At 44.0% G+C, this 70170-nt stretch overlaps 3 protein-coding genes and 1 long non-coding RNA gene across 9 annotated transcripts; 1 reads left to right on the top strand and 3 right to left on the bottom strand.

Annotated features, from left to right (window-relative positions):
- Positions 1-12236: 12236 nt before the first annotated feature.
- On the bottom strand, positions 12237-18767 carry LOC131591407 (heme-binding protein 1-like). Its single transcript, XM_058862070.1, has 5 exons — positions 18688-18767; positions 17855-18191; positions 17583-17721; positions 15920-16100; positions 12237-14643 (listed from the first exon to the last, which is right to left on the bottom strand). Exons 1-5 carry the CDS (start codon positions 18750-18752, stop codon positions 14472-14474), a joined length of 894 nt encoding a protein of 297 aa, XP_058718053.1. The 5' UTR covers positions 18753-18767; the 3' UTR covers positions 12237-14471.
- Positions 18768-19153: 386 nt separating this feature from the next.
- On the bottom strand, positions 19154-28630 carry LOC131591409 (uncharacterized). Of its 2 annotated transcripts, XR_009280354.1 has the most exons (4): positions 28319-28630; positions 23619-23756; positions 23104-23233; positions 19154-21741 (listed from the first exon to the last, which is right to left on the bottom strand). It is a non-coding gene; the product is annotated as an uncharacterized LOC131591409 (long non-coding RNA). The 2 variants fall into 2 exon arrangements; XR_009280355.1 differs by lacking the exons at positions 19154-21741; positions 23104-23233 and adding an exon at positions 25838-26085 and having other exon boundaries at positions 23732-23756.
- Positions 28631-33153: 4523 nt separating this feature from the next.
- LOC131591405 (protein FAM234B) lies at positions 33154-54927 on the top strand. 3 transcript variants are annotated; one of them, XM_058862065.1, is made up of 13 exons: positions 33154-33220; positions 38782-39174; positions 40120-40218; positions 42424-42612; positions 44439-44569; positions 45212-45359; positions 45704-45845; positions 46441-46584; positions 49931-50012; positions 50241-50396; positions 50993-51110; positions 52242-52468; positions 52894-54927. In XM_058862065.1, the coding sequence occupies exons 1-13, from the start codon at positions 33184-33186 to the stop codon at positions 52897-52899; spliced, it is 1872 nt and encodes a 623-aa protein (XP_058718048.1). In that variant the 5' UTR covers positions 33154-33183; the 3' UTR covers positions 52900-54927. The 3 variants fall into 3 exon arrangements, with proteins under 3 accessions (XP_058718048.1, XP_058718047.1, XP_058718046.1); XM_058862064.1 differs by lacking the exon at positions 52894-54927 and having other exon boundaries at positions 50996-51110; positions 52242-52851; XM_058862063.1 differs by lacking the exon at positions 52894-54927 and having other exon boundaries at positions 52242-52850.
- A 183-nt stretch (positions 54928-55110) lies between these two features.
- Positions 55111-64873, bottom strand: LOC131591406 (germ cell-specific gene 1 protein-like). 3 transcript variants are annotated; one of them, XM_058862068.1, is made up of 7 exons: positions 64742-64873; positions 62751-62837; positions 62293-62611; positions 59687-59734; positions 57499-57651; positions 57268-57379; positions 55111-56046 (listed from the first exon to the last, which is right to left on the bottom strand). In XM_058862068.1, the coding sequence occupies exons 2-7, from the start codon at positions 62811-62813 to the stop codon at positions 55734-55736; spliced, it is 1008 nt and encodes a 335-aa protein (XP_058718051.1). In that variant the 5' UTR covers positions 62814-62837; positions 64742-64873; the 3' UTR covers positions 55111-55733. The 3 variants fall into 3 exon arrangements, with proteins under 3 accessions (XP_058718051.1, XP_058718052.1, XP_058718050.1); XM_058862069.1 differs by having other exon boundaries at positions 62751-62832; positions 64742-64868; XM_058862067.1 differs by lacking the exon at positions 64742-64873 and having other exon boundaries at positions 62751-62893.
- Positions 64874-70170: the final 5297 nt, after the last annotated feature.

Genomic DNA, 70170 nt, shown 5'->3' with positions numbered 1-70170 from the left:
GCACGCAGCATCCAAGAGTGATTCCAGCACCCACCTGCTACCCACGGCGCTCTCCAGAGCAGCGGGCCACGTCCCACCGCGCTACCTCCCGCAGGATTGAAAGCAACCCCCTCGAAAACAGCGAGGAGGCTGTGTTTAGGTTTCTGGTTCCTCAAAGGAAGCGGAGGCAGCGCCGGGAGGGTCGGCGGCAGGATTTGGAGCCCGCGGGCGGCTCCTCCTGGCGTTCCGGCAGCGGCCGCCGGGCGGTGCCCTCGGCCCGCGGCGGGAGGCGCCGCTCCCGGCTGGGGAAAGAAAGGCGAGGGGCTCCGGGAAAGCGGGCATGAACAGCCGCCTCTCGGCACTGCTCTGGGGCTGAACTGCCGGTAGCACTGTCGTTGTTATTGTTGTTGCTATTGTTGACAGCGACAATAACGTTATTTCATGGCCTGACACTGAACTTCGGTAAAATTTGCAATTTTGCCACCATGAAATGATTTCTTTGACTCAGCATGTCCCATTACTATTACTAACAATAATAATAATAATATTAATAATAATACAAAAAAAACCCAAAAACAAGCACCTATAACTTTACAGCTGAAAAAAGAAAGCTTGTCCACTGTGATGTTCTGCTTGTTTTATGCAGCAGCACAGAGAGTTTGTCTCTGAACTCATTTTATTTTAGGCACAGTTTAGTTTGATTTCAACGAGCCTCTTCCTGACTGTCTGCACTTCAGCTGTTGGAGAGAAGTGGCTGCCTGCAGAGGCTGCTGCCGGTCTTTGGTGAGGTGTCTGTGGTCAAGGAAGATCAGCCAGCCCCCAGACCCTCCACTGCAGATTCCTGGCGCTTCACAAGGCTGCAAGAGATGGGCAATTGTTGGGGAGGGCAGCAATTGGGTGTGCTCTGGCAGAACGTCCAGGCAGAGTACAGGTCACCAGCTCTGCTCCCCATTCCGTGCAGCCTCCCAGATGGAGGCCACCAGCTTCTGGGCTTGCCTAGGTGGGACTATGCCAGTCAGAAAGCCAGGAGACCCCCAGTGTCAGTCTGTGGTATCTGGCAACAATGTGGACAAATCTATTACACAAAGAAGAATCAGGTTTTTGTCCTTTCTCCTCCTCACCCATCACCACCATCACCACTATGTCCAGAGACTGTGTTGTGGCTCTCCTTTGTTACATGCAGACTTCTGGGTTAAAATCAGCAAATGATTTGTGTGAGATGAGACATCCACAGAGCCAAGATTAAATGCCCAGCTCTTAAGCACAAGTCAGCTCACAAGCAGATGGATTCATTGATGCAAGGACGTGTGTGCTAAGCCAAGGTATGCTCAATTGTCCAGAGGACAGGCTGATGGAAGGACTGTGGGACAGTTGTAGTACTGTCCCAAATGACCTGAGAGCTGTCTGCTCCGTTTTTGCAGCATTGCAGTGCCACTGTCCCCCGCCTCTGCTACCCTGCTCCTGTCCCAGGAGGATATTGGCTCTACTGCCTGATGTGCCTTAGTGAACTCTCTGAAAGCCGAACAAAACCTGTCCTGTGTGAGGATGATGCCTTGAGAGGCTACCAGAACGGAGGCTAGACAGTGTGAAAGGAATAAAGGAGGTATTTATTAAAAGGCCTTCAAAGGATACACCTTGGGCAGTACAAGAGCCTGGCTGAGGCTACGCCCAAGATGGATGACTGGTCACAAGTTTTCACACTTCTGTAAGTTTTGTTCCATTTACATATTGGGGTTAATTGTCCAATTAAAGCTCCAGGTTATGAAGTCACATCCTCTCAGATTGCTCTCCTCAATTCACTGTTGTTTATGCTTTTTGGGCCTGAAGCTGCAATGGCATTCTTGGTTCTCAGGCTGGAAAGGATTGTTTTGTCTAATTACACTGTCACTGAAGGGAACTTGCTAACATTTTATATGAAGGTCAGAGTTATATACCAATGCAGTACAGAATCTGGAAAATATGAAAGCCAAAACTTAAGGCATCAAGGATACAAAATCTGGAACCATCTCTGTTTCACCGTGACATCGGATCTTCAGCAGCCAGGCGGGGGCACTGCGGTATCTGCATCCACCGTGAGCGCACGGCTCCGTTCCTGCCGAGCTACCCAGAACACGCCAAGATACACCATGAACCATTTTTAACCTATTCAAAGCACTCGAGTGAGCTCACACCAGATCAGTAGTTCGTTTCTTGGTAGTGAAGACATTTTTCATCTGACAGCAATAGCTCTAAAGCCAGATTTACCGAGGTGTCTAGTCCTGCTTCTAGCTACAAGTGCTTTTTTCCAAATCCTCGGACAAGTGGGGTGGGCGGAGGGGAAAGTCCTGTCTCTGCAAGTTTCATTATGAGTTTTGCCCTTTTTTAAATATAATTTGTATTTATTGTCAATACTCTAAAAGTGGAATCAATTTTATGGAATGAATGAGGAAACACTGAAAGAAGCTGCATGCTCCTTTACAGGACTGTCTCTCCTGATTTCTCTTTCACAGTGCACTCTTCAAATGTAGTCAGCTTTTGGGGCATGCTCTGCCTCCAACTGTGCATATAATGCTCACACTGAAATTAATAGAAACCTGGTGATACATTTGAAGTGAGAACATTGGGGACAAAAAGTTAAATTCTTACAGGTACAATCAATGGCAAAAGTTTCTTTGACTTTAGTTCTCACCTTAGAGACATCCATAGGTCTAAGTACATAAGGAATCATTTTTATGGGTATATGTATGTTAGCATAATCCTAAGAAATAAAAAAAAAACCTCCATGAACTTGGAAATATATAAGGATTTTAAAAGCATGTCTTTGTGGCCTCCCTCTTAACAGAGATTTGTTACTGTGTTTAACCCTACTGTCTCAGCCCCAGCCCTGCTCTGCGGAGTGGAGTATTGTTTGTGTTTGATGGGATCAGCACAATACACTTGGACAAGGTGCTGGCCACCCATTTGCACTGGTAACTTTAGATCTGCTATTCAGAAATTCTGCTGTCTTGTTTTTGATATGTCTTTTGAGTTGCTAAGAGTCCTTCAGAAAGTCTTCCACATACTTATCCTTCCATCATGCTAGCATGGTGGGGAAATGATACTTCCTACATTCAGGGCAGAAGGTGAATGTCAGATTTTCACCATGCCTAGGTGATTGCTCTTCCACATGGCCAGATGAATTGCTCTGTGTCTTTCAGAAAAGAAAGTCTGGGCTGCTTCCAGGCAAGGACTCTAACTACAGGAAGTGGTAGAGTCACCATTCCTCAAAGTGTTTAAAAAACAAGTAGAGATGGAATTTAATGATATGACTTAGTTGGTATGGTGGCATTCAATCAAAGGTTGGACTTGGTGATCTCAGAGGTTGCTCCCACCAACATCTGGATTACAGGACAGAGGGGACCAAACAGGCAGGACAGCTCTTCTGAGCAGCAGCCTTACTCAGAAGGGACACTATTATCAAATTTAAGATCCCTTCCTGGAGGAGAATGTCCTCTCATCTAGCATTGCTCATCTACTTAAATGGAAGTCTCTGTAGGAAGAAATAAGGAGGGTCAAAATATCTGGATGCTCTCAGGGCACAAAGGAAGGGGATGTCTGGGGTAAGTCTTCAGACTCAGACTGTCCTGTTGTCCCTGGCACTCAATTGCAAACCAAGCACAGAAGCTCAGTTCAACCCACACTGGCAGCTGGACTTCAGGATCTCTGGACCTTCCACTCCAGCACTAATATTTGGCCTGTCCTGCCCTAGCAGCTAGATGAAGCAACTGCAGTTTCCCAGAACAAGCTGCTTGCCTGCCACTTTCTGCTGTGTAAAATCAACCAGCAGCATCTTGTTGCAGAGATTTCAAAAGAGGAAGGAAGTCATGGGTTAGCGGCACTTGGTCAAGGGTTTTTCTGGCTGCAGCTATGCCTGGCTGAAGCTCCTGATCCTTGTCTCATGAGCTGGACCAGATTTGTAGTCATGAGCAGACCTCAGGGGGAATGAGAGCATCTCCCAGTTGGGCAGAATGACCTCCTGTCTCCCTGGGCAGAAGAGCTGAGATGCAGCTCCCTGCACCCAAACCATCCATCCTCCCATTACACCATGGCCTCCTCCTTAGTGTCCATCTGTCACCCTGGCCAAGAGGAGGAGAAAAGCAGAGTGGAATGTAATCCTGTCACGTTGTGCTGACAGTGAGCATTCATCCTTTGCAGCTTCCTCTGAGCATCTGTAACGCTGCTTTTCCTGCCTCAGCTCCGTGCAGCTCTGCAGGTGAATTCCTGAAAGGGCTGTGAACTAACTGTGCTTTCTAAAGACCTGAAGAATGAGGACATTATTTACTTTGGTTGTCGATGGGCATCAAATGGTGTGAAAGAAATGTATGCCTCAACTCCATCACTATCTGGGACCAAAATAACAGATAAAAGGAGAAAATCTGTGGGAGTTATCATTATATGGAGTTGCCATGGAAATAGCATGAGAGAACTTGGAGGAGAGCTGACACACTATGTCTCCAGGAGGGCATAAATCTCCAGCTAGCCTCACTCCTTTTTTATCACATTAACAGGCAATTTTTTTGGCTTCAGCAAGGGGTGGGAAAACATCAAAGCACAGTTCTGACATTTTTTTCTATCTCTTGATTTCTCTGATGAAGACCTCCCTGACCCCTCAAGAAACAGAAAAGTGAACCTTAATGCTATTGGTAAGTTGCCCTAGAAACCATTTAATGATTTCAGTAAAATGGTAAGAGGGATGTCATTTTAAGCAGAAAATATTACTGACTTTTTGTGAAATCATATTAAAAAACCCCTTATTAAAAATGTACTATTCTAAGAGTTTTTTCAAATAAAAAATTATGCACTTCATTTAAAAGTTTTTTTAAATGCTGATTTCTAAGGAAAAGCATTACAATTTGAATGATATCTTTCAGGGAAAGTTGCTGCCTTGTGCCATTGCACTGTTCTGGGAAAATCTGTTTTATTCTCTTCTTTCAATTGCCAAATCCCACTTTTAATCTATCTCATTCCCCCCGATCAGGACAGGACAACCAAGAGTGCTCATAGGTTATATCCTGAGACTTCACAAACACAGCTCTGAGGCATGATGTTGTACAGGGGTGGTGTTGTTACAGGGGGGACATCCTCCTGCTCACAAGTCCAGCTCTCCACCCTGCACCTCCTGGCAGGCCATGGGTCACTCCTCTGGTGGTCAGTCCCCACTCAGGACTGTCCCTGGTGTCTGTGGCAATCTGACCCAGAGCAAACCACCACTTGGGTGCTGGCATCCTCCTGCACCTGAGTGCAGGTGTGCAAGCATGAGCGAAGGAAACCCCTTCTGTTCACTAACAAAATCATTGTCCATGCCTATAAGGCCTCACATTTTGTTCTGCTGTATTACTGTTCCAATTTTGCAGAATTTTTTCCCAGGATATTGGTTTACCAACCCTATCTTCCACCCTTTCCTAGGGCTTAGGCTGCTACAGATTGTTACTGAGCACCTTTAGAGGGAAGGAACATTCAGCCTGCAGTCAGGCTGTACAGGGTAGAGGGTGGACAGGAAAGCCTGGAGCAGGGCAGCAGCAAAGCCTTCATATTTGTACCTGCTTCCTTTCAGCAGAGCCCAGAAGTGGAAAAGGAAAGATGCCTAGGACCCTCCAAAGAGACCTTATCCTCCCCACCCACCAGTACCAATGAGTGAGTACTGCAAGGGCAAGTGAGATGAAAGGAAGCAGAAGAAGAAGAGAGGAAGATAAAGAGGATGGTCCCCAAATGCTCCTCTAAGACTCAATTCAAGTTATTGACCCAGTTATTTCTCAGAGCACCATCTCACCGACTGAATTTACACCATACTTGTGACTCCACCTGCAACACCTGGAACCCCAAGAGATATAAAGGCCTACATTCTGAAAACCAGAATTGCTAAAGCCATGGAGTTAATTTGTGTGGGGTGACAACTTTGGGCAAGGCTTCTTCTCTGGCTTATAGTTATCATGTTTGCCATAATGGCAGCAATTTCAAGTTTTTTTCCCTAAAGCTGTCTTAAAGAAAGCAAGGAAGGAAGGGTAAAGGAAGGTCTCTTTTGACACCTGCATTTCTAAGACAAAAGTCTTACAATTATCTAAGATCAAAACTTGTGTTAAGTTCTTGTTGATTGTTTTGTCTCTTTGCTCAGCATCAATTTAAGATAAAATTATACACATAATTTTATAAGTGCTATTTATAAAGCTGTGGATACATATTATGCATATTCTGTGCCAAAATGAATCCATTTTTACCCCTGTGAAATGACAAGTCCCAAACACTGAATAATTCCACAGGGGCTATTTTTAAGGCACTTGGTGCATTTGTTGCTGAGTAGCATCTCTCTGTCTATAGCCATGGGAATAGACACCATTTTTAGCTTCTCATAATTCAGGAGCTGGATTCAGTCCAGAGGAGTTTGTCACAACAATTTGAAAGGCTGTTTATGATAAACGGATTTGTGGATTATGGGATCAAACATTTCAGAAAACAATTGTGCTTACCTTCACATCAGGACTGCCTGGGGAGCTCGTATTCATCCCCTTGCTGCATGTCCCAGGAGCAGGAACTGCAGCCACAGGGAAACTCTCTGTTAGGGTGGCAGTTCCCAGGATATTTTCCTCACCTCCCTGGTGTGCCTGGTTGCAACTTGCTGCTTTCAGCAGAGTTATCTGGAAGCAGGTGCCTTCAGTATTGCTTCAGGATTGTTATTTTCATTTGTTTCTTTCCAAGGAAAGGGAAAACATTCAGAGCCGTTTCAAATGCTACTGCCTTAGCATCAGGAGTGGGAGTAACTTGAAAGGTGAAACAAAAATCCCTGTCTGTATCTGTAATTTTTTTGCTACATTATGTGCATTCTGGGCTTCCATTCAAAATAAATAAACAAAATTTTAAAGGCCAAAAACGAAATCATGTGCTTCAGAAATAAGCCTGCTTTTTTCTCTCTTATTCAGAAATAGCATCATCATGGTGAAAAATAGATGAACTCCTGTTGCCTGTTAACAAACCAGCTCTGTGGAGAGCTGTCTCCAGCCAAACGACTCCCCTGGCTCAGGATCTGGCCTTCATTCCTGGATTCAGAGACATGTCCTGTGCAGCCACTTAGAAGCTGATACAAACCACACCTGCACCTGAGAGACAAAGTGGGGAACAGGGCACTGCCTGCCCCCCATGTGAGCAGTGCCACTGCCATGCCCGGTGAGATGGGAGAGGTGTGGCACGAAGCCACACAGGGGTCAACACACAGGCAGAATAACAAATAACACCTGGGAGGAACAAAACCACACCTGGGCACCCTTTGTGCTTGAAACTGCACCCATTTTTTCCACCTCTACTTGCTCCAGGCCCTGCTACCCCATTTGGATCAAAACCTGCAGGACTGCTTTCATCATTTTGAAATCAGCTGGACAGGTTTCTAACTTGAGGGCGTTTCAGACCAGGTTCCCAAGATGTAGTATCTCATAAAACTGTCATTTCTGCTTCCATCCCTGCCTGGGGACAGGGAGGAGCGCTCAGAACAGTCCCAGCTGCACTTGCTGCCTTAGGATTTCGCCCCTCCAGGGAAGCAGCGCCAAAGATGTCCTCAGAGGAAGAGCATTGCTTTCCACAAAGGCGTATACCAAAATCTTGTGCAAAGCAGATGGCAACACAGCTGGAGGAGTCAGGCGGTGAATTTCCAGGGAGATCTTTGTTCCTTGGGCCCTGCTGTAGGGAGGAGACCTAGTCTGTCTCAAGGCAGGGCTGGAGAAGCTGGGAGGAATCTCTGGTTCCTCTTCTGTGATTAACTGTGCTGCAGCCATCACGACAAAAGCCCTATTGAAAGGGGCTTGTCAGTCTCCCCACCAACACCTACCAGGGCAAAGGGCCAGTTCAGGAGCTGCGGGGCACGAAGGACACTGCCTTCAACCCTCACACTGCCCTCCCCCGAGGGAACTCAACCAAGGCATCAACCTTCTCCTCCCTACAGCTCCACAGGGTTTCCTCTTCTCCTCCAGCCTGGGTTTCCCACACTTAGGTATCGGCGTGCAGGTGTGTCACGGTTTAACCCCAGCCAGCAAAGAGGCATCACACAACTGCTCGCTGATTTGCACACTCTGGTGGGATGGGGAAGAGAAGCGGAAAAATAAAAGTGAGAAAACTCGTGGGTTGAGATAGAGACAGTTTAATAGGTAAAGCAAAAGCCATGCAAACAAAGAAAACCAAGGAATTAGTTCACCACTTGCCGTGGGCAGGTAGGAGTTTCAGCCATTCCCAGGATGCCAGGGCCCCACCACAAGGAACAGTTCCCCAGCAAGAAAAATGACATTGCTCTGAACATCCTCCCTCCCTTCTTCCCCCCACTTTATATGCTGTGTGGCACCATATGGAATGGAGTATCAGCTGTGGCCAGTTGTCCCAGCTCTCTCCCCATCCCAGCTTCTTGTGCACCCCTGGCCTACTTGCACCAAGAAGCAGAAAAGATCATGGCTCTGTGTAGGCACTGCTCAGTAATAAATAGCAAAAGCTTCCCTGTATTATCAACATTGTTTTCAGCACAAATCCAAAGCACAGCCCCACACCAGCTACTATGAAGAAAATTAACTCTATCCCAGGCAAAACACACACAAAGTGGAAGAAAGGTACTGGAAAATGAGAGGCATGGTAATTACCCCAAAGAAACACCACTCCAGTCACTATCTCCTTCAAAGTACCCGGACTAAATAGTACTACAGATCATGAAAGATACTTCAATGAGCCAGCTCATGTTGATTTGGAAAGATGTTCCTTCACAAAGCTGAGTCATAAAGAAGATTGGGAAGGTCTACAATCAGTGATTAAACAGCCTAGAAAGATCTACCAGCAAGGGAGTGCCCAAAACTGTCATGCTGTACACTATCGTTTATTTCCATGCTTTGCTTTAACTAGAAAAGCTTCATTTATTTCATTTGTCTGGGTACAATACATTTCAAATTTCATATCTCCTTTTACTCACAGCAACATTCAATTTTATTGATCTTGTACTTCACAAGTTGTGTGGGAAGGTGTCTGAACTTTTTGTCTAATCAGGGAATTCACTTCAATTTGTTTTTTGGACTCCAATTAGGAAAGGCCTTAAATTAAACACTAGAGATATAAGAAAAAATGAGTAAGATTAGAAAACACTGGAAAAATACTCGAGAATAGTTGCTATGGTAATCATTCCCTGCCTTCATGTGCTGAAGGACACATTCCAAACACATACACCTCTTGGAACCCACCTAGCTTCCAAGTTCCAGTACGGGTGTGGGGGTGGTGCAGTTGCCCACATGGCACAGGCTGGGCTCTGCTGTCCCACCAAAAGGAGCCCCAGAATTAGGTCACGCTGCCAGGGTCACACTGCACACCCAGTGCAGATCAGAGTGCTGTAGCACATGGTACATTGCAGGATGTGGTTTCTGGGAGCTTTCACTTGCACTGGTACTTTTGAAAATCTGCACCTTAGATTCAGATCAACCCACTCTTCTCACAGGGACTGCACAGAAGATACATCTGAGACTTCCTTGGGACTTTGGGATCATCAAACTTCACACTCAGTCTAAGAATGGTGCAGCTCCTTTCACCCCAGTCCCTCAAATTTCTCTTCATGGGGGTGGGCAGCAGTGAGGGGTATGGGAGTGGCATGCACTCAATGCCCACCGAGGTGTAGGGTCTGGATGTAGAATTAAGCAGAGTCTCAGGAATCAAGCAGCATTTGCACTGACCCATCTTCTGCAGCAGCTCCCACGGAGGACTAGAAAATAGCATCTGCCGTCCTGAAGCCTGTCTTGTGCAATGGATTCTGCTGAGAGCAAAGCAGAGATTATGAATGAGCTGACAAAACCAGCCTGCTGTTGGCATAGACACCAAGCAGAGATGGAGTAGCTATGCTGGAAGTGTTTCATCCATTACTGTCAGAGAAGTCACTTTTACCACTGATCCTGCTCTAATAAATCATGTTGCCAAGCAGTTTTATAGAGGCGTTATACATCCAAAGCTACTTATGGTCCTGTTAAAAGAGATGCATTTCTTTTTTAGCTCAGTGTGGCTGAAATGCTGTCACAGAAGAAAGAGAGCTGCTGCTCAGAGAGCTATTCTAAAAGAAGTATTACTGTAATTACAATAGGGAGGGACGACGTGAGCTAGGAGCCACAGTCTTCCTCCTCTGACCCGTTGCCTTGGGGCAGCATTGCAAAACTGAAAATTTGTGACCATAAGCAAAATAGCTGCTCACACAGCCTTTGCCACGGGGATTGATGAAAATGGGGAAATAATGATGTTACTTCCTTGTTCACCATAGATCACCCGTCCCCTCAAAGTGACTGGAGTATTATAAGTCTGGCAAGATGTATAAGGACAACTCAACCAATTAGCTCTTTTATAAAAGCTGTCGTCTTCTTAATGCAGTGTTAGATGTATTAAGGCATGTGTCTACAAAGTAAAGTATTTCTTTCTGAAGCTAACAAAGCTCTCATCCTAGCAGTCTTAAAACTTCAGTCTGCAAATGTTCACCCTGTGGCTGCACTCACTCTAGTGAATTATTCAGTGACTACAAAGCCAAACAATAGATCAAAGTGGCTGGTCGACACACACTACATATACATACATTTATACCCATATGCATGTACATATTTATATATATATATAAATATATAGGGTTTGCCATGGTCAATACCAGCAGGAAAATACAAGCTTACGAAGGTTGTATATCCAACACAGCTAAATCTACATGGCACACGTATAATTCCCATTAAAATTAGGCTCTTAAATTTGGCTCTGCTTAAACGTAGCCTTTCCTGTGGCCATTCCTATCGCCATCATACCACTGCTTTGCACAGCACTGAGAGGGACCTGCCCAGCTGCTCACAAGCAGCAAGGGCACTCCTGTCTCTGGAAGGCAGAGATAATCCCCAGGGCCACTCCCCTGCTAAGCCTGTCCAGCCCAGCAGGCAGCAGTGGAGCTGTTCCACTGCACTGGCAAGTGAGGCAGTGGGAAAGGGGCCACGGGCAGCAATGCAGTGTCTGATGCACAATCCCACCACTTCCCAACAACCCAGCAAGGCAACCTCTGGCAGCCCTGAGGGGCCTCAGCACGGAGAAACATCCACTTTGCAGGTTCTACAGCACTGTCTTCTTAAATAAATACACAACAGACAATGCCACAGTGCCCTGTCAAACAGATGAAAAGCACCAAAATCTCTCAATTTCAGCATTCACTGGAGACAGAAAAGGACACTGCACAGGCTCAGAAGAGAAGCAAGGCAGTCTCTAGGCAATCTGCTGTGCTCTAATCTTTCAGAGAACAAACACTGCAGGGGATGGAGAAAATTGTTTTTGTTTTAACATCAGTTCAGGAGTCAATTGCATGTAACAGTGTCTGTGGCCATGCTGGCCTTGGGTCAAAACCAGAATGCACCTCTGACTTCTGGCCCCAGCACAAAGAGGTGGCTGGAAATCCTCCAATGTCAACAGCGACTATGGCTGTCCAAACAAACATTCACTTGCAGTGACAGAGGCATATCAAAAAGCTGACTGACCCAGCTGCCTAAGGAGCAGAGAGACAGCCTGCTGGAAATCCTCAGACAAAGAGTATTTCTACCCTTCCATAACCAAGGAAGGATGAAAGGATGCCACAGATAGTAACTTTACCTTATTTATAGAAAGCAACCTGACAAACACATGAGATAAAATCGACCTGGGTCCACCCAGCACAATAACAAAAATCCCCGGGCCACATTGTACTAGAGACAGGGAAATATTTAGAGGAGGTTTGAGCCCACAGTTGCACTGTTCCTGTAATCTTGTCTCAGGTGTCCACTACTGTCCATCACAGACACAGGACACCAAGCTAGATGGACCTCAATGGGACAAAATGTCTAATGTTTCTGGATCATAGATCATTTTGAAAATCAGTCATGAGTATTTGCCTGAACATTAATGAATTCACTGCCTGTGAGCCCCAGCCACAGGAACACATAATTTTCCTCAGGTGAGGGGGCCCCTTGTTTCTACATAACACAAATGCATTGCTCAAAGCCTCTCAATGACTGGAACAAATGAAGGAGATTATTTCATCTGCTTCTGTCTCTCACAGTCAGATAATGCAGGGCCACACCAGGATACCCAAAACAGTGATTTATTGGAAAAAGCATTATGACTATTTATAAATGCTGTGACATGATTAATACCCCAAACAGAAAGATAAACTGGTAGCCTACAGTCTAGCAAATCAACTACTCCCACTGAGTTCACAAAGTCAGTAATCAGCACAGAAGTTGTAAATCACAATATTAATTTTTATTTATTTCAAAACTGTAGAAAATGCAGACAAAACACAGGCATCTTTGTGTGTACAGAAAAGGCAATTCAATTTGCATAAGGCTTTGACATTATTTAACAATGTTTATGAAATCCTATCCTGCCTGCCTGATGCAAAAGGCCAGTAGCAGGGCTGCACAGGCAGAGCCGACAGATGTTTACTCTCACCGTTGAGTCTGAAGCTCCCACACTCTGTTCAGAGGGTATGCATTATATAAAAGAACCCCACCATGCTGCTGAGCTGTGCAGCTTTGTTTATACCAGGTTTATTACTGGCATCCCTAACATCTGAGATTTCACAAGATAAATTTTGGGAAATTGCAAGGTTTTGATCTTTGAAGAACATTCACCACAGGTCACCAGACTGTATCCACACAAGCCCCAAAACAAACCTGGGAAGGCATAGAAAGGACAATATTGTGCTGCTCCATTCCTCACCCACCCAGTTTAAAATAATCTGGGACATGAATGGTCCCTTTGGATTCAGGTGCAAGCTTAAAAGGGCATTTGCTGCTTCAAAAATTCCTTCAAAAGCCTATTTCTTTGTTTGTCTTGATTTCTCTTCTTATTCTTTATTCTTATCTCTTTATTCTGATCTCTTTATTCTGCACTGCAATCACTAACCACAGCCAATAGCTTTTCCCCATCACTGTTGTTTGGTTTTTTCTTAATTAAATTATATCTTTTTACCCATCCTGAACTAGCTGCTCTTGCACACAGGTGACTGAAACTCTCATGAAGTTCACAGCAAAGCTCTTATATGGCTCAGCAAGAGAGAAAAGGAAAGCACATCAAAACCTCAGGTTTTCTCCTTTAAATCTCCTGCTGAGATTTTTTTCTCAGAAAGCAGGCGTACGTGCAACAGCTTGACCAGCCAGAAGCCACAATGCCATCTGACAAATGCCTCTTTCAGCTCCAGGGGAAAATGGCTTTTGGAAAGCACCTGGGCACTTCATCAGCAGAGGACCACATGTCTTCTGGTGCAGGTAGGGAATTACACACACCCAGTAGCAGTGTGAGTGTTCCCACTGTGGGCATCCTGCTGCCTCCCTGGCAGAGCCAACACAGTTAAAATGCTGGTTTGATGCCTGACATTTCAACGTTGCCACTCTTCCTGAAACATGACCCACACTTGCTATTGTATTTGAAATTTCCAAAAGGCTACTCATTATTTGACTCATTATGAAAAGTCCCTGTTTTCCAGAACGGCCATGTTTTCCTTTTCCTCCTCTAAAGAAAACAGCTGGTCTGAGGAGCCCTTTGAAAACTGACATCTTTTAAGAAAAGTTTTTTAGATTGGCACCCATGGTAGCTTCACCGTATGTTCACCATTCTTCAAATGCACCCTCAGATCACAAGAAATAAGCATCTGCTTTCTTCCCAGCCTTGCATTTTCTCTAGTTCAATTAGATAACCACACACATTTCTGCTTTGGCCCTTGCATAGGCTAGTTTTAAAGAAATGTTGCACAAAAGTAATAGGAAGGTGAGGAAATAATCTTGAGGTCTCCAGGTCAAATTGTCCAGCTGCTAGCTGAGATGAAGACACATCACATGCCAAAACATCTCTCCTCAAACAGAAGAAAGCTGCAAACAGAACCTGGATCTTTCTCTGAATGGTATTTCTCAGACAGATGACAGAAGTGTTGATCTTCTGCACACTCTGAATTAATGTAAAGGACGTTTATTTTCACTTGGCTGTGTTGGCAGCAATGCCCGTGTCCCTTTAGATTGTTTGTGGAATGGCAAAGATAAAAGCAGCATTTTACAGCTGCAGCAAACTAAAGGAGATAAAAAAGTCTCTGTAGGCACTTTTGTCATGTTCCCCTACCCGTCTCAGGTGAGACTAATAGTCTGCCTACACTTGGACGTGACTCTTGTCAGGCACCAGTCAATTAAGTACTTTTGGCTTTCTCAGCACTGAACTCTGGAAGCACAAAGGAGATAAAAACAAGCCAAGGAGAGATCAAGAGAGTCTGTGTGGCTGAGGACCTGGTCTGGAATAAAGGAGCAGGACCATCAGGAGGGTCAGCAAGTGTTCTTCTAAAATTACTTTTATGGTCCATAAAAGAGTAAGGCATAGGCATGGAGAAAAGCAGTGATAGTTTTTTGCCTCTGCTGAATTATTAGTTTATTTTAAAGAGGACAGGGACAGTGTGGGGAGGTTATCAGTGCAAGGCAGCACCACAGGGAGCCAGATGTTCATTCCTTCACAAACCAGACCTCATTGCGGCGTCCGTAAGGCTTCATGGGGGGGTCATAGCCATTGCACAAGTAGAAATCCTTGCGGTATGTAGCATCACTCCCCAGAGCAGCCTGCAGCTTGGCAGCATAGCTGATGTAATCTGCCTCTTTGGCATAGCCACCAAACTGCCTGCAAAGGAACCAGAGAGGTGTTGAGCAGTCCTGGCAAGGCACAGAAGGAAGAGAAAGAGAACAATATATGGCCACAGTATATTTAGGCAGGCATTTTGATTCAGGCCCTGCCAACAGGCACTCATGCATGCACTGTTCATTGTGAAGCAGCACACTTCATCTGGGACAGATGAAGTCTCGTGGGTGACACAGCCAAGGTGCAGTCATTCATGGGGAGGCCCCACAGGCATCTCCCCAAACAGCCCCATGTATGCCAGCCAGCAGAATGGCCTTGCCCTGTGAATCAGCACCATATCAGAGAAACAACTTTCTAAAACATAAGGTTATCTCCAAGTCAGCTCAGCCCGCAGTCTTCACCAATGCTGTCAACAACCACGTTCACTGTGGTTTGAACAACCATCTGCTGGAAAGATCATGAAGGAAAGCCAAACTCTAGCTAGCCCAAGAAGGGGAGGTAGGAACAGACAATTGGTAATTATAGAACACAATGCTATTTAAAAGGGGTGGACTGAAATGGGTCTGGTTTCTGTAGACCTCACACTAACAGGAACCATTTGCACATCAGCCTGCACCTCACCACCCTCCCTCAGGGCCCACGTTTGAGACAAAACAGGCTGATATTGCAGAAGTGGCCCACACCCAGAGCAAAGGCCAAGCAGCAACTGAAGGCAAGAAAGAAGTCAGTTAGAGTCAGCCAAAATAGTTGAAGAAAATAGGCAGGGGAACCTCCAAAGGGTAAAAACAAGGTGAAGAGCTTATTGCTATTGTGATGCTAGTTTGAGTCCAGGCTGTCAGTCAACAGCCCAAAACATTCAAAGACACAACAGCCAGACATTCAAAGGTGACTTGAAGCAATGCAGATGCTGCTTGTTTCCATGGCAGGCTCTGGTATGAGTCCATCTGAATGAGGCTTCAGTGGACAGTCTGATGTGAACTACACCAAAGAACATTCTTAATGACTATGAACAATCTGGAACCCAAAAAGTGGGAGAAACAATAGATTCATACAATAGAAATGGCACAGTATCTTTCAGGGCTAGCCTCCATGCTTGTTTACCCCATGGAAAAAAAATCCATATTCCAAATCAGTGCAGAATGACCAGGGGTAAGAAGTGACATAAAACACCTGTCTTCAGTCTAGAAACAATCCTCCATCTCCTTCTGCCACATGCACCCCTTGTACAGCAAGTCACCTGGTAAAACAAATACTGCTCCTCAGAGTGCCCTAAAGACCTCATCACATGAGACTGGAGATCCCGGGATGCATTCCTTACGTGGAATAAATGGTCATGCCCTGTCTTTCTTCAATCTTAATGCTTTCATCAGTAGGACAAGGAGGGTTGTCTTGAAACTGGCTTGGGATCCGCAGAGAGACTTTCACCTTCTGCTGAAAGGAGCCATCTTCAGCAGGAAAAGCAGTGATGGAGACAGGAGCAGTCATGCCCATTCCAACCCCTGAAGCAGACACACAGACGTAATTAAAGAAGTGTAGGCTCTCAGGAACCCACACAATTAATAGGGAATTCACAAAAGCTAATTTTAGTTTTGGAAAACTCCTCATATGACCAAACTCCTTGTCAGGAGTGGGCTCCTCTGGGGAAGCAGAACAGCCATCATTAGGCTTCTGCTTGGGCCAAGCTCTCTCTCCACACCAGAAGCCTGGGAAATAACTGTCCAAACTGACCTCTGGAATGTTTTTTATTAATGGTGCTGCTTTTGTGGTTCTATGAGACATTCTGTTCTTCTGACAGATCAGCTGTAAGACAGCAGGGTCTGTAGCTCCAGGGCAGGCCAGCAGCACATATAAATCTACATCAGCATTTAAATTAATACTATCTGCACTTAGTCGTGAGCCCACAGCCAATACTGGGTGACAGGAACTTTCTCTTAAAACCTTCCAAATGCTTCCAGACATCCTACAAGTTCCAGTGCCCCAAATCTCAGTGCTGTTACGGCTTTCAGCAGGACTGTCCATGCTGTCCACACTCCACGAACAGCATGTTTTTTTCCTACTCATTACCACCAAGAAGTACATGGCACTGAAGACCAGTTTTCTTCACTCTTCTTGCAGCATTAGGGAACCTCTAAACCTCATGATCAAGCAGCCATAAAAACAGCTGAAATCGAACCATCTGTCTCATTTATTTTCCTTTTATGTCATACCTGTGTTTGTGTCACATGTTACAGAAGGCACTCTTTCTCCTACAGCAGCAGTGATCATCACCTTTCCAAAAATGTTGCTGTAAACACCATTTCCCACTGCATCCACCTCCTACTCCTAAAGAGACTACACTAGTCCCTCTGCTTGATGCTGGAGAAAGGTGTTCAAGAACATGTATATGCCTCAGAATTACTCTGTAGTCTTCTCCTGCTATGAATGGTTAAAGTGTGCACACTTTTGTAAAATGAGAATTAGAAGCAATCACCTGGAAGCACTGCCATAAAACATTACAATATACCATTAAAAAATGAAGCTCATTGTTCATTACTCTTTCATGAATAAAAATAGCCAGATAAAATATCAAGGTCATAACTGTTATTTCACTGCCCACAAGGGCACATCATAGAACTGAAGTATCCCAGATATCCTGGATTTCATCAGTTACTGCTCACCCAGGGAGCTGTGATAGATACATGTCTGCCTGTCCTCATGTTATCCCAGCTGCAAGGTACCTCATTCCTGTTTAAGCAAATCATTTTTGAGATTTTACCCTGAAACAAAGATGGGTTATAAGCGGACTCACAGTATGAGTTGGCTGGGCACGGCTTAACCTGGTGCAAGTTCACTTTTCCCAGTGAGGGGCCATCCCCATCAAAGACTCCCAGTGCCAGGAGCCACAAGCCAGGCGGGCCTGCAGTGCCATTGCCTCCATCCATCCTGCTTTCACCAAGCCACAAACATCCGCCAAGCCCCGCGGGGCAGGCAGCATCTCTCACCCTTGTCGTTGCTTCCTCCGACGTACTTGAGGAGCTTGACTGCCCCTTCCTTCGAGGCTTCGTCGAACGCTTTTCCCACCAGCTCCACCGCCGCGAACCTGCCGCCCTCGCACGCCCTCTCCTCGTAGCTGACCTGATCCTGGGGAAGGAGATGGGAATGGAGGCGCTGCCAGGGGGAGCGCGCTGCCCGGGGCTGATAGCCGCTTTCCCCGGCAGCGCCTTAGGGCAGAACCGCCCGGGGAGCGGCGCCGGCTTCCCGCCCCGGCACAGACCTTCTCTCCCTTGCTCAGCAGGCGGTAGGGCCATGCCTCCACCGTGCTCAGCAGCGAGTTCTTCACCATGCCCAGCATGATGCCGCTGCTCGGTCCCCCTCGGCTCGGCTCGGCTCGGCCCCGCTCGGCTCGGCTCGGCCCCGCTCGGAGGAGGTGGGAGGGCCGCAGCCGCCCCGCCCGCAGCGCGGCCATCGCCCGCAGGGCGCGCCTGGGGCCGCCCGCGCCGCGGGGCCGGCGCTGTGCGAGGGCAGCGGGAGCGGCGGCCCCGGAGCTAAAGTGTGGAGGGCGCCGGGAAGTGTGAGGAGTCGTGAAGTGCGGCAACAGATGGGATTCATCTCTGGGAGACAGGAAATATGAGAAGGAATATGAAAGAAATGAAATACAGGAAAAGGGAAGTACAGGCAAAGTGTGTCATGCATAGCGCAGAAGGGCACCGTGCTCCTGGAATTGCAAAATCATAACCTCTTGTTTTTTCGGTCGTCTGTGGTTTGGGGCTTTTTTTTTTTTTTTTTTTTTTCTTAAGAGAATTAAACAGAACTAAAAAGGGACATAGTTGTTTTTTTAAGGAAGTGGTCTGTGTCACTGGATATTGTAAACTTTAGGTGAGGGGTAGATTTTAGACGTTCCTGATGACACTTGAACTCCTTCCACTGACCACCCAACTGGTCACCTCTGTTTAAAAGTTCTTTCCAGATCCTTTCCCAGAAATACATGTAAATGAGCGTAACAGAGAGCTTAGCTGGTTGCATTTATATGCATAGCAGACTTAGACAAATGTTTTTGTTGTATAAGCCATGTCAAAGAACAAGTGCCAGTTAGAGAAAGTTCCTTACCCAGGATCTTTTAAGAGGTTAGCAGAAGCAGAAATCAAATACCAGTCCCCGGGAATCAGTCCCATGAGTCAGACCAGTTTCCCCAGACAGATGGGATAGAGGCATCTCAAGTTGCTCAGCTGGACTGCTGCCTCCTCAAATAGAAGATGAACAGTGCAGAAGTAGGCTGGCACATAACCTTCCTACATGCTTAAAGAGCAAAAAATAAAATTATAAAAGAAATAGGACACTAAAACTTTTCCATCTAGAGAGAGGGTCATGCAAAGGCAGGTTAAAGAAGCTGGCTGTTATCATCTGATCAAACAGTCTGTGTTCAGGTCAGGGAGCTGGGCTGGAGCCTGGCATGGGCTTTCACAGAGTGAATGACAAGGGCTGCTATCACTGCTGACAAGGTCACAGACTAGTAATTTATTAACCATTTATATTACCTGGTTTATTCACCATTATGCATGAAATTGCAGAATTGTAATATACACTGAATGCTGCAGCTTATTTATTCTCTTATACAGCAAACGGTGGCCTTCTCCATTGTGCTGAGGAGGTTTTGCCAAGACTATAAACTTGCACGTATCAGTGTCGGAATACATGGGCTGGGTTAAACTGGGAATACATCTTGCCCTGTCCTCTGTCTCTGGCAGAAGCTGCTGGTGGACATCTAGGTATAAAGTTAAAGGATGCAATGGCATGGTCTGGCCACCCACCACCAGCCATCTGTAACTTGAGGGACTTAGGGAAGTCTCATCTTTCTATTTCAAGTAGTCTTGAATTTATACAACTTCAGGTTGCCTGATAAAATGCTGGTGTCTAAAATATGAACATGAAAGCTAACATTTATGTTGTACGCTTCCTTCAGATAGGCCAAAAAAAACCAGCAATCCCTACAGCTCCAAGCAAAGCACCCCTTGGAGGGATCAGCAGTCTGTGCAAGGATGCAGCTGTTGCTACAGCACAGCCTAGAAACTCTGAATGCAGAATAACAAGAAGTTAAGGGCCTTTCTCTCTTGTTATTCCTTGTAATTTATGTAAATATATTCTGGGATCAAAATGCTCTACATTTCCTGAGAAATTATGATGACAACTTCAACAAAGGCACAACTGTATCCTTTTATCAGCCTTTTCAGTCTTGATTTTTCCCTTCTCTGCCTAAGCAGTGTTTCAAATTCCCAAGCAAAAGCCAAAGAGAACCAAATTTGAGTTTTGTTATTTTCTGAAAACCTGAACTCAGAGAATTTACATCAGGGAAATATTTATCAGATTGTCTCATACACTGCCCATACCTCCCCCACTCAACTAACTCCCAGGTTGCAGCTCAAATTCATACTGTGTTAATTCTTCTGGTCCATTCTGAAAGGTTTCATATGAAACTAGTTTTTTCCCCCTTTCCTTTTCGAGGTTATTGTACTGTCACTGAATTTCTTTCCATAAACTCAGGCTTTGGGAATCCTTAAACAGCTAGTCTGCATCCTCACTGTGACTGGAGAGTGTTTGCAAAACAGCTGTCATGTCAGACACCTCCACAATCATTTAGACACAATCCATTCTTTATTTGTGTTCTCATAAATTGCTTCATCCAGACCTTAAAGACAACCTGTTTCTTCTCCTTTCTGGCTCTCCTTCTTGTGTTTCAACACATTTCATTGACACAGTTGACTGCAATGCTGAATGGAAATCTATGTATTGGATCAATCTTTAGAGACCTGAAGGGCAAGTGCACGCTATCCTCCATTCCGTGTATAATTTGATTAATGCATTCTTTTTTATAACCAGCTTTATTGTCAGGAAGACATAGGCAAAGGCAAGCTGAAGGCAAAGTATTCTGGGTAATCCCTGAGGGACCAAAGTCTTTGGAGAGCCTGGTTGTTAATTTTCTACAGATATTAATTGTACTAAAGGAGGTTGGAAAATGTCTGGAGGTCAGTGCTGGCATTTGGAGAAAATACTCTGTGAACTAGATACCAATTGAAATATTATCTGTGATTTTGGGGACTGAAGAGTCTCTTAAGCTATTTTGGAAAATCCTTCCAGACACCTGTCTTTGCCATTAGATATCTAAATAGTTTTTGGGGGGGAAAAAAACCAAACAAAAATCTCCTGGTTTTCATGGGTCTTGGCAAAAATCAGTTCAGTGTGTTTCAGAGTGCTGGAAATTCTGAATATATCTACTGAATAACACCATTCTGAGTGCACAGATACAGGTAGCTAGAAAAACACTCTTTGCAGAAGATGAATGTTTAAATTTGGTCCCTAGCAACTGATAGGTCTTCAGTGTTGAAGCATGATGTACAGACCAATGTTATCCAGCCCTACCCACCCTCTGAACATATGAACATGGGCAATAGGTTAAGGCTGTATTTTGAAACATAACTTCCTCTCCCTCTCCCTGCCCAGCTGGAAGTGCCAAGCACTAATCCATCTTTCTGCATTCATCAGTTGTTCAGCACTTTAGAAGTTCAAATTCCCCAGCTGTTTCAGATGGAGTGCTTTAAAAATAGTGCAGAGAGAGAGAAATTCACCTGATCTTTATAAAATGACCTTCCTCTGGTAAGCAGAAAGAATGCCTGTATAGACTAAAGGTATTCACGCTCAAGTAGATTGAGCTTGTCAACTCTTTTTTGCTTGAGACACAAAACAGCCATCATTAAAAAACAGGGTCAGTTTCACCTACTGACCTAGGTTTGAAAGGCAGCAACAAAATACAGAAGTTCTGGTCTCCTTAGCAAAGCTGACTTGTGTGTGTGCTTTACTTTTTTTCTCTCTAGCAGTGTCCCATTGAGAAAGACTTAAGCAGATGAAAAAAAAGTAATGATTTCCCCTTTTTTTCTGGTAGAGAATTAAGTGCTCTGAGGTCTCCTGCGAGCATATAACCTTCTCCTGTGTGTCGGGAGTCTCCGCAGCTGAGTATTTCCACGCCTCTGGCTCTGCAGAGCATTCAGTCGAAGGGGAAGGACAGTTTTGCTGATGACATTGAGACGTTCATTCAATTCTTCCAGCCTTTTCCTTATCGACTGGACTTCCCTCACAAGGTTGTCCACAGCTGCAGAGACAGGGCGGAGACTACAAAGACAGTAATGTAGAAGAATAACTCAGTTTAGGGAGTGTTTGTGAGCATGCAAAGTAATTTACCATGACCTTTGTTTCTTGCTGGGCAAGATGATGAAAGAGTTGCAAGTAACCATTAAAAGATGCTTCAAAGCTGCCCTGTTCTTTGGTGATGGGAGTTCATCTGAGGGGCCCCATCTGAACCCTGGAAAGCACAAGCTTCAGGACCAGCATGAGCAACATGGTCTTTCCACCACCTTATTTTAGTTAGAAACAATTAACTAGGAGTACGCATGGAGGCTAGGCCAGTGATTCCCATGGAGTACTCTTAGTCCTCAACATTTCTAATGAACCAGTCTGTGTCCTTGGCAGCAAACTTGTAATTCAAAGCCCAGTACAGGATATATGGCTGGATAGTTTCATCACATCTTCCTGGACTAAAGTTAGAACTTTCCAAATACAAGACTTAATATCACCCCTCATAAATTGAGGCACCAATGAATTTCAGCACTCTCAGTGTGAATGTTGTGATTAATCCCGTGCTAGTAACAACAGCCACCATGCAGCCAGGGAGAAATAATTTGATGCCAAAGGCCAATGTATAATATATGAAGTATCCTCCTGAAACCCTGATTTGTACAGATACTGTGTGACCACCTGCCCAATGCTTTTTTATTCTTCTAGCCTTTTCTCTTCAACAGGTTCAATGTGTAACATTTGCAAACATTTTTTTTTTTTTTCTTGTTCCTAAAGAGAACAATTAGTTATGGAAGACAGCCACTTTACTTGCTTTATGAATAATTCTGATTTAAGCAATATGAGGTTTCTAGTAATTCCCAGTACTCCCTTTTCCTCTCTTTCTTTCCCTGCCTTTCCTACTTTTTTCTGGAAATATGAGATTGAAGTAAATTTTGTGAGTTTGTTCAACAGTTAATATCTCCTGTAATGCAAAAGGGGAATATGATGACATGAACTGGTGAATGAAGCTTTTTCAGATCTAGGTGTTAGAGCCTGAAACAAAAAAACCATCACAGACCAAACCAGATTCTTTTCCCTGACCTGTGGCCAAACCCATGTGTGGATCTGTAGAACAATTCATTTTTTCCAGCCTGTTCTCACAAGTTTGAGCTGCCAAGGGAAATTTCTTTAGGAAGAGTCTTGTAATACAATGATGGCAGTTGAGAGTGTTTCACAATAAAGAGTTATCAGAGTATTCAGTTCACTGATCAGAGCTGGTAGCACAACAGGTACTCAGACAGTGTGTTTTATTCCCCCTCAGCTGAGAAATATGAAAATTCATCTTTAAGGGGATGAATCCTGCTCAAGGAAGGACACTCAGGAGAGGACTGAATCTCACCTCCAGATGAGAGAAATTACCTGGAGAACTCAGGCAGGAGAGCATGTGGGTTGTTCAGCAGGGTATGCTTCATTTGCCAGAAGATGTCGTTTCCCCATTTCTCAAGGGTTTGAGTAATGCTATAAACACCTTCTATGTTGACCTTGTCAGCTAGGTTAGCAGGATGTCCATGGAAGAGAGGAAAACAAATGTGTCAGCACAAGAAAATACAAGCCAGTACTCCAAGTTTGGTTCAATTCACCATCACAACTCTGTTGCAATGAAATGCCAGATATTAAATACATGGAGGATCTAAATTAAAAAGCAGTTAATTCTCTCTCACAGTGTAATTCTCTGCCTCTAGGTGACCAGGTTTTCTGCTGTCACTGGATACCCCAGCTCATTATTTCTAAAACCATATTTTTCTCCAGAAGTCTCAACAGCTACCCAGGAATCAAGAAAGAGCAGTCATGGATGACCACTGTCAAGGACAAAATAAGTGAATCTGCATCTCTGAATTACTGAACCGTGCTGAACCACCACTGTGACCTCCTACCGCCTTCTCTGTAGTTCCACTTCTGATGCTGGTCCAGAAAGTCCTCTTGAGATTTACTGCAGGGCAAAAGGATGAAGAGGAGGAAAAGAGGAAGAGTCACCATGATGACTTTTGTAGGATCTTGACTTCCCCCTGTCCCTGTGGAGACAAAAAGTCTTGCTAGGTGCTTTATTTATTTTTTCTTCTCTTTCTCCACTTCCTATCTGTCACCACAACACCAAATTTCTCTTTGGCAATATTTTTATTTAAAATGTTGTTCAAGTTGCTCAGAATAGGTTTTACAGAAGCACAGGGACTTTTCTTTTTCACAAGTACAAACTTTACTTCCTTTTCAAGCAACAGAATGGTACTGAGATGCTTCATCAACCTGCAGCAGCTAGGGAAATAGCTTTGTTTCCTGTGTAGCTGTGTTTGGATAGTACCTCATAGCTACAATTTTTCTAGCAGTGTCAGGAGGAGGTACTTACAAAGTGTGAAAATCACTGCATCCCTACTTTGTATTTGGCAGAAACAAGGTAAACAACCATTAAACAATTTATCAAGTGTCTCACGGTGGCCAGAATAAAAAAAAAAAATGTTCTTCTTGATCTGATTCACTAACCAGTGGCAATACTAGACTGACAAAGCCTCAAAGGTAACCTCACTCCCCATGCACTATCTCCACCATGCCCTGGTGTCATGGGGTGAATTCCTGAGCAAAGCTGCAGAGTTGACAAGACATGTATATGAACTGATGTGAAGACTTACCTAACTTCTTGTTTTCTTACAAGTTTACCATCATTCCCAAGCCAAGGAAGACAACCCTAATCTACACGCCCTCCTGGGCAAGTACCTTCTCTAAACGTAAGAGGATAGATCAGTCTCTCCACAGCTTACTCATGCTGATTTGTTATTCTGTCCTAATAAATTAGTCCCTCAGTGTTGAATCTGGCATTTTAATTAAAAAAAAAAAAAGTGTCATGAACAGCTGTTCTGCTAGAAATTGGCTGAAAATATCCATTATGCACATATTGCACATAGCAAATAGAAAAAATGCATTGCCAGGTTCATGGGGTTTAGTGATGATTTCAGTCATCTGTAGTCACAGTGATGGAGGGGCTCATGTGAGAAGCAGGCACATCCAGAAAATCTGAATTATTCTCCTGTTCAGGTACTTGCATCAAAAGCCTAAGATCTCACTGCAAAATATGAGGACATTACATTTCTTTTTTAATATAATATAACCTTCATCTCCTGACCATCTGGGAAAAATTCAGTCACCTCAAAATCTACCAGAAGCTGTAGCAGATAAAGCAGTAAATAAATAATTCCTTTCACTTTGTGCCTTTCTTACTTTTGATCACTAGTGCATTTTAATTGCAACTGCATTTATTTTTCCACTATTTAAAGTATCAGTATGAATATAGCCATACTAATGGAAAATGTCATGATACTTTAAAAACATTATTTTCCATCTGTCAGGATGTAATTTGTATTTAGTATTCTTCATCTAATTGGAGTATTCATTTAAAGGAAAAATAAATTACCTTCTTCCTATCTCACACATGCATACACCTTTCCTTCCCACTAACTCAGAGCTGCCAAAATAAAGATCTTTAAGAAGGTCTGACAATATCACCAAGGCTCATAAGGAAAACTATGAAACTAGTTTGCATTGACACCATACCTCCCCCAGCTCTCAGTTTTTCCAGATAAATGTGCCAGCCTTTACAGCTTTTTTTTTTTTTTTCTTTCTTTCTCTTTCTTTGAATGACTATGCCCTGCACATGCCTTTTTAATCTTCCCTGATGGGAAAGGACTTACCAGACACCTATGTGTCTAATTGCAAATGATTTGAAAATGCTACCAACATCAAGGAGACAGTGTGGCTTCCAAGCTAATTGGAAAGACTTCCTGAAGAGATTGTCCATTCTTTATCTTTTCCACCTCCCACTTGTTTCAATACTCAGCTGGGATACTTTGATTTTTCTCTATTTGTTAAAAGTAGGGTGGTAATAAATTACACCTACATCTTATGCTGAAAATCCACCCTACTTGAGCTCCAACTTTTTAAAACATCAGGTGTCCAAATGAATCACAATACCCACATGTTGTATTTGCAGGGCCTCTCACAGACCAGTTTCTTTGTAGCTTTGCTCCCTGCATTCCCGCGGGTCTACTGTAATTTATTATCACAGTAAACATAAGGTTATAATCATCTTTGAAGCAGATTCTCATACCTCAGGCACACTGAAAATGAGCAATCTTCCCTCTCTTAGGAGGAATTGTAGACAGCAAGTGGATATTCACTAATGAAGTTCCTAGCTGAGAAAGTCTACGGGGTCATCTGTAACAGGAACCAGATCCCCAGGTGATTCAAATATGCCTTCTGCTCTTTTGCAGAGTTGCACTGGAAAGGACTATCAGGGTAGAACAGGGATGGACAAGCAGGGAGAACTCTCTCACATCCTTGGATGGAAACTCTTCCCTAAATTCAGAGAATAACAATATCAACATAATAGCTTTGTCATTGTTACTATTAATTGCAATAATATGGAGTGCTGTCAGAAAATTACATCACATTCTGCCCTTGGAGCAGGGTAGGCTCCGTGATTCACTGGACAATCCCTTCATCTGCAGGCAGTGAAGACCAACATATTTGTCTCATTATTAAACGGTCTTTTTTTTCATCTTTTAATCTTTTGATTCCTCACTTCAGCATGATAAAAGAGTTCAGCTAGCTTCATACCCTGAGCACAGCCCTTCTGGGATCAGCAGTTGTGCCATCCAAGCCAGAATCCCTGCCCCAAAGCAAAGAAGTACTGCCAGTATTTGAACTCCCATCACTGTCCCTCTCCTATTAACCCCTTTGGTTTCTTGTTGCTCCATTTCTGGTGCTCATCCCTCCTCACAGTGTAGTAGGTAATTGCAAGAAAGCCCTGAGGTTTCCTTGGTATCTGCCTCAGACTTTGACAATGGGGTTGAGCGTGATGACTGAAGTGCACCACTACTTGTGGCTTGTGCTGCCTGCCAGGGTATGGGGGATTTTCCCAGGTTACCTGCTTCTAGTACCAAACACAGCTTCATTTCAGAAAGCCCCTCTCCCCTGAAGCCTGAGAAGAACACACTCGTGCTATTGCAGACATGCGAGTTGTTGCTTTACGATGCAGAGCTTGCCTGCCCCTTGTACATCAACAGGGCTGGGAACCTTCCCCTGTACTTCTGGCTGCTCTAAACACATGCCCTCTCCTGAGTGCACCAGCATCCCAGGATGTTAGCTCAAGCCCATGCTTGCTTTGAGAAGAGGCTGCTGTTGATTAATCAATCCCTGCAGTGATACCTAAAATGAAGTTTTTTTCTGCATTTGAACCTTGAAATGCAAGTGGATTACATTCATGCTTTCCATTTGAGGTCTATTCTTCTCTCATAACTTTTTCAAGTTCCTTTTGAGCTACTTTCAGACTGAAGCAGAAGGTTGATTCTGGATTTTGTGTTGTTTGCAGGGAAATAAAATGCACTTGTAAGTGAATCAGGGAGTTTGATCTCAGGTAAATCATAAATACATAAAATGTAATTCTCACTTCAATGATAATGAGTATTTAAACATCAAAGTAGGTTTAAGATTCTCTATTTTTGTAAAGGATCTCAATAGAATATAAAGCTGTTTTTGCAGACTGTTGGAATTCCTCTCTATCTTTCTTTTCTTCTATCTCTTTTATTTCCATTGCAATATTTTAATATTTTATACTACTTATACACACACAACTAAAAGTTCTGTTTAATGTATTACATTCAAGAAGGTTTAAGTTTTATAAACCAAACAGTTTCTTATTAAAAAAAAAAAAAAAAGCATATTGTAGCTGCATACAATTTCTAATGCCAGTTCTGTAAGACTCCCAGCCTGGGATCTTGAAAGGTCTCTGAGCTTTTAGAGGAGAAAGCTGCCAAGCCTGTGAGTCCAGAACAATCAAGCTCTACTTGCAAAGCGGATGGCATTTGTTAGCTCTTCACGCAAAAAAAAAAAAAAAAGAAAAAAAAAAGAAAAAAAAGAGAGAAACATTAGCATATGCTTGTAGAATTATGTAATAGTGGAAAGATCATGAAAAAGGCCAAAACTAATTTTAAAAATTGGATCCTACAATATTAACCCAGCCACAGTGATACAGCCAGCCGGCAGCCATAGTGGGGATAAAGAAGAAAAAGAAAAAAAAGGCATCTGGATGCAAAGCACACATTTGCTGCAATATATCTGTAAAGTACCGTTGGTCTTGGGGAGGTAATATTCACCTTCTGCCTATTCTCCAGGTGTGCCTGCTTTTTCAGGATATGTCTTATCTTCAACTCTCTCTTATTTAGTGCTTGGTCCTTCCTGTTAGGAAGTTTCCTCTCTCTCCTTAGATAGGCACTCACAGATCTAGCACTCTCCATGTCTGCCTGTCTGACAGTCTGCCTGACTCTAAGGATTTGCCTTCTCTTTCTTCCTCCCTACTTCTCTCATTCTACACACCCCTGTTCCCTGTAGGAACTGTAGGTAACAATCCTCCAGCTTCCATATCCATGCCAGTCTGCACATATTCCTTCCTCTCCTGGTTCTTCCCACAGGTGCCTTTAGAGTCCCCCAACACAGCCACCTCTTTCTGAGGTGTACAGATCTGTTCCCTCCAGAGGAAGAAACAAAACATTCCTGGGAAAGAAGGCAGAGAATTGTATACAAGCATTACCTTTGCTCTTGAGGCCAGTTCTTCTGTGATGAAACTTCCAAATCTCTGCCTCCTTGATCCTTTCTTCCCCTTACCACCCCCTCTGCATTTCAGTTTGCAACAAGTGACGTGTCCCTCTTCATTTCCCTGCTTTCCACATTTCCACAGTCTTTCCGTGAAGCCTCCTCCAGCTGTACCTCTCTTACCCCTCCCTCCCACTCCCAGCCCTGCAAACTAGCCATGTCTCCCCACACATGGGAGCCTTATGGGAAGGAAAGCCTGGGCGATGGAGCCCTTCTCAAAAACACTATCTCCAAGGACACCCGTGTTATCTTTGCTCCCGGTTCTTTTGGGCAGCTCTCAACTGCTGGCTGTCTGGCACGGATGTATCACTTCTTGTACTAGTCACAGTTTCCACTATGCACTGCTTCTCTCTGGCTGCTTGAACCCTCCAGCCATCCAGTCATGAATTTGTTCACCACATTCTTCCTGCCTTTTAACTAACATGCCAATTAATTCCCTGCTGATTAGTTCATTCCTGAAGCACTCTGCCAAATCTATTTCTAGTGGAATAAACAAGGAGGGATGAACCGACTCAGTGTTGTTGTTTTTTTTTTTTCCCTTGACCCCCTCCCCCAGGTCTGCACTTGCCAAATCAAACAGGCTTTGGTCTGGTCAGTAATTAATAAAGAGATTTCCAAACAAATGCAAGGCGCTAAAGGGATGAATTTTGTGAAGCAGGGGGTAAACCCCTGACTCTGGTCCCATATCTGTGTCAAACTGATATTTTGCTGTGATCTGAGAAGATGTGCAGCTGCCACAGCCCGAAGTGCAGAATTGCTGCACACTTCACTCATGACTAGACCCATGGCACTGCTTGAGAGTGCCTTGGCCAAATCTGCATTCTTCTTGATATTACTTCTCCAGTATCAACTGGCAAGAACACCCTCTCTGCTTCCTGACCAGCCTATTCTTACTTAACTCAGTTTTCCACAGCCAAGATGCTGTACTACACAGTGAGAAAAAAGACACTTTTCTCACAGAGTGAAGTACTGCCCAGCCACTCAGAATAAAAGCAAACACTCAGAAGTAAGGAACCAGAGGATATGTGCAAGTGATACAGATAGAGCAGTTAAAAATGCAGTACTGTGATTGTAACAGGTGCTGGTGTAAACCAGTTGAGGTGCTGATTGTGAGGGAAGCTGAGTGGCTTTTAAGCACAGTCCATGAACATCAGCCAGCACTATCATTTAGTCAGCCACTTAAATTCAGTCAAGAAGAGAGAGGTTCAGCTGGAACCAGACTGGGGGATATCTGCTTCTCTGACACCAGAAGCATGTTGTTTTGGCCGCTCCTGCTACCCCAGTCCCACTGGCTCCGTGGCAGGGAAATTTCTGAGAAGACTGCCTTATTTATGGAGCCTTGCCACTGAAACAGCAGGAAGCTCATTTGCAAAGTTATAAAACACCAGTTTTTAAAGTCAACACACAATACACAGGCTTAACACAGACCAGCCTCTGGAGGAACTGGAAACATATTTTTTCAGGGCTCAAACAAGCAAACAAAATGTCCAGGCAACAGGCAAATAACCCAAACAATCATCTGCCTCCAGCTGTTCCCCATTCAGCATGTGGCAAACACAGTCCTGTTATGCCTTTACTTCTCCCTGCTAAGAGGATGCAAACTCCTGATGGTCAGTGTGAGACAGGGACACCAGCTTGAATGCTCCGAGCAAGAACCCCTCCATGGGGGCATAACACAGAGACACGGGGTGAGCAAACCTGGTAGCACCTCACAGCATGCATCGAGCTGGTGCTGGCAGACCCAGCTGCTCAGAGGGAAGAGAGCAATTCCCAGTGGCACATTAAGATGTATGCTTGCTGCCGGGCAGTTTGTGGGATTTTGCACCAGGTGCTGCCTTCCCTTTGGTATAACATATCCCCTTATTAGCTATTATCCCTCTATTCTTCATTGTGTCTCCAGCTCATAAAGTACTGGGCACTTCCCTCTGGGTTCTCAGCCACAGAGTGCCCAGTGTTGGCAGAACAACACTGAGACTAGAGACAGACCCATCAGGGGTTTGGCTGGGGCAACCCTCTGCAGTAACTCCCTGAACTAACACACCCCATGAAGGCAGCATGTGGGAACATTCCACAACCTCAGGTGCTGCACAGCTGAAACTTTTGCACAGTTCTGACCATCTTTTGGCCTTTCCTCATGCTAGGGTGAGCTGGTTTTGGTTTTACTGCATGGGTTCATTAGGAACTCCATGGCCATCTTCACTACTTAAAACTTCCTGAAGTGTGCTGTTTTGTACCTACTAGAAATGTTATTATCACTTTTTCTGGGTTTACTTGCCTTTATTTTTTCTTACTGTTATCCTTCACTGCTTGATTGTATTTATTTTGTTGTTTGAACAAGAATTTCCTATTTATTGCAATGTCTACTTCCATGGGACTACTGTGTCATGGAAGGACTCAGCCAAGCACAGGAGAAAAGAGGATGGTGTTCCTGACTTCCTGACCTCATCATGTAGCCATGCAGAATAGAAGGATGGGATGAATAGAACAGGTAAAAACATTAGCTTAGCACAAATAGGAATGCAAACGTGCAGGTTACTTCTTCCCTCTGGACACCTGGAAAAAGGCACAGCTGAGAACAGCTCCTGCCCCAGAAGCTCATCTGCTCTCTGCTGTGCCTTGATCTTCCAGCAGAGCTGTGTGTGCAATCACTCCATTGTGCAGCTCTGCAAGAGTGACCTTCTCTAGCTTGAGGACCTTAAATAGCAGTGTTTAATGTGGCTCCTTTCAGGGTCAAGGAGCAACCAACAGTTTAAGTGCCAGCAGGCTGGAAAAGGCTGTAGTCTCCGGCAGAAGGTGGAAAGAAGCAAGGGGTAGCACAGGCTTAACAATGATGAGGGGCTGGTGGCTGTGTATTTTCATGCTCTTTGGCTTGTAACATTTTTCCAAATGACCACGTTGTCTACACAAAGCTCTCAGACTTCCAAGCCTAATCCCAAGTATCTAATTTTTTAGCATCTGGCTTTTTCAAACTGCTTTGGAAAAAGCATAAATAAAATGAACAGTGACATTCACATAAATTAATGATCTATTTGCAACTTTTTGATTGATATTAGAACGCTTGACAGGTCCAATTTATATGCAAATCAGCTTACATTCACAGCGTAAAGAAGGAAAACTTTATTTCTCATGCTTTGCAAATCATTAAATCCTCTGAACATATTGCTTAGTCATATGTTCCTCAAAAGCATCAGTTTAAACACAAATCATTAGTCCTTGCAATCCATTAGCCTCACAGAGAACTCTGGGCTTGGAGAACAAGCCATTTTTGTGGGGACACATGAAATTAAGAGTGGGCTATGCTGCACCACTAATGTAAAAGCATAGCAAACTGTGGGCTTTTGCACTCTATGTGTGTGTGCCAGATGTTAGAAGATCACAAATGAGGACACCAGACTTCCCAGTTCCTGCTTTTGGCTGTTTTCTGCCATTCTTTTGCTCCCAGCACTAATTGGTACCAGAAGCATTTTCTTAGGAGGAGTCACTCTGCTGGACAGCTCTTTCCCTGTCTATCACAGGCTTTGCTAACTGAGACTTGAAAAGGATCCAGGATCTATCCTGTAAATATTTACATAGATACAGGAGCTTCACTGCTTTTAAATCAAAGCCTGGAGGACAGGAAATGGCATATGGAACAGAAAGACTCTGTACTCAGAAAGACCTGGAAGGGAAAGAATAACAACAACGGTGATGGCTTCTCCAGAGTTTCCCACCTGGGACTGCCCCCACAAGTGCTGTGTTCTCAGGAAGGTGTCTCTGACACCCTCTGACATCAGTGGAAAAAAAGCCTTCTGGTACCAAAAGATTTTGGATCAGAACTATTCTCTTTCCCGTTCACATCTGAAAAAAAAATCTCTTTTCACTAGCTAGACCACTTGGTGTCTCTCTTCTGCTCCTTATTTGTTGTTACTATTCCAGCAGTTCCAGGACAGACCTGGACATGAAAGAGTAAGTACATTATTTGCAGAAACAGCACCTGAAACAGGGGAAAGCAAGAGCAGCAGCAGATGCTGAGGAAACGTGATGTGCTCACTACCCAGGCAGAGACTCTTTTGATGTATTTAGCCAATACTCCTTTCTCTCATTCAGTGACAGAGGACGTTGATTTGTGAGTTCTCACACAAATCATGACTGTGAAGTGGCGGTGTTCGATGGCCCATGTGTGGGCGTGGGAATCAGGAAGCCAGAGCCTTGTGGCTTTGGGGAAGCCACAAAAAAACCCTCCTTGCTCAACTTCCCCATTGTGGGAAAGGGAGAGTTCACTTGTGCACTTACCTCGGAGGACTGTGCTGGTGATTGAGGACAGCTTCAGAAAAAAACCTGGCCGTCTTTTGTAATTAATCAACTACAAAAATAAAATAAAATAAAATAAAATAAAATAAAATAAAATAAAATAAAATAAAATAAAATAAAATAAAATAAAATAAAATAAAATATAAAATAAAATAGCAAAATAAAAAGGAAACAACGAGATTTCTTCCAACCAAAAGCTTTCCAAGAATGAAGGCATATATTTATAGCAACAGTAATTCAAAGGGACTGGCACTTTCTGTGCAAACCACCCCGGACGACAAGCCTATTTTCCATCTGTCTGTGCCCACACAGCCGTACAGGCTGTGGAGATCTGGGCTGGCCTCGGTCACGGCTCGCTGCCACCGGCCCGCCCCTCCCTGCAGGTCTCTGTCCCCCCGGACCATGAGGGACACGGAGGGCCTCGGCCCCTCACGCCGGGGAACTACAATTCCCAGCAGGCCGCGGGGAGGCGCGGGGCGGGGGGCGGTGCGCGAGCGCACTGCCGTGTCAAGCATGGCTACGGTGCTGTCCCGGGCGCTGAAGCTGCCGGGTAAGGGTTGCGCTCCCGCGGGACGGACCGAGCGCCGGCCGGGCCGGGCCGGGCAGGGGCAGCCGCGTCCAGGGCAGCCCTGATCGCGGGAGCCGCGGGTGCCGCTGCCTGAGCGCTGCGGGGCGCGTTGCCATAGTGATGTAGCGATGTGGGGTGAGGCCCGGGGGTGCGGGCGGTGAGGGGCGGCCGGCGGGCTCCGCGCGGGGCCCGTGGCCCTGGCAGGGACGCAGGGGCCGGGGCAGCGCCTCGGGGCTCGGAGGGCGTCGTGTGTGGCAGAGGGGGGCCTGGGCCGCGGGCCTGTGAGAGGACTGCGCGGGAGGAAGGGAAGCGCAAACCTCTCAGGTCTGCTCCTGCCGGGTTTTACCCCCTGAAGCCGGGCCAGGAGTTCGCTAAGTGCCAATGCAATTACCCAGGTAAATGTTTAAAGCCTGCCTGCCACCTTTGCACCTTCCAGCCAGAGATCTTAAGCGAGATGAAAAGATACTCGAGCATAAGGGGCTATTGTGTGTGGTGAGCAGCAGTCCAACAGCCATTCTCTTCAGTAAGGAGATTAAAAGGGAATTAAAACACCTTGCCAAACCAGATCTTGGGAGCATGCTAGTTGCTGTTGGAGGTACTGTAGACGGTGCCAATGCACCTGGCTGCATTAACTTCAAGGGAAAGTGCCTCGTTACTCTTCCTAACCGAGTCTTGCCTTTGGGACAGCCCTGGGGCAGAGACAGGGCCCAGCTGTGTGCTGCTGGGGAGGGCTCCTCCTTGGCACAGTGGTCCTGCACGGCCCCAGACTGTGAGGCTGCACTCAGTGGACTGATCATACTTTCTTCCTCCATCAGTCTGTGAAGGTCAAAGTAATGTTGTCAAGGTCCTTCCTGCCATCTTTTCATAACCCTTAGCAGGAGTCATCACTTTTCATTTATGTGGTGCCTGTTGAGTCTCATTCAAAGAAATTTTGTTTGCAAGTTGGTATCTTTCTGGTTTTATATGTATATATATATATACACATGTCTGTGTAAATGGGAAGGAATACATTACCATGAAGTCTGTTTAGGAAGAGTGCAAACTGGTAGGTGTAAGTGTGTGCGTTAGGGAGTGACTACTGGGGAACTGTGCAATAAGAAGTACAGCTCTCTTCTGAGAGTTTTGGAACCAGCATGATCTGTTTGATATCTGCTGTTGGGAAACACTGATTTGGAAAACATCATAACAAGCCTTGCAGCTGCACGTAAGAGAACAGTCCTTGCATCAATCCTTAGGTTAAATTGCAGAAATCATACCTTTCTTGTGTTTTTAATTATTGAAAAATGCAGCTTCCAACAGCAAAGAGAAAGCAGAGGGCCTATTGCTGTATCTGTTTTTCCTGCCACATCTCATTAAATTAATTAAAAATCAACATGCGGCAACTTATCTCCTCATGGGCTTAGAAATATGTCTGCAGTACCCAGTACCAGACTGGTGCCTGCCAACTGCCAGAAAAATAAATAGAACATGAAATTAGTACAACAGATACTAGAACCAGTGTGCCATCGTTGGAATAATGTACTGAAAATTGCACTCTAGTTCTGAAGTCCAAAATCTGCTCTTTTCACTCCAAAGTGAGTGCAAAGAAAAGCCTTCCCAGTCAGCTTAAAACAGGAAAAATAAGGTTACAGTTAATATCTTTGAAGCCATCAGCACAAGAAATGAATATTTTATTATGACTGGGACCTCATTTCAACACAGATCACCTAATGGATGCCTTCTTTCCAGATCATGATCACACGATGATCATCTATTCTTCACTGAGAGGTCACATTCTTCTACTGCAATAGTTGCCTGTGTGAAAGTAGCATTTGGCAAATACATGGGGCATTTTCAAAGTCATAAAGCATGATTTAGAGACCTGCTGCCCTTGAAAGCCAATAGGTTGGGACATTTTCCCTCTACTCTGTCTTTGAAAGCCTCCATCATCAGTATTTGCTTTTTCTTCCAGCAGCTGCAAAAAAAAAAAGAAAATCCAGGGTGATATGACCAGTTACTTGCTCTGATTGTAACCACAGGCCACTGAATGAGAACCTCTGTTTTATCAGGGGTGCTGTGGAAAAAATGGAACACAATTCAGAGCAGGTCAGAACAGAAAAGGCTTTGTTGACTCTACCTGTAGGAGGGAGGGAACACAGAGCAGTAGGGAAACTGACTTTGCTGGTACTAACTCCATACCTGTGAAGTGGATGCAAGGTTTATATACACTTGGAGTCTCTTTGGAAGACAGGTAACAAAGTGTGAGTTAAACAGACCTGTTACCTGCATAAGGCCACAGAACTGCAGCTTGCTTTAGCACACAGACTAATTTCTCATGAAGGCTACACAGCGGTTATCCTTTTGGGACATATGATGAGAGTTTAACCAAGAGGCCAGCTCAGATCTTAACATTTCCACTTCCACAATGGAAAACTGAAAACTGTATGTGTTCCTTGACAGCTGATTGCTTGCAACAGAGGCAGTTTTCACTTTCTGTTGATGGACAAACTCTTTTTTTCCAACCTGAGCCTTGTTGACCAGAAAGGAAGGAATTTGACTTCTGGAGCACTTAAAAATAAACCATCATTCTATAAATGGTGTGAGACTGTCTCTGTTTTCACACTTTACTGATTTTTATGTTTGTGCTTTTCTGATGAAAAATCATCTGGGAGTGATTAGTGAAAGCCAGGTATGTTATTCTTCCTTCCCACAGCGAGTGACCTAAAATTCGGATGGAGAGTCATGTTCCTTCCGCTTTCTCTCCAGCCAGGTGAATCATGAGTTACATGTTTTCTGCACCACAGAACAGCCTTGGGAGGCTGAGCTGAGCACATGATTACCAGCATTCCATACACATTCCCAAAACACCTACATATTGGTTAAGGTTCTCTCTGAACAGTGGGAGTCCTCTGAGATGAGATACACAATTGGGTTTTACATGAGCTAGATGAGTGCTCCAGCAGCCCTTCTTAAATAGCAGTATCTTCTCTCCTTTTGATTTAAAAAAAAACAACCTGCAGGACACTTTATGCCTGAGTTTACTGTGTGATTGTGCCTTTGTTGCTGTGCCACATAGCCTTTTGAGGAAAGATAAGGCGAAGGAATGGCAGTTCTGATTCCTACTCTGGCTTAGACATGAATTAGGACTGAGCAGCTCTCTGCTTTATAGCTCTGCTATAATTTTCCAGATTCTTAACTATGTAGATCATCAAAAGCTGTCATTGCTGTGTAGTAGCTGTTTTCTAGCCACTGATCAGTGGTTCTCAGTAGGACAGGTGTTCCTGTTACAGACTGGTTGACACCACTGTCGATGTTGCTAGCGTATCAGTCCCTGCCAGTTCAAGGAGTGGGTGAGCCATATTTTCAAGGTCCTGTGTGTCTCCAGAAAGGGATCCAGAACAAAACTGGTCCAGATAAATTTAATTAATACCAGTGCTTTCAGTTGCATCAAGGATGAACAGCAGGTTCCAGTCTTTGGTTGACTGTTTGAAATTAAAATAATTAAACAAAACATAGTATATGTGAAGCATAAGTATTCTTTGAGTTGTTTTACTCACAAATCACCAGTTTCCAAAATCAGGAGCAGTCTAGTTAACATAGCTGTCGACTTTGACTTCCCAGGCTTAATACCATTTACTCTTGGGCCAGCCATGTTTGTTTTTCATGCCATTCTAACCTGGCTTGAACTGGCACATCTGGATCTGTTGTGAGAAGCTGCAAGTACCCTGGTGGCAAGACCTCTTTGGAAGTTTTTGCTTTGACTGAGTAGCCTTTCAGTCACTTTTTAGCACAACCTATGGTATTAGACACCTGTGAAATTTACACTGCAACCTCTGAGCAGAGAGCTGTGTGCCACCAGGGTCGGCAGCCTTCTGTGCACTTACAGGATGGAGCCAAGGTTATCAAGACTTCTTGAAAAGCCCACATTTTGAGCATGTTTAGAGCAGACCTATGCTAAACAATGCAGTGTGTCACAGGGATACACCAGATCGACCCTCAGGAATGCAGCATCTCTTGGTTGGATGTTGTGCCTCCACAAGGAACTGCTTTTAGGAATCTATACATGCACCAGATTTTTGAGTCTTTTGTAGAAGCCCCTAATTCAAAAAGGAAGAGTCTGTCTTAGATATGGGAATGTGATGGGTTTTTTTTGTTTCCTTCTGTTCAATGTTAGTGAATTGTCCTGGCTGATCCACCTAGTGTGGGACATTCGGTTTTTAGTGCGATTGAAAGTTTTTCTTGAATCCTAAAACTAAAGCTGAATGCCACTCGTAAGTGGTAGACAAAGGGAAAGTGAAGGTCCTTTTGTGGGGTGAAAAAGGAGGAAGGAATAAGATACATGTGCTGCAAAATACACTCTAGATGATGCAAAATAGGTGTGTTGCACTAGCTAGGTACTACAGTACATCTGAGTGTCTTTAACAGGAAAACCAGAAGTAAGGTATGCTATCTTACTCAGGAGGAATAATCATGAAAGCCCTAAAATTTTTGCTTTGTAAAGCCTTCCCATTATCTTAGTGTCCGAGAGGGGTTACAGTTTGTATATTTTTGCTTATTAGTTATGCCTTGCATGTAGCACTTCTGGAATCTTTGGCCACAAGCTAGTTCCTGTTTCAGATCAGCTTTAAACAAAAGGAAATGAAACAGATACCTGGGATAGCAAAGTCCCACCTTGGAATTGGAGAGAGAGAGAGAACCAGACTGAGACTCTGCAATCATCAGAGCACTGGCCATGGCTCCATGCCCAGCCTTGTGGCACAGGGCAGCTCCCTGAGACGTGACCCTCCACTCGTAGCTCAGGACAGTGACTCTGCGTGATCTTCCCTGTCCCCATAAACAGATGGCACTGGGCTTACGCCAGGGTGTGTGACCAGCCTCTGCACCTGCCCTCACCACACTCCCTGCGGCTGTCTAGGGCTTGGGGGAAGTCATCTGTGTGCCAGGCATCTGTGCAGGAGACGCCTAAAGCTAAGATACTTTGCTGCACCATCACCTGAAGGGATCAGTACCGAGTTATCTATCTTGGCCAGGCTAAGCACAGACTGTTGGCTCTGATGGGAGCAGGAACACAGCAGGTGCACTGTGGTTGCCTCAGGCAGGAGTTGGAGCATTCCCTCTTGCAGAACTGAGCCATGCAGAGAAGGTGGTGTCTGGAGGAACAGCCTGACTCCTCCAGACATCAGCATGTTACTGGTCCAAAGGGGCAAAATTACTTTCCCCTCATCTTCAGGGAGACTTCACGTTTCATCACCGATCAAGAAAGTATTAGAATTAAATCAGTCATGAATTCTATATAGACATATGCATACATGTACATATATGTATCCAAACACACACACACACCCCCCTTTATCTGAGGAAAATAAACTGTCAGCATTTTTTCTCCCACAGATGCTACTATGGAAAGAGAGACCCTATCATTTCTCTCACACTTCTCACTTGGATCCATGCAAATACAGACTACTCTGTCATCCCTTCTGTATCACTGTCTACTGCAGCCTTTTCTCCACTGAGATCCTGCAAAGACTCTTGCTTTATTGTCTGTCTCCATCTTTTTTTCTCAGGAAAGAAGAGCCCAGACCTTGGGGAATATGATCCCCTCACTCAGGCTGACAGTGATGAAAGTGAAGATGACCTTGTACTCAACATCCAGAAGAATGGGGGGGTCAAGAATGGGAAGAGCCCCCCTGAAGAGATACAGGACCCTGATTCTGATGTGGAGGTTGGGATGACAAAGCAGCACACGTCAGAGAGTGCACCCGAGGGTTATCCTGCAGAGACGGCTGGGAGTTTGGAGCAGAAGGCTGCTCCCTCGCTCATGCCATACCTGCGCACTGCAATCTTTTTGCTCACTGTGGTGATCTCCATGATTCTTGTGCTGGTGTGCGCATTTCTAATTCCCTGTCCCCCTAGAGACTTGCATAACACCTGGAACCGCAACCTAGGTCAGGGAGCAGGTGAGAAAGCCCCAGGAACGGCATCTGGCATGGGGGAGGTGGCAGCTCCCAGGCTGGGCATCAGTGGGAGAGACCTATCTAGGAGAGTCAGGTCAGAGCACAGACCCTTCCTCACCACTAGAGATGCTCCAAAATAATAGACAGGTGGCTGTGTCCTGCTCACTCTTGAAGCTGAGGCATATGAAATCGCATCCACAGATAACAGTGCCACAAAATTTTGTTTCTGCAAACATCAAAAATCATTTTGACTCTTCTTCCATCCTGCCTTTTTGTCTGGATGTAGTGCTGTGTTCCAGACGGAGATGGCCCAGCCCACTTTAAAATACAGTGCCTCCCTTTTTACAGCCTGGACTTTACCAGTACCTCCATGCTGTGGAGTGGAGTATGTGGTTGTGTTTGAGTGGAGAGGGATAGAAGTCTTTGTGTCTTCTAAGGAGCTTAACTAACATTATTCCATTGTCTTTTAGTCCTGCTTTAATCCGTATGTCAACATTTGAGATCTTTTATCCCATACAGGATAAACTGTATGAGTCACTGGTAACATTTCTAAAGTATCTCCCATTCTGGCTTTTGCAATAAAGTAACACTGTTTTGTGAAACAATTTCTGCCAGGTCTAGATATGTCTCTCCCTCCTTGCTTTCCACCCCTGGCTTCCAAATCTAAGCTTTTTGTAAGATATGTGGCTCCACATTGCCTCAGAAATTGAAGTGGGAAACATGAATCTTTTTTCTGTTAGCTCTTCCATTTTTCCTTTTCCTTTCTCTGACTTATATGCTACACTTCTGCCTTTCCATGCAATGAAAAATCTTACCATGGTGTGACTTCCTTAGCAGACTTTGTGAGGCTTGTCTACCCACACGTCTCATTTCTGGGCCAACTCTCCTCTCCCAGTGAGAAAAATGAACTGGGTGGCCTTTTTGACATGCTCTCTGTAATTGTTGCAGGTGGTGTGTTGTCCCCCCTGGAACTGTGTGATGTGAACGGTGATGGCCTCCCTGACATCCTCATTGTCTTCACTGCCTTGATGAATGCCAGTGTCATGGGTAAGCACTGCAGCTCCTTTCCATTCCTCTTAATGTGTCAGTATGGACCATTGTATGTTTGTCTTACACACAGGGAGAGTTCTTGCCACTGCAAATCCACTGTGTTGCTCTTTTCAGAGTTCTTTAAAATTGCTGGTGTACTGTGTCTGTGGTTGGTCATGCTTAAAATTTTCATTACAAGCCTGTGCTTCTATACCTTTTGGTCAGCATCATCTGTTTGCCCTTACCTCATCTTGGGACAACTCTGTCTCTTTGTCCTGCATTTGTGCACACTTTGTTTTTAGAAACACCCTCACTTTGCTGCCTTTTTTTCCAGGTCACTCTGTATACTTGCTAGGCTCCAAATCACTGTTAATTCACAAATAATAGACTGCTGATGGGGAGGCTACTGCTCCCAGCTGTTCAGCAGGTATTGCCCTGCTTCCTCCTCCTGGCTGCTTTGCTTTCTTTGTTAGTCCTCCCACCCTCCAGGTAACATAGCAGAGCCTGCTGATACTGGCCACCGTTACACAGCGGCTGCCAAATCCTATTGAACTGGGCTTCTGAAGTCCTGGAGGTTCCCAGCTGCCTGCTGTACTGCCTCTGCCTATCCTGGCAGAGCCTGGTACCAGGTGAATCTATTCTGTCTCAGAGATATAGGAAGCAAGCATACCTTGCACTATCTGAAGAAAATTCTTTGAGCAAAATGCCTTGGCTCTTGAAAGAGGTAATGAAAATATTATTGGAGGATAGGGATAGCCACTCTTCTCCATGGCCCAAGCAAGGCCCTTGGTATTTCACAGCAAGTTCTATAAAAAGAAACCTATGAACATAGAGAAAACTGTAAAATAACTTAAAAAATGAGAGAGGAAGATATAAATGGAAGATCTATACGGTTGACATAAAGGCTGTATTCAGTTTATGTAGGTTATCCTTGCACTCTATATTTTTGCCATTGCATTGCTTTTATTTTTCATCCCAGATACACATAGAATCAGCACGCTCTGAATGAAACTAGTCATACCTAGCTGCATCCTGGGCTGTAGCTGTGCTGGAAGACAAAAACCAGACACTAAAACAGGTGTAAGCAGATCACAATCCATAACTCACATAGCTGGATATCAGCCCACCTGTAGCTTGTGCTTGGAGCATTCACACAGTGCCAAGTAGAGATAAGCTTGGAATAGGCACCCAGTGGAGTAATCTGGGACATTGTTAACTGTTTCTCCAGCTTGTACTCACAGCAGCTGTGAGCTGTATTCAGGAGTTAGTTGTTCTTGGTCCCTATCAATGTAACAAAGATAACTTGATCTGGGGCAACCCCTTAGCATTAGCCACATGATTTTCAGTTTGAGAAGAGAGTGAGTTTGATTTAGAGACTGGACTCAGCCTTGTATTTAGCCAGTGGCCTGTATATGCCCTTTGTGTCATCAGGTCACATGCTGTATGTGTTACTAGTAAGACAGAAGTTGACTGGGTCTGTTATTATTTTGAAATGTGTGGAAATTCATCTTAAACTGTGATATGAACATACTAGGGGGAAATTAATTACAATAACCACACTTATGTCTGAGGGTAGGCTGAGCTAAAAGTTAATCACATTTGGAATCAGAGCCAACAGTCAATTGAAACAGCATAGACTATTTTACAATTATTTTGTGCTAACTGCTGAATGGGAAAAAGAACACTGAGTTCCACCACTTGGTTGCATTCAGTCTGTTTTTCACAATAATGAAATTCCTTTTGAAAACAAAGGAAAAAGCTCTCTGACCACCAATCATTTTCTGTTGCTCCAGAATTATAAATAAGCCAGCGCTTAGAGGTGGCATCTGCCTTGGGAGTCTCTTAAGGTTTCCCCTTGATGCTAGCTGTTTTGTTGAGGGAGAGGGGACTAGAAGAATCAGTTTGATTTGACAGCAGTAAATTTCACAGAAGGAAGTAACCACAAGTGAGCACATTGTCCCCAGGAACTTGGTTCTCCTGCCCAACTGACCACATTTCTTGCTATGAGCTCAGGTCCAACCTCCATGATTTTCTGGGCTGTTGATTTTCAGCCCATCCTGTTTGGAGATCACTGTTAGACTCTGGAGCAGAGAAATGCAGCCATGAGATGACATTTGACCTTTGCTTCCAGGCACTGTGGATTTGTCTATCTTGAACCACTTAGCTTCAGGAGCTAGAGTCTGACACCAAGGGATTACATTCTGTCTTTCCTGCCTATTCTAGGTGTCTCTAGACCCTCCGTAACTGTGGTGGCACTTTCTGGTATGAATGGCAGTACCTTGTGGTCCATCCAGCTTCCAGAGGAGACGCGAAGTGTGCAGTGCAATGGGCTGTCACTGGGGGCAGCTGCAGGGCCTGTCTGCCTTGTTACAGGAACATCAAAATTCCTCAGCCTTCTCAGTGCCTCCACAGGTAAAGTCAACTACCAGCATATTAGAAATATGTTACTGATTTTTTGTTTTCTTTAAAGGACTAATAAGCATGAATAATTTGGTTCTGGCACATCACAGTGGCCATTACTTTGTGACACACAGAAAGGAGTCAAAACACTAATGAGTTTCTAGTTACACAGGATAAGAGAATCCTAAACATTTCATCTCTGTTGCAACATCTTCATCCTACATCACAGAATATTTCAAAGTGTTGATCTTATTCTGTAGCATCTCCATGTTATAAAGAGTATGGAAAGTCTGTTCTCATTAGCATTGAGCTGCTGGTACAACTCAGGACCTACCTAACAGCGCTACAAAGATGAAGAGCATTCTTGGAGAAGTTACATAAGGATATACACGACATCCAGGAACCCTTGCAGCAGAATAGTTGAATTGATTAATGTGAATGAATATTGCATTTTTAATCACTTGTGCACCTTCATTCTCTGATTCCTGTTTGTTCTAACACATTAATTATATTGGCAGAAGTAGTCATAGGTAGTACAGGGTTGTTTTTGAAATCAACCGAAAGGTACCTTGAAGGCGGGTGACTTTGGGATGGAGGTGTGTGTTAATATTAGTTAGGTTTTAATGAACCCAGTTCATCCAGGGACAACGATTTCACCACAGTTGCTGGCTCAGCAACAAGACACCTTCTCCTATCTCCCCTGGCTGACAGGTGCTATGTGTTTATCAGCTGCAAAGTGCCATCAAAGTTCTCCCCACTTCACTCCACCCTTTGTTCCATGCCCCTTAGCAGGTGCTATGGTTGCAGATTGTGGGTGTGGGCAGTCATTGTGGAATAGGTTTCGGGCATGCCAATCACATTCTACCCAGGGAGCAGCAACTGTATTTTACCCTATAATTTCCACACTGTTCCAACTTCTATTCAGGTGTGAATACAACTTCTCAAGTTTCCTCTAATTTTACCCCCAGCTATCTTCCCACACTTTTCAAATGCTTTTAGGGACCAGGTTACTTGTACAGTGTTTGCAGGTCAGGACCTAGAGCTGCCTCCTTTACCAGCAGTAGTTATGTACAAGTTTGGCCCTTGGTTTACTTTGTCATTCGGGAGCAAACTTTATCCTACAGAGCAGCAGCAGAAAAAGAACATTTTTAAAGATTGAAAAAGCAGAAGTGTTAGCAAAAGAATGATGAAAAAGTAAAAGCATCAGATTTAATTGTTGCCCTTTTTTTGGTGTTTATCTGCAAGTTTGCGCGTCTGGTTTTACTGTGTTTCCAGCTGGGTCCATGCTGGACTGCTGAACCATTTGACATCACGTCTGTTGACATGCTTTCACCCTGAGGTGGAGTAATGTTTGTCATGCTGGAGTGGTAATTTGCTGCTGGGAATTTAACTGAGATGCAGATTTGCACTCTGAATATCAGAACTGTCCATCTGTTTCCTTTCGTCACATCTACCTAGCCTTTACTGCTGGCTGAGGGAAACAACTGCTGTCCTGCAGAGCAGCACTCTCATTTAGGTTCTTCATCGTAAAATGAACCTTAAATATATATTCTCTGCTGCTTCAGAAATTGTTTAGGGCTCAGGTCTTTTAAAGAGATGCTAAGAAGGAAACACAGCAGGACTTGAGGCCTGACTCAAAGGCAGTATGAAGAAATGCTGGGATAAGAATTTTGCTTCCCACTGCAGTTTGTCTCAGTTTGTAGATGTGTCTTTCCCCTTCACACAGAATGGGACACATAATCTCTCTTATTCCCTTTTCAAGAAGGTTTTGTGGAACCCTCTAGGGATGCCCTCTGGTTCTCTAAGTACAGATCTCTTTTATCCTGTTCTTTCCACAGGCAAGACCATCTGGACACTGAATCCCATTCATCTCTCAAGTGGGATCCTGGCTGCACCAGCTGCAACTCTTCCAGATGTAGATGGAGATGGGATTAGGGATATTGTTATTCTGGCTCTCAAAGAGACACAGGTACAACATATCCCTACTTGAGGTTTTGAAGGACCTTTACTATTTGTGTAGAGGAAAAATTGACTGATGTGGAAGGACTGTAACTGGAGCTGCAAGAGCCCCTAATTTTCATTCCCTTGGATTTTGCAGAAAAGCACCCTTTTTCTTCCAGTAGGTCAGAGCAGTGAGATCAAACAATAATGACACTACCTGCATTCTTGACAGCTGGGAATGAACAGAAGGGTCATTATTTGCACCTGACTGAGACTTGAGAATTATCTGTTTCTGTTCAGTGAATGTGTGGTTTAGCAGCAGTGTAGGGATGGATCTCTGGTGAAAGGAGCATTTAGCTTATCCAAAAGAAAGAAATACTCATGTGATTAATTCAGATGCAGATTTCCTTTATGCTTATCCCTCCCCACAATTCTAACATCAATGTTGTTAGAAGAGCTCAGATTTTTGAAGTCCCTTTCATATTTGATGCATTTGTGTCAAGAGAAAAACAGGAATGTAAGATGCCCAGGAAGCATCTGAGCAAAGACAAAGCAAACACTATCTAGACCTTGCTGAGGGGGAAATGATCATGCTGTGGGGTTGGGAGAAGATTCTGAGTGCAGAGGTGCTTGAAAACACTGATAAAAATCTCTGTCTCTCTCTTTGCAGCCTGATGTGTTTTTCATCTTGGTATCAGGAAAGAATGGAACTGCTTTGGGTGGGCCTGTCAAGTACAGTACCAATGGAGAAGGGAAAGTGATTGGCCCCCAAGTCCACATCACCAGCCGGGGAGCCATCTACATCCTGTTTGGTTTTGGTAAGATGCACCTTGCCTCTTCAGCACTTCACCTCCCTGAGAAAACATTTGTTTTACCTGAAATGGTCCAGAATGTCCCTGGGACACTTCTGCCATGCTTTCTGCTGTAAAAGCTAGGAGGACAAAAGCACAGGTCTCACTGCCATGGTGTGGAAAAGTACAGGAGCACCAGTACCTGCTAGTCTCAAATACTTTGGAGTTTCCCAAAGGCACATCATGTCAGGGAAGTTCCAGCTCATGGTATTTCATTGCCTTCTACCACAGCTGCAGTGGTCCCAATCACTCTCTGTTCCACTAGGTTATCTTTTGCAGTTAGGACTCTTCATCTTTACTCTTCCTGGCAGGTAATGTTCAAGCAGTTGCCCTGAGGGATATCTTTACCCAAGCCAGAAACCGGGACAACTTTCCTGCAATGCTGCAGCAGGAGGAGCCAGAGTGGGAAAAGCGCAGATCTGTCAACCTGTCAGAGCTCATTGACATTTACAGGTAGAAGATGGACTTGTCATCTTGCTTCTTCTGGGAGAGGAAGGGAAGGGTAGGCACTTATTAGTACTCCTAGAGGTGGTTGCTTCTACTTCAATACTGTCCTTCTCTTCGTTGTCCAGTTGATAACTGGGGAATACTGTGAGGAACCCATAATTTCCCCCCTGTCTCTGGTTCTCCTAACCAAAGAAGTGCAGAGTATAATAAAAGGGAGTCCTTAGCTTCTTCTGCTCCTTGTTCTTTCTTCAGCCCCATATGCATTGCTGAAGGGAAAAAAGGGTGTTCCCAGTTAATGGAGTCTCTTTGGGAAGCTCAGTCTATGGGCCTGGATTTCTCAGCTCATTCTTCTTTACTGCCAAACTGTGAGACAGACCTCAAATGTGGAGCAAATGTGAACTCCTAACTTTGTGCTTTTTATAGTAAATCATGATGTTCAGAAGACTGCACATTTGAGTTTAGCTCACTTAACTGAGGAACCCACAGCACTGGGGAAAAGATGGACTTCTCCAGGACTCTAGGAATTGCCATGTGGACAGGCAGCTAGTGCCGAGATGTACAGATGCAAGCCTTGATCTCCCCTATTTTCCATTTGTCCCAGTGGGGGTGTTGACTTTCTGCAGACAGTGAGGACACCTGACACAAACTGCAGCAACCTGCTCATCACAACCAAAGAGAGCTTGATCCTGCTGAGGGGACAGGACCTGGAGCGCCGCTGGACTCTGGAGCTGCAGAATATCAGCAGGTTACTTGCTGTGAACATTTTTCTGTCCTATTTCTTCCTGTACCATTTCCTGACTTTCAGTTCATGAGTTCCTTAGAAAGCAATTGACAGTAATTCTTCAAATCTGTAGAGGAATATAAGAACTGGAGGTTTGTGTTGTTGAGCTAAGTGAGGAGGGCAGGGGGCGCAAGAAACAGAGGACTGGAAACTTGAGCTGTGTGCTTGTGAGTGATCACAGATAAGTGTTTTGATTCAGGTACCCAACACTGAGGTCATGGGAATCATGTGGCATTGGAATTTAGTTGATGAGTGATGTGTGATTCAGCCCACCTGCTGTCCATGGCTTCAGTGGAGAGGATCAGTTACATTAGTCATGTTAAGAATTTAGAGCAGGTGAATGAATATGGCCCAGAGATCTTAATGTTCCTTGAAAGGTGAAAATGAGCATTCTGATGACAGTCAGGACACCATCTATACTAAATGTAAACCTTAAAATAATATTGTTCATCCTCTAATTTCACACATGGAAATTAAGTAATTTTCCAGATCTTTGGGTTGTTCATAACCAGCAATTTCAGGTTGCCCAGTATTTAATATTTGCAAAGGGCAGTTGGGCACAATTGAGGGAAATTGCATGGGAAACAATTCTTTGCTTAAGTATTGAGAATAAAGAAAACAGCTCTCAGCTCTGTGTTACCCTACTGTCAAGAGCATAAATGAGAAGAAAGCACTGGAACTTCACTAAAAAAAAAAAAAAAGGGGGTATTCAACTCTCTTTGATATTCAGGTAATGTCCAGATTCTTGAGGGCTGATGGGTGACATAAACCATGACTTTAGGAATGGGTTATGGCTAGTTGATCATGCTATGGGGAAAGGAAATGGGACTAGAAGAGTTTTGGGCCCAGAATCTGCAGACTTCTGAATGTGTTTGGCATCAAGTTTAAAGGGTAAGTATGTACTGACTAAACAAAGCCACTTCATAGGTGCTGTAGAATCAGTTATACACAAGAAATTTCTAAATGGATGCAGTAATAAATTGGAATATACCAATCCAGAAGGGTTGAAAACTTATTTGCCAGTATGGTTGAGGTTGGAAGGCACCTCTGGAGATTTCCTAATCCCACCTACCTGCTCAAGCAGACTCTAGACAAGCTAGAACAAATTACTCAGGGCTGTGTGCTGTCAGGTTTTAAATATCTCTGAGCACAGAGACTTCACAACGTCTCTGGACAGATAGTATTCAAGGCTGCTGCTTTTTCCCATTCCCTGACCTCCCAAGGGACAGAGTAAAATACACATAGAGGAGCTGTCAGATAATCATTGAAAAATAATGAAAGCAATTCTTGTTCTAGGCCACTGTGCTAAACTCCTGGACTACCTGTTTTCTCAGAGTTAAGGCAAAATGTACTACACTGAATGTATTGTGGGAAAGCATTTAACTAAGAGGTTTGTTTGGATTTTTATAGAACTTAAGTTCTACTTAAGCATCACAGGCTGGAGGACAAAGGCAGGTCAGGGATGTTAGCACAGAGTCAAACATACTGAATTCCTTGTTTGACAAAGCTTACAAAGCCAACTGTGAGCACCCCTTTTCCTGGGTAAACCTGCCCCAAGCATACCACTTCATCCAGGCAGACTGAGTCCAGACCTACGGGAATAATTTCTGAGAAAACCAACATGGCTACTGCAGATGTGCTTCATTTCCAGATAGCTTTTGACAAGATCCCTGGAAAACCATAAAGGAGAATCAGTAGTCATAAAACAAGGGTGAAGTTCAGAGACCATGAAATTGAGTAAGCAGTTGCAAATTGTGTTGTAAATGGATGTTTCAGATGAGAGAGGATTAATAGCAGGTTGCTGGGGGGATTACTGTTGGGCAGAATAATTACTAGCCTTCTGGTTCATTTGAGAAAGTGCCCAGGGGATTTTTCACTTGATTGGTAGCATCCGATATATTTGTGTGCGTTCAGTTTGTGGGATCTGCCACTGACTGTAACCCATAAGGAACATGAGAAGAGACACCTTAGGAGATGTTTTGAGTTTGTGGTCATAGGATAGAGTTGCCTGCTACTTCCTTTTGCTACTGGAGAGCTTTCAAACTATAGGAGTGTCTCATACTGCGTTGAAAGCAACACCTGGTTGCCAAAGGTGTCTGTAAAACAAATGACATTGTTTGATGTTACAAATATAAAGTCAAGCTACTGCAGTACTGTGGTATTACTGTTCAGGAACCATTCTGTCATGCGTGTTTTAAAGAGGAAGATGGAAAAAAATTGGGAAAGTGGTCTGGAAAAAATGCTTTAGCATGGAAGATTTAAATTACAGAGTTTATATGATCAAAGAGAAGCCTGAGAGGTGAGTTCATAAGTGTGTGTAAGAAACAGAAGCTAACAGGCATAGCAAGAAGAAGTGCCTTGAAGCAATAGCCATTCATGTTCAAGAAAATGAAGATGCAGGAATGTTTCTTTGGGTGCAATTAATCACAAGGACTGACATGAGAAGTGATGAATTCATCTCATCGAAGATAAGGCAAAAGCAGCCCACTGATACTTGGTTAATTGGGTGATATACAGAAATCTGTAGTAAATAAGAGGAGGGAGGATATACTCTGATGATCTTGCCTTGCCATAAAATCTCTAGTTCTGTGAATTTTGTGGACTCAACTATGTTTATTTAGAATTGTATGTCTAGCTGTGGTGAATTGAAGGAAGACAGAGTCAAGGCTCAGAAAGCCAAAAGCAAGCAAGAAGGTTAAAAAACAGTTTTAATGAGAGATATTAATGTGTTATGACACCCAGAAGTTAGAGGATGAGAAGGGGCTTCATTTAACCTGCTTCAAGTCATAAAAAGGCTTATAAACCTACCAGCAGTAAAAATACAAGGAATCATGGGCTGACATTAATGTTGAGTTTATTAAAATCCATTTCACACTGCTAAGGCAGCCTTGGACATCCACTTTCTGCAGAAGTCCAAGTGCCAATGCATTTTGGAAGGGCTGAGTAATTTAATATAATTATAGCAACAACAGTACAGGTTCTGATGCAAAGGAAAGAATGATAGAGTTGTGTACAGAGAGATAAACAGATGTCTTCGCAGCCCATCGGGGGATGACCCCCACATAGACAGCTCTGAAGAATGGCTGACAAGCACCATGGGCCACTTTACTATTTTAGTTCACTTTTCTGATCCAGCAGCAAATGATTCCTGACAGTCAGAATAGTTCTGAGTGGATGAAAGACCTTATTTAGCATGACAAATCCTGTCATTTTAAGAGGCAGAATGGAGGATGAAGGCAGCTATTCTGCCTCCCTCTGAAATGACTTTTTTCTACCATGAGGCTGAGTGTTTCTTTTTCCAAATTTACAGCCAGCCTGTACCAGGTTACTTTGGTGCTGACCAAACTCTGGACTTCATGTTGCAAGCACAGACTGGAGATGGGAACAAAAAGGTAAAACAGGTGAAGGCATGGAGGGCAGTGGTAGCACAGGAGTGGGGGAGGTTGGGTAAAAAAGCAACAAACATTTTCTGGTCCTTGCTTTTCCCCTCTCTTTGGCTGGTACTCATTACTGTGTGGCCACAGGCATGAAAGGGAACAGCACAGGCCATGCCTCTGCAAGGGGGCTCTGCATACCCATGCCTTGATACCGATTAATGCTCGATCTCTCCCTGCCTTGAGGTGGTGGTGGTAGATGGAAAATCTGGCCTCCCTGTTTGGAACCAGGAACTTCCATGGCAAAGGCAACAACTCGATGCACTCTCAGTCATGACTTTGGACAAGAAGTCTGTTTTTCTCTTCTGGGCTGATGAAACACAGCCTGTGTTACAAAGTTTGGTGAGCACACATCCTTTCTTCACTTTGAGGTTTCTCTGTGAAGCACATTCAGTCTCTGTCTTTTATTCCTATTGTCATTGAACTTGAACCTAACATATAAAAAGGCTGTCAGGAACACCTCTTACTTTGACATTCTGACTTCTCTGAGCCTGAACATAGGAGTTTTTATATGCAAATTCTTCATCATAGAGCTTTGTTGACAGAAATTTTGCACCCACAAACCCCAAAATTTGAGAATTTCATTTTTTCATGCAGCACTGAGGAGCTGTAACCGCATATTTGTTCCCAGCCCAGAGTGCTCCTTCTGTCCATGAAGGCACACAGTTTGGCACGGAGACTCAAACTTCCAGACTGTAGCTTTGCCCATTAAGCTGCATATGACAGAGCTAGATTTCAACCTTACCAAACAGAAGTTGTGGAGCAAATTCTGTTTTAGGGAAAAAAGGGTTTTAGGATTTAATCTTCATAAAACCCTAGTTTTTCATTCTCTGATCCATTTTAAAACAACTCAGTGTCAGAAAACTTTATTTTTTTGACAAAGCTAGACTCCCCTTTGCTAGCCAGTTTTTATGTTTTTGTCTCTTGCATTCCAACAGCAGCCTGGTCCCAGACCTGAGCGCCCAGGACTGCACCACCTCTATCTCCTCCATCCTGTTTTTCCTACAGTTCTTTTGGACCTCACCAATGCAACAGACAATGTCATTGCTTCAGCAGGTGAGTACAAATGGAGGAGATATACCTAGGCTAGAAATACGGAGAGAGAAGTAACTGTGAGAAACAATGGACTGTAGTTGTGCCTTTAAAGGTAGCACCTAAGGTCCACCACACATAGGACAACAGTGGGAAATAAGGTTCATCATCCTTCTGAAGGAGCATCCTGTCCACCCCCTACTTTGCAAATAAAAGACTCACAAGGTTTCTTACATGATTAACCAAGGAGAGATTTAAGTCTGATTTAATGCATGTTTTACATCAGAGAAGTTGTGTTGCTTTTCATGGAGCTATTTTTAATTTCATGCAGTGCATAAAAAATCACTGTAAAACTTTTCTCTGTCACTTCAGATACATTTTTGCTTTTGTTTGCCATCTCCTGCTCTTTGGGATAGGAGCTGTTCTGCTTCTTCCTCTTTCTTTTTGTAAGGGGGAGTCCAAAATATATAAGTGTGTTTTCAGGGAAAAGTAAATCTGGATTTGACATCTATACAGGACTGTACAGTCCCTGTTCAATTTCCTTGCTCTTTCTAAAGCAGTTCAGTGAATAACCAGATTCTTGTGCATGGTAGTATGGGATAAAAGATCGGTTCATCCAGAATGAGAGAAGTAGGCCAGGCAGCATAGAACAACTGCTGCATAGTAACATCTAGTTGAACTTGTATCAAAAACATAGTTCAGTCAAGAGCAAATAGAATATTATTTTTACAGGGGTTTTTTAAAAACTAGATTTCTGAGGTCTGTACAGATCATTCTGCAGTGGCTGGAGTCACCTGACTTGCCAGTGCTTTACAAATTTCTTATTTTATAGAGGTAAAGAATAGCTACTAACAGGTGTGGGAAGGAAAGCTGAGAGTGAACTGTATTCTTGAAATATGTTCATATCCTATGTCAAGCTCAAAAGCATAACCTAGGACAAAATCTTTCCATTTCTGATCTGTAATTCACTTTTGCATGAAAAAAAAAGTTAAAATAATTTTCCCTTGTCAACTAAGTTACATGCAATTGTAAAGTTAGACTGAATATACTATCTAGTGGATGTTTTGACTGAGTAAGGGCTATAAGATTTCTTTTGGAAGAAATGTAATGATTTGCCTCTCACCACTATTTTCTTGCCCTTTTCTGATGGACTAGTTGGAATTAATGATCTCCAAAAGGATGCATTTCACATCACTGTGACAACAACCGCAACCTCTGAAAAACAGCCAGGATTTCTCTCGGTCAGCAAGCTGGGCCTGAAGTGGGCCATGATGAGTCAAGGTCGAATGGTGTGGTTAAAGGACAGCAGCTCTCCAAAAATCAGCCGTGGAGAAGTGAGGCGATTTCTTGCCCGGATGAAATTTGCTGACTTTCCTCAGAAGGTGAGATTGTGCAGGAATCCCTAATGAAATTGAGGCCTTTGAAAACATCTGATCTCTTCCTTACAGACACAGTTAAGGTGCTCTTTGGGATGGAAGGAGACTGGTGGGATGCAAAGTGACTGTTTGCAAGATGACTGTCTGCCCCTTTGGGCATAAGCTGGACAGATTGTGAAGCAAAGATGTACTTAGGCAGTTGAACACAGCACAGGATCTTAGAAAGAAACAAGGATGATGATCATAAGAGACTGAGAGATTTGCTGAGAGGATCAGAGAGGTGGGACTAAGATCACTTTTTTGATGTGGGCAAACAAGGGTCCTCCATACAGTGGTGCCCAGGTTCTGTTGCTGACTTGTAAATTACTACTTTACCAGACTGGGTGATAACAGATTTTGGCTTTAATGTTTGTTTGTCTTTCCTTCTTCAGCTCTAGCCTGGTGGTTCCTCAGATATTGGTTGGACCTGTGGCCTGTATGGGGAATATAGGAAGCTGCTCTGTGTGTCTTCAGGAAAATGGCTATATAGAGGGAACGAGGGCTAAAAGCACTTCCCCTTTCTTCAGGTGTCTGGGGAAGGCTGCTGGAGGCAGGTTTGTCCTAGGCAGACCTGTTCTGTACTAGAGAAACCTTGTTCACCAACTCCCCCTCCATATGCTGTTCTTGCATGCTTCCTTCCAGGTAACACAGAAATGTGAATTTAGAGTTTATATACATATATATATAAAATCAGGGTTTATATATATATGTGTTAATTTATACAATATATGTATATTTTTTGTATGTTTAATTTATGAACGAGATTTAGGACACAACTTTTTATGTCCAAACAGTGTTCCCAAGCAGTCTAACAAGCTCTATGCCTAGAGTGGGCCATGATGAGTCAAGGCAAGTGGTATGGCTAAAGGACACCTTTAATCTTTTTATTTTTGGAGAGAAGCCTCTGGCTGCTGCAGGGTTAGTCTTACCTATGTCTCCTGTGCTCTCAGCTCTCTTGTCCATGCTGTTGCCAGACTCAAAAACAAGCTAGTTCTCTGGCTGAATTACCTGATCTAGAGAAAGGTGGTCTCCACAGCATTTGCCAGCCCCTTGCACTTGTGTCTTTCGTTCCCAGTTCCAAGTTCAGGACACCAAGTTAAGGCATATGTGGGTGATGTAGAAGTGAAAGGTTCACATTTTATTTCTCTCCATCCTTAAGGTTTCTATAAACCTAAATTGTCGCTGTAACATCACAGTGCAGTCCAGTGGGCAGAGTCCCCCTTTGCAAATGTATCACAGCCCCCTTGGGATAGAAATCCAGCAGATCCAGACTGTCACTGTAAAGGTCACTCAATCTTGTCACAGAAAAGCTGATTCTTACGCTGCTGCTACAGGGTTTAGAAGTTTAGAGAGAGACAGAACTAGAAAGCTTTTCTGTACATTTTAACCCTACTCTAAGCTCAATATTGCCATTCCCTTGCCAGCCCAGCCCTGTGTGCAGCTCCAGGAGGAACAAGCTACCCCTGGGACACATTTGTTTACAGTGTGTTAGGTGTTTTGAACTGTGTCCCAGAGTGTGCCATCATTCTCTGTTGTGTTTGAAGAGCATCTGTATGAATTTTCTTGTAGTAGAAAAGACCATGTAAAAGGGAACCACTTTAGTGCCCCAGTAGTTCCCCACAGTTTAGGGCAACAATATAGGAACTGCTTTCTTTGTATGCCATTCTATGGCCTTTGACATTAAACAGAGCCAGGTGAGACGAGGATTGCAAAGGACTCTTCTGTCTAGCATGTGCCCTTCCAGCCTCCCCACATTTCCCCATGAATTGTGAGGTGACAGCAGACTTTGACCCTCCTTCCAGATGGGCACATTAGCCATGTGTTTGCTGTCCTGGGCCCTTGACACCTCTCTTGGCTGTATCACCCTCTCCATCATCCCACATCTCTATATAAAGCTTCCAGGATAGCCCTTCAGATTTAGCTGCAAACCCCGAGGCTGGTCCTTGGGCCCTGATCTCCTAATGTCAGAGCCTGTGAACAGTTTGTATATGTTTAATGGTATTTTTGTGTAAATAGCTTTGTATATATTAGCACAACTGTAGCAATGGCTCTAGGCCTGGCATTTTCCTCCAGACAGGGTTTCGTGTTTATAATATGTAGTCAGTTAATAGAGCTGCATAATAGGACTGAAAGTGTGAGGACCAGTAATGTATGAGGGATTAAACAGGAGTGCCTCCTCCCTCCTGTCCAGCCACCACCTTGCTGGAAAAGGTGAATAGGCTATTACCTAAGTAATTACTCTTCTGAGATTCTTCCTGAGAGAACTGATATTCAAAAGCAGTGATGTTAGCTCCTCTTTAATGTGAATTCACCCTGGCCACATCCCCTCCCATGCCCCCACTGTGTATAAAGAGTCTGTCTGTATATTGTTGGAAAAATGTATTTGAACTGCAGTGAAGCAAAATAAATACTGTGGACAGCATCATGTGTCATGTGAACCAGTGTTTCATCTTTGAGAGATTACGAGTTTGCTTGGGGTTTTGATTCAGGGGTTGTTTGCAATATTTTTACAATGGACAAAAAGGAACAGATCAATAGAAGTAACATAAAAAGCAAAAGTCCTGCCAAATTCTTAAAGGTTGTGAAGAAACAGTAAACAGATGCATACAGCAAAGTACCTCAGAATGGGAGATTTTTGGGCAAAAAAAAGCAAGAAGGGAATATGTGGGAGTCATTACAGATGGGAAAGAGGAGGAGAGAGATGTCTGAAAGCTACCCCCTATTCTTACTGCAGCAGGACTTTTAATCTGGGGGCAGGGAGAATAGTTTGGGTCTGAAAATTAAGAATAAACAGGGTGTTCAGAGAGGGTGGCAGCTGATCAATATGAACACTGATTGTCTTCACCATAGCACTTAACTGGAGGCGTTGATGGAAGGTCAGTGTGACACTACCCAGCAGTGCAATTTGCCATCTGGATGGTACTGACTGTGTTCCCAAGTGCAATACTGGGATTAGGCCATCTGACTCAACTCTGAAAGTGCTTAGAGACAGCTGGCACCAGCATGTCCCTCCAGTTTCACCCTTGTCAGATGAGGGCACCTATCATACTGTATACGACCACAGAGGATCCCCAAACTTCTACTCTAGTTGCCCTGACCCAGTTCCCACCTCCTCTTCACTCCCTGTAGAGACAAGAAGAGCTCCACAAAACCTGCTAACAGTGGTGCCATTGCTTGGTTCAGAGCTCTTGTGCATCCCAAACCGCACTGCTCTGTCCCTGTACACTCATCCCTAACAGCGATCCTCCCCAATTGTCTGGCCCAAGACTTCATCCAGGTCCAGCTCTGGTTCCCGCTGTAGCATTTTCTGCTGCAGATCAGTGTAGAAGTCAACTCCTTCAGAAACTGAATGGAAGACCTTGCCTTTGGGCTCATAGTAGCTGCTTATTTGCTGTATGAAGCATTGGTGGTGCTGAGGGTGATCCTTGAGGGTCCCATCATATCCCTTGATGTGGTTCCTTTTGAACTCCAGTATCGTCTTGGTGTAGGTATTGAGAGTGGTGACAGCAGAGGCCATGCAGCAGGTGAAGGAGGCCCAGGCCATGCTGCGAGAGACACACAGAAGAAGCACATGCTGTGAAAAGCCATGTAGACTAAGGAACACTGTGATACACCCCAATTCTCCCTGATTTGCCAGGCAGAACCTACTGGGCACAGACACGAACTAGAGTGACTAAGGCTCATAACATTACAGTTCTTAGGGGTTATCCCACCACAAGGTTCTTCTTAGATCAGTGGGATAAATTTTGGTCATCCCTATGACAGGGAAGGGGGTGATACAGGGAAAAAGGCAGCAGGAACATCTGTAACTGGTCAGAGCAGGAGAGCACAGCTTAGAATCAAGTTCTGCATTGCAGGGCTGCTCGGTGTCTTACTGCCCATGAGGCTTGTCTACCTGAGCATAACCAAGTTGCCATCCTGGCATTTGATATCCATGGGTGGCACACAGCACTGGAGTGTTTAAGAATCGATGTGGTCAATACAGCATTGCAAATTGTATCTGCCCGTTCCATGGGCACCTGCAAGGCTCATGCAAGTGTTTTTCAAGTCAGGTATGTCGTGTCAGCTGTGCTTGGCTGGTTTATCCTTTAGAGGAAGGCACACTGACCCACTTGTTTTTCACACCTCCTCTTCCTGGCTCACAAGTGACACTGTGGTCTATTACCTGCTTTCCCTCCTTCCTGCATTTAGTACCATCTTAAGATGACCTTGGCCTCCAGTGCAGCTGCCATTATATGGCTGGGTCAGCACTGGAGAGGATGGTGTGACTGCTGGTTGGGGGCCGAGCTGTGCCAACATCTTTAGGCACATGTCTATGCTTGGTGTTGCAGGAATAGGCCCTTTGTCCCCACACTGGTTAGTGCAGATGTCAAACTAGCACCAGCAAAGCAACTTACTAAAACTGCAGAAAAACAAGGTGTGTTTGAGAGCATCATTGCAAGTGTGATACTGGCCTCTGCACACAGGGAAGAGTTGAGACCAAACAGGGCAAACCAGCAGAGAGGCAAGCCTAATTAGTCAGCAGGGCTGAAGGCAATTGTTTAGGTGTGACCCCATTGTTTTCCCAGTCCTTTGGTAGTTATTCATTTAAATATCTCAGCCACCATTTATTAAAACAGGGTGAGGCAAAGACAGATTAGTAGTAGGAGAACCATGGTACACACAGTCTTTGGAACACACAGAAGGTCAAGAAAGGAGGAGGAAGCGGGTGACATGGCTGAAGCTCTAATGGTGGGGGGATGAAGATGGCTTCTGAGCTCACATACTAGAATGCCCAGCCATAGTCCCACGTGTGCGGTCTCCAGTCCTCCGGTCCCAGATTAACTGTTGCCTGGAAGACTTGAGTGTACATCATGTGTGCCACCATCCCAAGGAGACCTGGACACAAAGGACAAAGCAAAGAAGTTACAGCAGGAGCCAGATCAGCATACTTCAGTCTTGAGTGGAAAAGCAGGCTGTCCAGTGCTGAGATTCCAAGACTACACTACTACACTTACCTGACAGCACTGAGGAGACAGCAGCAAAGGCATTGAGCTTCATCCCACAGACAGGATTGCCAGTATGCAGAATTTCCACCATCAGGAGGATGAAGCTGATGAGCAGCAAGCTGATGTACAGCATCTCTGATCCCAGTGACAGCCACAGGATTCCTGACAGGAATACAGGATGAAACCATGTTCAAGGAAGAGTACTCCCCTCTCTCAACCCAATCCTGAAAGGTTGTCCTTTGGATAGAAGGGAATGAAGGAAAACAGTAAACACCCAAAAGCAATCTCCCCAGCCTGTGAGCAAGGGATCAATGGATGCTGTAGAGGACAGAGTGCCTGTCATAGAGGATGTCTTGGCTCCTCTAGCATGGCAGAGCTGAGAGGAACCAAAATGCCCTCTGTAAAAAAGCCAGCATTATCCATAAACAGCAAGGAGGAAAGCAAAAGGAAAATGACAGGGGAAGCTGTTGACTATTAGCATAAAATCTAATGGTCAAAGATTTGCGTTGAACACACCTGAGCTCTAATCATGACAATGAAAGCAAACAACTTTTAACCTGGGACTCGGCTACTTAAGAGCTATATGGTGCATCCATGACTGTCTGGGACACGGCCTCTGAAATTTAGGAAGCCTCTTGCAAGCCTGTATTTCTCACTGAAACCCCAATTAAAATGAAAGTACATTCCTTGGGGGTGATATCCAGCCAGGGCAGTAACACTGACCACTCACCCTCCTTCTTGAACAGAGTGCAGGTACTTTCATGCTGGGATTTTGAGTGGGATTTAAGTGATACGAGAGGCCACAACTGAGCTGAGTTCTACAGCTGTGCAGTACGAATTGAAGGAGAATGAAGAAAGGCACTCTGTAATGCTGGGCTGTGGAAAAGCACAGGATTCACTGAGGAAGAAACATTAATCTGACAAATGAAGCAGCACTGTGAATACCACTGTTAGCAACTATTAATGGCTGAGAGGAGACATTCAGCTGGGGAAAAGGAGTGTGAAGAAAACCCTCATTAATGTGGCAATGACTTGAATACTCAACATCATTAGTGCCATAGAGTCACCTAGCTCTTTAGCAGAAATAGATGAGCTGCATTCCCTGTTTAAAGGAGCTGGCTTGCTTGCTGCAGCACCATCAAGAAGAATCTTTCATTAAAGGTCAGACTGTCAAAAGTATTCTGGAGGTTGCAGGCACCACACATATACAGAGACCTCTGCATCATTTCCCTCATGAGTCCAGGCTTCCCACTGATGATGTGTAACTTGGTCTTGTAATGTTGTCTGTGTATTGTGGAGCTGCTGTGCACACACCCAGCTCTGCCAGCCCATCCCACAATCAGCAGCCACACCACCTTGTCCGGTGCTAACCCAGCTACACAATGGCACCCACACCGGTCATGTTAAGATGATACCTTGTGCAGGAAGGGCTGAAAATGGCGCTTGCAAATCCCCAGCATTGATTACACCCTTGCTCTCAGGGTTTGAATGCTGACACAGGCTCCGCACCCCAGGCCTTTCCCTTCACATATGAACATCTTCTGAAACGACTTGCCTCCAGCTTCCAGCTCAGGGAATAGTCAGCAAGCCCACACCAATTGAAAAGCCTTCATTAAGTAGAATCTCCATAGCATATATACACTTACATCAAAGTATTTTGAAGCTATCCACAGGGTGATTTGAAACGTGACAATGACAGGAGGGGTGATCTCTCCTACCCAAATGTAGTTTTGTATTTAATGAGGCAGGGACTTCACCTTGAAAGCATAACTTTCAAATGTCCTGTTCACTTCCCACAAAGAGGTGATTCAGCTTCCAGATTCATCATATTAGACCCCAGAACTGAAGAACCGAGTTAACATGGTGTTAACTGTGTGGGAGGGATTGCCCTGAGGCTGCATCCATCCTCTTCCCCTTTACTACAGCAAGATGACAATCCCAGACCAGACAACTTATTACATCCCACTTCATACTGAAGGGAATATAAGATTTCTAGCACTGACGTCACAAATAACAGTGGCTTATGTGAACATCTGGGAGGAAACCTTTGTTCCTTTAGTCACCACAAGGACAGGATTTCACGCCTGGCTCTTTGGGGACTCACCTTGCTGTCCCCACACAGGCAAAATGCGGCATGCCCCCTGCCCCAAAGAGATGCACTGTACAGCTACAGTGGAATACAGGGATTTGCTCTTACCTCTCTCAGCTGGTGGCGAAAGCTCAATAAAGCTGCGGCATTTCTCTTCTGAAACACAAAACCAAAGCTTTTAGTTTATAAAACAATGCAGGGAACATAGGGGAAAAGAAAATATCTTCATCTCACTCTCCTTTCAGTGCATACATCCAGTCATCCCTGAATCTACCCATCAGACCTTCTCACCTCTGGTCTTTTTCTGACTATCTTTCCAGACTTTCACTGAGGTAAAGGACGAGAAGGCAATATTTGCCTGCAAAACTAGAAATGGCCTTTTCAGAAAAAAAGCTTCAGCAATTCATAAATCTTACTAGCCTCTGCTGAATATAAAAATCTGTTGCTACTCATTCAGAACATTACTGATGATCAGATCTATTAAGGGTGTAGCTTGTAACAGATTGCAGATCCACCACTTCTGCTGAATTCCCACACACCCTAATCTCAGAAGAGCATTTCTAGCACTGCTTCTCAAAGAAGAAAGCAAAAAAAAAGAACTTCACAAGTGAAATACTTTGTGAGAGAGATTCAAGTCCCCCTTATGTGGCAGAGACTCATACAGAAATATGGTCCTTGGTCCTCACATTTCAGGCATGTTATTTTAACAAATTGTATTAATATTTGCTTTGGCTTTTTATATTGGCCAGGCACAAACTACTGTCTCAGCTTAGGGTCCATCATTATTATCTGTACATTTCTGTCCCTGCATACTGCATTAGTGCATTTGCGGGTCCTCTCGTCCACTTGGCACAGTATTTTCTCCCAGACATTTCCGCTTCATGTAAGAATCTCATTTTCTTAATTTCTATCCCCAGTTCTAATCTTTTCAAATCTCCTGTGTTACTTCTGTCATCCACAGCTCTCAGGATGATACCCAGTTTAGTGCCATCTGCGGTTCTCATTAACTTGCAATTTGCTACTTCACCTAGAGCATTAATGAGGATATTCAGTAATGGCTCATCTAAACCGATCCTGAGATTAGCCTGAATAATGAAATCCTTTCTCCAGCTCAACTCAAACTCCTTTTGTTCAGAGTAGTCCCTTTTTTGTTGTTTTTATTGTCTATGCAGTTGCTTCAAAGATGCACAGTAGTGGGTGTGTTGTGCTTGATTTACAGGAAGCAGGAGACCCAGACTGACTGTGCTTCTGCCCCATGTTCTGCTGCAATCCAGATGTTACATACTTTCTGTGTTCCTTCAGGCACTGGGGTTATTCCAGGACTGCCCAGTGGACAGAAAAGTCGTTTAGAGAAATCAGTCGAGGGATGTAGTTTCATTCCCACAAGCATCATGGAAACACAACCCAACCCAAACCAGTCCTAAATAAACACATCTCCTTCCACAGCCCATCTGGAAATGCTCGTAACAAAAAGCAGCCCACTTGTTAGGACATGAGAGTTTCAAGCATTCCCTTCTGCTTCAACCCCTCCTTCTGTCTGCTTTTCTTCACCAGTTATTTATTTTCAAACTCTGACAGCAACAGAGATGAAAAATACTATAGTGGAAGGATGGCTTGGTTAAAGAAGGTGAGATGTTTGCACTTGGGCAGAGCTGAAGAGAGGGTGGTGGGCTTAGGGGAATGGCCCTGATGCAAGTGACTTTCATCACTCTACATTTAGATACAAATCTCTGTGTTGGCCACCTTCTGGATTAGTCCTGATCCTTGATGGGTGTGCCAGGCAGTAAAGGGCATCTGAGCACTGCAGAGCACCCACCTGTGCTGGCCTGGCACAGGTTCCAGCAGAAGGACTTGAGCAGGTCTGGGCAGCAACAAATCAAGGGTGAAGGGAAGCACTAAATGATTCTAATACAGGTTGCACAATCAGTCCCTGGCACTTCAGGATTTACAGTGCCAGTCCCACATGGTCAAAAATCACAAATGAAACCTGTCACAATATCACAAAAACTAAGAACAATTACATATTTCAGCTCTAATCCTCAGGTGAATTTGCCTCCTAGCTTTAGTTCCTTTGGGTTCAGATCCCTCAGGTTCTCTCTGTAAGGTTTTCTCTTAATCTGTAAGGTAGTAAATCTCTTTCTCTGTTTTATTTTATTATTTTTTTAAGAAAAGCCCAATCTCTGTTTAATAACACAAAACTACTCTGTTTGCTGATTTAAGAAAACCGACTATTGTTTGTCCTCATAGTGATAGCTAAAAATTAACATCTGCATAAAATCACTGTACTTAAATTTCTGAGAGGACATGCACAAATTTACCCTGAGGAACATGAAGTAAGCTGTGTATAGGAATGGAGATACGGGGAAAGAGAACGGGAAAGGGAAAGGGAAAGGGGGGCTCATGGAAGTTCCCATCAGGATGAATAGTGCCATCATAAAGTCACAGCCACCACCACCATCACTTGCACTTCACAGCCCCTATTTCAGACCAAAGGGCACACTAGGGTCAACCATTCTCCATCCAATTCCCTGCTCTGTGAACATTCCAGTGAAGGACAGAAATATATTGACCACACCAGTGCATACGGCTGATACCATCTAGGAAAAGGAAGAAGACTTTTCTCCTAGGTGTTCTCAGCCTCCCACCTTTCAGTTTCAAACTTCTGTGGAGTAAATACAAGGCAATAAGTTGTGGCTGTCTGGGAAACACACTACCTGGTCCTTCCATGCTCTCTTCACAGGAAAGCCACATCCCTGTGTGGAAGTATCTGAAGGCAAAGCGGTCATCTCCAGTCTCCCAGCTGTAATGCACTGTGTCCTCAGATGAAACATTGCTTGTATCTTCATCAGATGGCATGGGGACACCCACGCACTGGGAGGCTTTGTTCTTCCCACACAAAGGCTTGGGTACTTTCTGGGTCCCAGTGCACCAGTAGCTGCCCAGCAAGGCAGTGGTGGAGAGGGTGAGGGCCAGCAGGTTCAGGATGACAGCCAGGAAAGTACGGCGCAATGGCAGTCCCTTCAGCAGCTCCATCTACAACACACAGACACGAGACACCGTCACACCCTCCAGTTGTCCCACACAGCCTTATGCATCCCACCTTTTCCCAGCATGCATCTGTGGGGAGGGGTTATGAGCACTCTGCCCTCCTCACAACATCCCAACAGCTCACCCAGCATGGAAGAACCATTTCTTGAAAGCCAGGGCAGTGGACCAATAGGTCAGCTTCAACCATTTCAAAGTATGCTGAATATCTGTACTGGGGAAGAGAGGGTGACATAGCAGGGCTGAGTGCATTGAAGTGTCTGAGCACATGAGCACATGAGCAAAATGAAAGGAACATCACATTCATCCATCTCAGAGATGAAAGGGAGAAACTGTTAACCAACTTCTCTGAATACCATGTGTTGCCTTTACATGAAATACAATGAATGCTCTCTCCAACTAAATGAGAAATCTTGCTGCCAAGTGTCCCAAAACATTTTTTCAAGCAGCTCATTACTGTACATAGGGAGGTAGAGAGTATAGTGATTTCTCAGTGGGGAAAGGCAGGAAAATGTTCCTATATTGCTGAAGGTCACACATCAAAGCAGTGACCGGCTCAGAGAGGACACCCAGCTGTCCAGACCTGGCATCTTAAGTACAAGCCATAGAGCAGCACCTTCCTTCCACCTGAGCTCTCATCTGCATGCACATCAGAAACTTGGTAGGGTGGTGGGATGGCAGTGTCTCTGCTTTCACACAAAGTGCCAAAGGTTTTGTTTCTTATAGGAGTGAATGTTGCCACATTCTTACTGATTTCATCTCATCATTACAAGTAATTGAGAAAGCAGTTTGTGAACCAGAGACTTTCTCACTCAGAGGGAAGACAAAGACTTTAAGGTTCCTGCAAAACCCTGCACTGACTCCTGTGAACCCCAAAATATCACTCCACAGATTGATTAGATGTCATCTACCCACACATCAACTTTCATGTAATCAATGCATGTCTCTTCCCACGTGGCACTCCCTTAGGTTTGGCACAACATCATCCAGATACTCCCACCCTTTCCTATTTATGACTCTGAAAATCTATTTACCCCTGAATAGATTCCATTTGCACAGACGCTGCCTACTGCTGGTCGTCTTCACTTAACTCCGGCTGACTCACCCAGCACTGAAGGCGTGAGAAAGACCCAGCATTCTGTGGACATCACTATAAATAAACAATACAAGACCCAGCTCTGCATTGTTTGTGACTGCACCACAGATAAAAGTGGTGCAGTTAGAATAATTTTTGCTGCTAACCAGCAAGTTTGGAAACATGGTCAACAAAGAGGGTGCTGAAGCTCCTCTTGAAAAGCAGGACCTTATTAGCATCTCATCACACTGAGAAAGCAGTGCCTGACCCTGAAAACCCTCATTGAAAGAAAGAAAATACTCAGTTCCTGAAATTTTCCTGTATTGTTTCATACTCTGGCTTCTTTTGTCTCTTCACCAGGACATTTCTTTCTAAACCATGTAGATGGTAATGTCTCAGTGATGCCATAACTAATGACTTTCATGATTTGAAGGTATGTTGAATATCACCATTTTCACAGAGTAGACACCTGCTAGGAAGAGTTTCTGGCTAAGATTAGTGGCATACTTCTCACTGAAAGTTTTTTTGGTGGAAAATTTGGCTTATGACTGAAAAGGAAATTACAGAAAAAATTCCTTTCTCAAATACATAATTTTTCACCTGAAAATTGAAAACTTCAGCACACAAAATTTTTGAGTTTTTCATCAATGCTTAATTATAAGATTTTCTGTCATCAGGTTTTGGGCTGCTAATGCTTTAATTTAACAAAAAATTCCACTCACAATATTTACAAAAATCATCTTTCTAATTTAAATCTTCAATAGTGGGAAAAAGATTCTCTCCAGTTGATTTATGACAGTAGTTGAAAGGCCGTATAATTTCAGGAAGAGTGTTAAGGAAAAGACATAAAAAATGCAAGAAACAAATGAGTCAGAGCAGGAAGTGGATCAAGGATGCAAAAGACATATGGAATGAGAAGCAAATCTGAACTACTTCCTGAAAACATTGTTAGAAAAGCTTCCCTCCACAAAAGCCAAGCACTTACTGATAATAGCCAACCATAATATCTAGATAGCCCCAAAAGGAATGATAGTTGAATTTACCTTAGCAGCAAGTCTTTGAAGTCCTGGTAATTTGGATGAAGAGCACAGAAGTGGGACTCACACTTTGTCTGCTGTTTTGTTCATCTCTATATCCTCCAAGAAACCAAATTGCTGCAAAATCCCTTCCTTCTTTGTCTGGTCCCCTCCTCCTTCGCCTCGCCAGTGATTATTAAATGCTATCCTTCTGATCAGCAGCTGTTTTGTGGAAAATGGTCATTTTGTAATCCACAATGCAATCACAGCACAGCTGTTCTGGGAGATTATATGGGAAGTGATTGGTGCTGTGGGTTGGGATTAAGTGCAGAAGAGTGACCTCTATTAACTGAGTAGAAAGTTTCTTTAAAACACTAAAAGATTCCAGCCATCCCCTTGTGGTAGCTCTTTGGGAGCTTGCATGGAGGAAGATGGCAGCTTTGGCCAATGCTACAGGGGAGGAGTGACCTTCGCTTGGACGCTGCCAGCCCCCTTGGCATCAGGTCACCCCTTGCACTGTGCACTGTCTCTGCAGAATGGCAAAGACCAAAAGCATCCCAGCCCTAGGGTACCTTCCTGGCCACACCTGATATAGTTGCAGAAAGGGCAGAATAAAAAAAAAAAAAAAAAAAAAAAAAAAAAAAATTGAAAGAAGAAAGTTTCTTCAACTGCATCTGCTCTGAGGACTGGAGATTTCAGTCCCTGAAGAGGTATCAATGCAGCTCTCCCCACGGGCGCTGGAAATTTTGATGCCAAAAGAAGCCCCTTAGCAGAAGAGCTGCTGAGTGGCAGACTGACACCATGGCATCATTACCACAAAGGAGCTATTTGAAACAGCAACAAGTCAAGCCAATAGTCAAAGCATAGGAGAATGAGGTAGATTGTCAGTGCCACTTGTAGTGGCAGCTTTTACCAAAATGTGAAGGTCACTGCAAATCCCAGGTGGTTCACCTTAGATGAATTTGGGAACCTAGTAAGAAGAGACAGATTCACATTCACACAAAGTCTGAGCTCTTGTCCTGAAAGTTTAAAGGTTCTCAAAATACTTGTTTGCCACCAAACCCATGAGAAGTAAGAACAACTTCACCTCTCATGAGAACGTACTAGATGCCATGGAGCAGAGCTCCACTGAATCAAACTGCAAGGGAGGGGAACGTCCCAAAGGAAGACACATCCTGTCTTCTCCACAAGCACTTTGCCCTGTGCCAAGAGGGAGAAGCTCGTACCATCACTGGGAGTGAAGGAGGCAGATTCCCTGCATGCTGCTCTGCCAAGACACAAGAAGCCAGTGGTCCATCCATTCTCATCCCCCATGTCCAACACCAGAGCCCAGAGTGCAGTGCAGGAACAGCTCTCGGTGACAGCACAGCCTGTGACAGCCTCACACAGCACGGGCAACAGACGGAGAAGTTCATGGTCCAGTACATGGGCTGTGCTATCCCAGGCTCCTGACCCTTCCTGCCCTGAGCAGAATGGGCAGCAGCTCAGTGGTTATTTTAATCCCAGTTGCTGTATAAACTCCTCTAATATAGATAAGCATTTCTAAGACGGACTAACTGAAAGCAATGCTAAATGTCCCTGTGCCCCATGGACTGCCTGCAGGTTTTTGATTAACAAAAAGTTCTGTTTGGAACAGATGTACTTAATTTACTGAAGTAGGTAGAACAACAGCTGATGCCTTTTAAAAGAAGAGTGATTTGTTTTTTCTTTCTTCAGTCTGTCCACATCCAGACACCTTAAATTTAAGTTCCAAATGCTCAGTTAAAAAAAAAAAAGAAAAAAGAAAAAAGAAAAAAGCCTGGTTTACAATCTCAGGAATAGATGAGTCCTTCTCTACTGATAATCCTTAACACCTTCCTCATTTTAAGCTCAGTTAGAATATCATTAAAACCCAAGATTCTCTATCAGTTTCTAAAGCTGGGTTCATGGCATATATATCGATGAAGTTAAACTGAATTAGTTTTATATAGATAAGAATTCATGTTGGGAAATAAATTTATCAGAAATATGCTATGGTTAAAAAAATATATGCTTATAGTATATTTAATATTCTGAATAATGGCAGATATTTATCCTTCCAGAAGATGGCAATCTTTCTCTAGTCTTCTTTTCGGGTGTCTGCTATTCACATGTATGCTGGGGGGAAGCAACACTGAAGTTTAGACTTCTATTCTGTCCCTTGAAATTCCTCCTCCCCTCCTATTTTTTTTTACATTTTTATGAGCACAAACTCTTTACCTTGACTCTGAAGCGGGGTTTGGGTCTGTGTCTTGGAGTTATCTGAGCCTGGGAACTCTTGAAATCACTGGGAAAAGGAAAAAAAAGAGGAATGATTGCAGGAGCTTAGCTTTTGCTCACCTTCTGCCCTGCATACCACTATTCTTCCTAACACTTTTCACAATATTTTGTCAAGTATCACATTAAATTTCCCAAGATTATTGCACACAACTCATAGAACACCAACAACAGAATATGTTTCCTAATGTTCAACAAACTCCCCTTCACAAAATTATGGAGATTTTATCTGGTTTTGATTTGGTTGGCTGTTTTTTTTTAAATTTTCTATATTAACCTCACCTCAATGTGACCTAATATAGACACAAAAATCAAGCTGTATCTGTCTTTCACCCTGCTGTGCCTCCAGTTTTCTCCTCTTTGTATTTGTATCTGATATTTCCCACCATAATTTGGCTTGGCTAGAGTTTTTGGATGTCTCTTTCTCTTTGAACTCAGCAGCAGCCAGTCCCTGGTGGCTCGTTTAAAATTCGCCCATTGAAGTGAATGCCCATAGCAGTTGATTTCCTGTGCAATCAGCCAAAAGCTTGACTTATAGAAACAAAACAAGGAAACAAAATGCAAAACCCCCCCAAAATCTTTGCACAGCACCACTGTGGAGATCGCCAGCTCTAAAAAAAACTGGGCGTTGACAAGTGATATATTTTCATCCTGGCTCTATCACCATCTACACCCCAGCTTGGGTGTATCCTGCCCCAAAGTGACAAACTCATCTCCCAGGGATGTTGGTGGAAAAGAAAGTCAAGGAGACCTTGCCAGATAGGGCCCAAAATTTGCAATAACTAACTGGTAGGTCTCAAGAGGCACACGATTCCCCGTAGCCCCCCATGCAGCGATCTTCCGGGAATATCAGGGACCATTTGCTGTCCTGACATTGGCTCTTCAGCTGACCTGAAGATGAAGGAGAGGAGGAAGGCTGGCTATTTACACCCATAGAGTCACTCTGTGAAAACTGGACAAAGACAGGCTCATACTCACCCCTCATTCCACACATTCCTCGCACATGACACTTCCCACCGCTCCTGTTTTTGCTGTTTTTACAGGAACACCATTCCGAGCCGCAGTCCCCTCCCTTACTGCCACGCAGAAAGCAGGATGTCTCCTGAGTGACAGTGACATGGAGAGAGCCAGACTTCTCAAACCCAGTGACAGACTGCAAATGCCAGATTTCTCCCTGAGCTCTGAATAATTCCACTCAGATTGTAACCTTTATTTAGCTGTTTGCATGATGCATTAACTCTTGCTCTGAAAATGACCTCACCAGGCGTTTTTTCTAGTCTAAGCACATTTAAAGGTGAATTCTGTTTTCAAAGATGATCAGCTTACATTGCTAGACACTGAGACCGTGGCAGAAATAAAGATTTAACTGGATTAAGTAAATGCATCTTAAAGATGGACACACAAGTCAGTCAGTTTGGACCTAACTACTTCTTTTTCTTTCTACTGCTTTTTTTTTTCTTGAAACAAGTCTTAGTTGGCTGGATTATTTTTCTAATCTTTATGGTTGTCAGCCACTCAAAAACCATGCAGAAAGCAGACATGAAAAGGAAAAAAATCAGATGCAGCAACAAAGACTTTGAGGACTCACTAAAGATTCTAGGTGTCTCAATTTCTGGATAGGAAATATAAGACTATATATTATATATAAGGCTAGGGGGTTGCTTTTTAGAGTATTTAAACTCTGGATGTATTCACCTGAGCACACAGAAAAAAAAAAAATAGCATTTATCTAATTTAGCTAACCATAAACTGCAGACAGATAAGAAAACCACAAATGTATGCATAGATCTATAAGGATATTAAAGAGGTGCCAGTCCAGAAAAGGGTCTGTACAAAACTCCAAGTAGATAAACGCTTACCTTATCCACCGCTCACTACTCCCATCTGCTTTTCTGAGGTGTCCAGTGAAATACTACAAGGTGATCATGGATTCGCCCCCATGTCTTTGTCTGACTGAACATGTAGTAGCCAAGAAATTCCATGAGATCTGACCAGATGCTTTGAAATGTACCAAGTCTGTCATTTTATTGATGGTTTAATTCTTTCTGAGCTCGCTAAATCATCACAGTAAGTTATATCAACCGCTAGTTTGGCAGGGCATCCACTTCTGCAGAATGAGCCTTTGTAATTTGGTAGTCCTCTCTATGAAAATTGTTGCTACTTTTAAATCTACCACTGACGAGATCTCAGTCTGTTACTACTCAGAATCACAAACACACAGACTCAATGACTACCACAGGCTCGTGGCGTTTTTCATCAGCAGGAAGGACCATTGCAACAACATAATCTCCTCTCAGATGCAACAGAACCCAAAGAACTTTAGATAATCATTTCTAGTGACACACAGCACTCCTACCAGAGATATAGCACATATTTTATACAACTAACTCATATTGACTGTGCAGCAGAATATGACTGAGAGCCCATCACATCCTTAGAAAAGTTATTCCAATGATTAATTAACCTCATTCTTAAAATTTTGCTCTTGCTCTGTAAGCAGTGTCTGCTTTAGTTTTCCAACATGACCAGGTTGCTCCAACACACAAATAAATACCCAGTGAAGTGATTTCCTAAAAATGTTATTGTAAGAGTCGCAAATCAATGCATTTCATTAGAGGCACACAGTGTGATCTAACCAGCTGGCTGGTGGCCCAAATTCCTAGTTCTGTACTTGGCTCTGACACATAATTTTCCCCTCCCATCGGCCAAGTCATTAGTGGTGCGTTTACACTGCAGTCAAAGCAGTGGCAGTGATGGGGAGTAAACATTCAGTGCTTGTTTTAATTGGGTGTTGCTAGGAATTTCACTCCAGCAACATGGAGCACAGTGCAGGGTACAAACCTAAGCCCAAAAACAGAGTAAACTGTGCTAAGTTCCACATTGCCATGGCTGGATTGATAGTTCAAAACAGCCCTTGTTTCTGTACACTGTGAAGTTGGGTCTTTGGAGTCATTCTGCAAATCTACAGCACAGGGGATCCTTGTTGATACTGGAGTCAGTGCAAAGACAGCAGGAGATATTCTGTTTCGGTGATGACAAGGTTCGAGGACCTAAAATTAATCTGTGCAAACAGTGCTTCGCACATATGCAGGTGATCTTGGAGTCAAGGATATGTTTAATATGTTTTAAAACAAAAAAAAATAAAGTTGAAACAATGCAGT

This window comes from Poecile atricapillus, chromosome W (assembly GCF_030490865.1).
Source record: "Poecile atricapillus isolate bPoeAtr1 chromosome W, bPoeAtr1.hap1, whole genome shotgun sequence".
Lineage (NCBI taxonomy): Eukaryota > Metazoa > Chordata > Aves > Passeriformes > Paridae > Poecile > Poecile atricapillus.
This window is presented reverse-complemented; position numbering and strand designations above follow the sequence as displayed.

Coding starts and splice junctions, on each gene's coding strand:
- LOC131591405 (XM_058862063.1), top strand. CDS start 33,184: ATGGCTACGGTGCTGTCCCGGGCGCTGAAGCTGCCGG. Junction 40,219..42,423: donor GATGAATGCCAGTGTCATGG/GTAAGCACTGCA, acceptor TGCCTATTCTAG/GTGTCTCTAGACCCTCCGTA. Junction 50,397..50,992: donor AGCCTGTGTTACAAAGTTTG/GTGAGCACACAT, acceptor GCATTCCAACAG/CAGCCTGGTCCCAGACCTGA.
- LOC131591407 (XM_058862070.1), bottom strand. CDS start 18,752: ATGGGACTGATTCCCGGGGACTGGTATTTGATTTCTGCTTCTGCTAAC. Junction 18,192..18,687: donor AACCTCTTAAAAGATCCTGG/GTAAGGAACTTT, acceptor CCTGTCTCCCAG/AGATGAATCCCATCTGTTGC. Junction 14,644..15,919: donor GGCATGACCATTTATTCCAC/GTAAGGAATGCA, acceptor GTTCCTTTGCAG/GCAGTTTGGTGGCTATGCCA.
- LOC131591406 (XM_058862067.1), bottom strand. CDS start 62,858: ATGTCACCCTCTCTTCCCCAGTACAGATATTCAGCATACTTTGAAATG. Junction 62,612..62,750: donor AAATGGTTCTTCCATGCTGG/GTGAGCTGTTGG, acceptor TGTGTGTTGTAG/ATGGAGCTGCTGAAGGGACT. Junction 57,380..57,498: donor TGTCTCCTCAGTGCTGTCAG/GTAAGTGTAGTA, acceptor CTTTGTGTCCAG/GTCTCCTTGGGATGGTGGCA.